The following is a 70,811-nucleotide window of genomic DNA, read 5'->3' as shown; positions in this document are numbered from 1 at the left end:
ATAACATTCAGTGTTGCATGCCTAAAATACTGAATAACATTATTTTGGCAGGCCATGCTACATGCTAAAACGGAAAGGCATTAAATGTGTTAGGCATGATGGTGATAATGACCAAAAATGGAAATGCATTCATATTTTAGAAGTCTCTGATGTAAAGAAAAATGCCTTACAAAGGTTAAAAATGTTTTTTGTGAAAAAAAACATTATGAAAAATGGTGTTTTCTAAAAAATGGTGTGAGCCGTTTCTAAAGGTGGCTTCAGCAGCTGTTGTCGTCTGCCAGCGGTAGCAAAATCCAAAAAATTCAAAACGATGGTTAACACGATGTTTTGCCTTTTGCTGCTGTTTTAGTGAACTTCGTCTTCTTCAGAACTTCGCCACTAAGAGTGCACAACAAATTGTCCTATTTAGAAGTTCAGCTATGTTACCGCGTCAACACTCATTTGGTACTCATCGTGTTCGAGAGTAGGCAGAAGGCGTTCGTGGAGGCGAACGAGTTGTGCAGATCTCCTTTTAAACCAAAAATGACATTAGAGCGAATGGCATTAGGTTTTTGCGTGCAGCAGCGAGTTAATGGCATTAAAACTTAAGGCATTGAGCACCTAATGCCGTTTTTCGTGTATGTGTACACGGAAAGTGGCATTGGATTAACACTGAATCCTAATCACTTCTGCGCACTTGCATCTGCATGCCACAAAATCCCTTTCTTGCTCTCTTTTTACGAGAACACAGTTGCTGAAATTTTTTTCTTGAACAGCTGTGAATTCTATTGCAAGTAAGAATGCATACAGGCATTCCTAACCTAACCTAACCTAACCCAACCTATCCTACCCTAACCCAACCTAACCTAACTCAACCTAACCTACCCAAACCTAACCTAACCAAATCTAACCTAACCTAACCTAAGAACCAGGTTGTATTTGTCCAGAGACAAGAAGTACATGTAGATTTTTAGGTGCATGTTACGCTCTTCTAGCGCATTGAACATTCATCGTTGCCTCTAACCACTTAATGTCAGTTGAGTGCCCATGTTGCTTCTTACTGAACATAGTTATGGCACAGCGTCAAAAGCACACAGGCAAACCACTCGAACAGGCGCAGGACAGGCGCTCACTTGTTTTGTTGGTCTGAAGAGGCTGCTGCACGATCAAGCAACTCGTGCCAAGTGGCATCAGGTGTGCCCTTCCAACGAACCGAATTCCTCCGCAAATAAAGCGACGAAAATGGCACTTACTACACTCACCCTTTCGCGGATTGTAATTAGTCACCGCTCATATCTTTTCTGTCAGATTTATCCGTGCCTTGTGATCACCGAAAACTGCAGGATTTCCAGCCCAAATTTAATTCCCTTCTAACCTTTTTTACTTTTTTTACCAACAAGTTTAAACTGCAGCATCGTGAAAACTTGTTTTGTCCCGTCCTGTGCTTGCCTAGCCGATACACAGAAAACACGGCCTAGCTCATTGGTTGGTTGATTTCCATCAAAGTGTAAACAAACACATGAAGTAAATTCTTGGATATGCAAGGGAATGTTATTATATCTCAATTATGCACTGGTCAACATTCCTTAGCATTTTACACATTGATTTGTTTAAATGTGGTTTTCCTTTTCAGCTCTAAGCGAAGTCGCTTCCCGCGGCAAGTATGCTTTTTGAAGCTGGTGCCTTCCAGGGCAATGTGCCTGCATGCCTTGTTTGCGATACAATCAGGTTTGATGGCTGATTAAGCTTTAGTGTGTGTTTTTTGGGGGTGAGAAATGGTAATGAAAAAAGATAAGCGGGCGAAGTTGTATAGTTGTACTGTGTTGTATCTGAGGGACCCTTCACATATTAATCGCATTGCTGTGACTGCAATCTGGATATGCCCCCTGCAACGCTTAATCTAGTGCTCACAACCCATTGTATCTTCAGGGATGAACGAGTGACATGAGATTCGATGCATGTTGTCAACACATTCCAGTCATGAGATAAATGTGTGACCCTTTGTGGACTGACTGACAGCACCACCCTTTTGACAGCACTGCTTATATTTTAAAAATTAGTGTATTGAACACTAGTGTATTGTCTTGTATAGAACAGCTAGCGTATTGAACAACTGAACACAAAAACAGAACCAAGTCCAGAAGGGCAAAGACAATATTGTTTGTCAGAATGCAGTAGTGTTGCATTTATTCTTTTTAACTGTGTGAAGCTAGTTTTGCTCGTACATATTCAGCTCAAAGTTGAACTCTAATGGCGTTGGAGGGAAGCTTTTGCAGGCTCCAGAACACAAGGAACATTGCATGGCCTGCATGCTTGCAACGTTCCAAGGGATTAGTTAAGCCTTAACTAAGTTAGGCTTAGTTAAAATAAGCCTAAGTTAGTTAGGCCTTAACTAAGCTGGACAAATAAATTAGCTTTGTTTTCATGTTCAGCGGTTGCATACTTGGTTATCAGAATGTACACGGCCCAACTTGCACCATATAAACTAGAATATAGGTTGTTTGCTTTTTTTTACTCCTAAAAGCTGATAAGTGCCTCTAGTCTTATACAGTGGTGATTGGTGGAATGTAAATTTTTGTCTTGCAACCATGAGTGCACAAATGTCATGCTGTTGCTATCATCATCACCTGCACAGCAGCTGACTTCTATAGTTGTTTTTTTTTTTTTCATTAATTCTTAATTATTGCTTTGTGCTGTGTCAACACTCCGGGATGAGTGCTGGAACTCGTTGGCGTTCTAGATGCAAGTGCTAAGAGTTCACCAAAGCGAAGAGCAGTCTTATGGCCCAGTGCCAGGCTCGCGTATCTGAAAAACTCATTCAATACTGGTGGAACTAGATGTCAAAGTTGTCGTCGTGCCACCCTAGGAAAGAAATCGTTTGCGGCCATTATGAAGTGCACCCTTAGTTTGCAAGCCGACAGGCTCGTCTTACCATTACCGGTCACGTTTGAGCCTGGTTTGCATACCGAGGACTGTGCAGAAAATTTTAAAAATTCTACGGTGCACCGACGTGTGATGTGCGAGGGCTTTGCCCTTTCAGGGAAGTTTTTAGCAGATAGGGCTGTCAGTCATCGGACGTATAGACTGAAAATAAAACTAATACAGTTTTCTTTTTTTTGGCAAATTTTCGGTCCTCAAGACCAGTGTCCCCCCTTCAGTGCCCCGAGGAATTTTTTTTTGATTGCTCCGTATACACCATGACTGAAACGCCACTACTGCTCGTGTTAGAGGGCTCCGCAGTTATACGAGTGCCCGTACGATCAATGGACGCCCGCAGGTGCGCTGCCGGGAGAAGGAGCTGCGGTGCCGCGAGGAAGAGCTGCACCGGGCCTTTGTGCAGCAGAAGCTGCAGGAGGCCCTGCTGCAGCAGCGGGAGCAGGAGCTGGCCGAGCGGGAGATCAGCCTGCTGGAGCGCGAGCTCAACGTCATGATCCTGGCCCAGCAGGAGCACCACGCGCCCCCGACGCCCCGCAAGAGGGGCGGCCACTTCCGCAAGTCCCGCCTGCGGCTGCTCCGCACGGGCGCCCAGATCAGCATGCCCTCCGGTACGCGCGCCATGTCGGGCAGCCCCTCCTCCTCTTCCACCGTGACCGAATAAGGGAGTTGCTAGTCTCTTTAAAGTGACGAGAAGCACTTCCCTCCACCGACAGTCCGCTCCTCTCTCTTGAAGGCCAACTGCACTGAAATTTCACCTTGAGCAAATTTATGTTTAATGTGTAGCAAGTACCCCCAAATCAGCTGGGACACAAGTGGTAGCCCCCATGAAACAGCTCGTTAATCAGTCAGAAGCGCTTAAAAAGACTCCGCTGCAGACCGTGCTTCACCTGACATCGGATCGCGTAAACAGCCATGACACGCCAATGACACTTGGCCATCCGGGGCTTCTTCCTCTGGCCAGCCATGTAGCTGGAGAACCGGTCGAGCTCTGCTGCGAACACTTCACCCATTTGCTGCCTTGTGCGAATGTAGAGCTTGCGCGCAGGCTTGCTCCCAAGCTGCTGGTCGTCCGGCCTCTCGCTCGTCGGCTGCAACGTCACTGAAATGGCCGCGCTCTCCTCAGTTTTGGTTTCAAAAACGCCGATTTTTGCTGACCGCTTGCGGCGTCCACGCGCGTATTTCAGCTGTTATATTTTGCATCTTGCTTGCTTTTTTGGCAGGCTATACGGAAACAAAGTGTTCAAGACGGCAAAATTTTGAGTGCAGTTGGCTTTTAATTAAGAGATTGCTGAGAATTGCAGTGCAAGCTGCAAACTTCTTGCCTCGCTCTCTGTGCGTGCTTCGCTGCTTGCTGTTCCCGATCTCCTGCAAACATGCATACTCCGAGTTCAGCTTAAATGAGCACGTGGAGTTGTTCATCCCGTAGGTGCTATTCACCAGTTTGCGGCATAAGTTCTACCGATGCACTGCACCTGAATGTACAAATAGAAAATGCTGGACTGGAGTTGCGGGGCAGGCCCTGCCATCATTGAGACCAAGTATGCTGCGACAATTGGCCGACATTGTAAACCAGAAAGCTTAACATCTCTTGCACAGTTCCGTTGACACTTTTGTGAGGTGCAACGGTGAACTGTTTGCCCCTAGAAGGATGTTCTAAGTCCGGTCTCGTTCATGCTCGCAACGTGCAGTGCAAGCAACAGACGAAACTGAAGATGCATAGGTCTCACCACTTGCGTTGTGTATTTGAACTTTGTATGTCAACCAGCACGCAGAATTTCTTTTGCTCGTATGAGGTGGTGGTAAACTTTAAGTAATGCCAGCGTCTCATCCTTTTGGTACGACCTTTCGGGGAAGAACCGAGCAAGTAGGTGTGGAGGCAGCGAGTTCTCAGACTGTTCGCTTGCCGCTTTCGCCCGCAGACTTCCGGCACAACATCACGGTGCAGCATACGCCTACGCACGACTTCCGGTCGCTGCGGGTGCCCGCCAGCCCAGAGAGCCCCCCGGCATCACCCAGCATGCCGCGGCTGCGTGCCTATGCTTGTACGTAGAGCTCCTAGCTTTTTTGTTAACCTGCAGAGCACTTCAGGGGCTCGCCTTGTCGCCGTAGCTCGTTGTAATGCTCGAGGTGGCGCAGCGAGATAACGGACTGAAGTAGAGCCACACGGCGTACCATTGTAGGGCGCCCTGCATAGGCTTTGAAAAACAAGCTGTTTCATAGTCATATAACCATTCGGAACTTGTAGACCGCTAGTGCTTGTCATACATCTCCCCGTTGTTTAGTTCCAAAAAAACTGCAGACACATTTGAGCAAAATATATGTAATTAGCTGGCAGCGGCCACGTTTATTTAGTTAAGAATGTTCAATGGGTTGGTTTTTACGATAGTAAGCGAAAAAAAAGTGGCGGTGCAACGCCGGCACAGGCGAGAGGAAAAGCGAGCACAAAAAGAACAGAACTCCTGCTGGCGCTTTTTCAGGCAGGGGGCGCGGGCACTGCGAAGGCGGGAAATTTGAAATGCGTTGTGTGGTAGCAGTGGGTGGATAATGGTGCTACAGCCCATTATGGCAAATCACTGCTCTACACTTCTGACAGCTTTCACATTGAGTGGAACAGCTTTAATTTTTTAACCTGCAGCTTCAAGACTAATCCTTGTACTGGTTTGCTTGCTTTTTCGCGCCAGCACTGGTCATCTCATAGTGCTCTTGCGAGCAGAATGTGGTTGCGAAAGATGATTCAACAACCTGCCAAATTTCAGCTCCTCACATATTATAACGAAGCCTCTCTTGCTTGTTACATTCTTCTCGTAGCATTGATAGGTTGCCACCGTTGGTGCTCTCTGTTGCTGGTCATTGCTCCCTGCATTTGTATTAAGGCCTAACCGCATGGACATGAAGGCGCGTCTTGCGAACGTCAGCATCGTTTCGCGTTTGGCAGCACCGCAAGTAACCACGTGAGACTGGCAAAGTCACGTACCAGCCACATGTTTGTCTGAACCCTGCCACCCTCTTCCAAGTTATTTTCGATAATTTATGAGCAGTTATTTTTTTTATTGATCAACTGCAGTGCTCAGGATCCTAGCGTTGCCATAAAAACGTACATGCCCTTCTTTATTTGTTGCTTGCGGGCCAATTTTAAAGTACTGTGAAATGTATTTCTAGTCATCGACTTCAAACCTGAGAAAACTAAGACAGCACGGCATACACAAATGGGCATTGTACAACTTCCTTCCTAGTTGGTTTCTTACCTCAAAACTTATGTGCAGACTGCTTTGTGAACTCGTAACATAAAGCAAAGGTCAGCGCTGCCTTGCTACCAAAGTTCGAGTAAAGTGTCACTTATAGATTGAAAGGCAAGAAATAAGCTTACACCCCAAGAAAAAGAAATCTGATCAAACTTACTGCAAAAAGAAAAATAAAGAAACGGTCTACCAAAATTTGAACCACTGACCTTCAAAACAGAGACGTAGCACCTAACCCCTTGGCTATTTCAGCAGGCGAGGAACTCCTTAAAGGCCAACTGCGCTGAAATTTCACCTCGACCAAATTTATTTTTAATGCGTAGTAAGTACCCCAAATCCGCTGGGACACGAGTGGTAGCCCCGTGAAACGCCTTGGAACTCAGTCAGAAGCACTTAAAAAAGTCCCGCCGCAGACCACGCTGCACCTGCCGTCGGATCGTGTAAACAGCCATGACGCACGCGCCTGTGACACTCCGGCCGACAGGGGCTTCTTCCTCTGGCCAGCCACGTAGCTCGAGAACCAGTCGAGCTCTGCTGCGAGCGCTTCACCCATTTGCTTCCCCATGCGTGCGTAGAGCTTGCGCGCAGGCTTGCTCCCAAGCTTTTGACCGTCTGGCCACTCGCTGGACGGGTGTGTCACTTCAATGGCCACGCTCTCCCTCGATTTCAGTTTCAAAATCGCCGATCTTTGCTGACCGCTTGCGGCGTCCACGCGCGTATTTCAGCTGTTGTATTTTGCATCTTGCTTTCTTTTCCTAGCAGACTATACAAAAATAGTGTTTTCAAGTGGTCGAAATTTTGAGTGCAGTTGGCCTTTAAGAACATTGTATACCACGCTAGGTTGCAGCGAATGTTGTCGGGTGTGTCTAGTTTTGGCCATATTTTAGATACGGCCATATTTGGCCGTATTCTGGCAGTGATAATGCTCATCTCTCGCACACCGATCTTACAGACCAGGCCCATAATACTAATATTACAAGCGATGTACAAAGCAACCGCAGGTCCCCTACGCAGGCCACGGTAGCCACAAATGAATGGAATGTGCAGCTAGAATAAATGGCCGCTAAAAGGCACAAAGGGTCATGGGTATGTCATCTGCTCCAACCACTTCTGGTTCCAAAGCTCTCCTGGCCTCCCATATGCTGACGGCTTTCACGCGCGTGTGTGTGTTGTTTATCTGTCACAGAGTGCTTATCTTAGATTAATCGTAGTCATTAATTGAATGCGCGATGCGTGAGCATTTTTTTTTTTTCTCAGTGGAAACAGATAAACAACACGCACACATGTTTGAAAGCTGCCGGCGTGTGGGAGGCCAGGAGAGCTTTTGAACCGGAAGTGGGTGAAGCAGACGACTAACCCATGAGCATGTACTATGATTGTGTATGATTGTAAAGTTACTACGATTGTCTACGGCATCAGCAACCATGCCGAGATAAAAACATATTCCCGCTGCATTTTTTATGCAAGGTTACAAGAAAGTAACTTCTCGAGAAGAAAAGTGGGGGAAGGGAGGGGGGGGGGGGCTCATTGCGCGAGTAAATACGGTACGTGGCGTACATTATCTTCTGTGATAACTCAAGTCTGCTGTTTTCTCCGTAGGCTTACGGAGGTCACGTATACAAGAATTCATAAAACATTGTCAGTTGATCTAATTGTTTTGCAACGCGGTGGTTTTGCTCTACACTTCAGTGAGCACAGAGTTCCCTTAAACACAAATGTCAAGGGCCGGTTCGAGCGGACAGTGCATTGGTAGACAAGGTTTCAATGTTTGGCGTTCTGCCTTGTTACAGTTAGGGCACGTTGTTGATCATTGAACTTCAGTTGGCTAATCTTGCCCACCACATTTCTCCGTGGAGCGCAATGCATGCGTGACCTCGGGAAATAATTCGTCCATTAGTACGTCGTGCCCTGCCTCTCGGTCACGCAAAAACCAGAAGGGCAAGTAGAACTACGAGCAGAGAGTTGCTAGGGAAAGACAAGTGGTGGTCACCGTCCTAGAAGCTCGCTATGCTGGCACTTCGCCTTTTTTTTTTTTTTTTTCCCAACGTTTATTGAAATGTAGAAAAACACCCGGGGGTCTCTTGCTAGTGCATCAGACCCCCTTAGGGGCAGCGTTTTAAGGTTCATGACGGGTATAGCAAGGGAAATAGCAAGGGAAAAATAGTGGGTTGGGATATGAAATGCAGGAGAGTGTCCCACACTGCCTTCGCTAAATTAGGTGGGTAGGAGGAACGCAGGAGATCATTTAAGGAATTTGGTCGTAAGTCTGCGGGAAGGGTGTCTAGGAGAACCTGTCTTTCAGTTTCAAATCGAGGGCATGTCCAAATAATGTGCTCAGTGGTGTCCGGAATTTCACAGGGGATACACATGCCTTGATTAGGTGACAAATGAAAAAACTGTTGTCGTTTTGCAGGGGAAAGGTTGGTAAGTGTCATTAGCTGTCTTAGGCGGACTTGTTGAGAGCGAGAGTAGGACTTGGGTATGGGAATGTGCTTCACTTTTTTGTTTTTTTTTTGCAAGGTAGCACCGTCTTTAAATTCGCCTAATTTATGGTGATGATTGTGAGGCAAGTAATTTTCTGGGGACGATGTCACGAGCTGGATTAAGATGGAAAAATGTTGCTGTAGAAGCGGTGCGAAATAAATGCTGTGCTTGCTTGCTTAAAATGAGGTCCGCACATGTTTCGAGGAAGTCTATTGAGTGAGGAACGCTTGATTCCTCCCTCTTTCGGCTGAATTTGGTAGACAGGTAGTTCATGTGCCGAAGGCCCGCACACCACTCTGTGATTGTATGCTTAGCTTGCACGCTGTCGTGTGTGATAACTGACAAATTCAGAATAACTTACGCTAGTTAAAAAATGCCCTGAGGATTGCAAGGTGCTTGCGCGCTGAAGGAGGTAGCTTCATTCTAAGTCCAAACATTCTTAAATTTACAGTTGTTTCGCATGGTTTCACTGAGTGAACTGTGAGGTTACGCATAACGTAGTACATTTTGAGTTGCTGCCATAACATGCATGATGAAGCTCACGAATGGCGACCACTTCTTGCTCTTAGTTGATGCTGTAATGTACACATTTACCGTACCGGAAAAAATGCTCATTGCTGCAGCTTAGGTTCAGTTTTCACTCTTAAGACAGAGTGTGGAAAAAAAGATTGCTCTAATTACAACTGCAATGCGTTTTGATGTTAGTAATAAGCTGCGCAGAGGAAACTTAACACTGGATTGGCTTCGCGTGCATTAAGTAGGTTATGGTGATACATAGTGCTTACTCGAAGTGCCACACCTTCAGTTCTGTCATTAAAACGCTGTTATTGAGAAGCGAACAATAGCTGCGCAACATGCTACACGTGTTCATAGACACTATTCACTGAAAAGTTTAGCTGTCAATTTCTTTGCTTGGCAACTCTGGAAACGGCCACAGACATGGTCGAAGCACCACGGACATGGCGTGACATGTGCGACTGTGTGCCGCAGAAAAAAGAAAACACCGGCGTGCGTCGTCTGCTCCCTTTCAACCCGATTCTCAACGGTAGTGTCAACAGAGATGTTATTAATCGCACTCACATGGGAGTCGAGGCATTACTTCGCGTTCGGTGGGGTAGAGTTTGGAACGTCCAACACACATCATGTGCTTAGCACGGACAAGTACCGCTATTCCGCGGAGCCCAACAAAACCCGTGACGGCACACTCACATGGTTGCCTGCATGCGTGCCTCACGAGTGAATACAACCTATACAACCGCTGTTTCTTGCAGTGCCACCCGACGGAGGGCTGAAGGGCAAGACATGGGGCCCCAGCTCCGTACACCAGCGGGAACGCCAGAGTCCGCGCGCCCGCAAGCACCTTCTCGTCGAGGCCAACAAGCGCTGGTCTCGCTCGGCGCCCAACCTGCCTCGCGGCGACGACGACGACGTCCCAACGCCACCGTCGCTTCTCGCGGGCGGCTCTTCCGCCACCAACGTGGCCTCCTCGCCCCCACGCCGACCCCCGTGCCTGCGACGCGGCACCGAACTGCTTCTGTTCAACGCGGCCGCACTGTTGGCGGCGCCGGGTGCCGGCTTTGACGTGCGCCTGGCGCCGCGCACGCACCCGCGACTGGGCACCGCGGGAGTCGCCGACGACGTCCCGCCGTACCCCGTCTGCGCCGCCGCCAACGACCAGGCAGCAGCAGCAGCGTTCAACACCCCCCTCCACAGCAGTTTGAGGCAGCACAGCCTCGACGCCACCCGGTGCCCACTCTCGCCCTTCGGACGACGCAAGTCCTCGACTGCATCCAACGACAGCTCGAGCGACCAAGCGTATGTGAGCTCGGCGAGCAGTTCGGGTCCGCCCATGTCACCGCCCGAGGGCGGCGGCGGTGGAGGCCGCCTCGAGGTGTGGTCACCGCGGCAGAGGCGACCGCTGCCGACGCCCAACAGCGAGTCGCGCGTGCGCTTCACCATCGGCGTCGGAACGGAGCCAGCCACGTGCAGCCGCGCGGCCGGCACGAGCGACCCGACGGAGCCGCTCTCCCTGTGAGTGAGCTAGTCCGGTGCAGCGACATTCCAGGACACTGCCAGGCACGACGAACAAAGAACCTCACGCAACATTCCACGCCCTTTTCGTAATAAAGGACCCCTTTCCCCGGTCGTGCTGCGCACATTGTAGCAGTCCCCCCCCTCCCCCTCTGTGTCGGAAAGAAACTCTCTCCAACTGTCAATGTCCTGTGCGCGTTCAAGAACTGCTCAGCCTCGACCAGACTGAGGTTGAAAGCTTGTGAAGCTGAGCTTTGATGACTTTTTTTTTTTCTTTCCGGTGCGCGGCCAATCATTCCCTGGAACATGTGCTTTGCGATTTGTTGGCCGGCTGCAAATAAACGGTTGAAAAATCGCACTGGACCAGTACGCTAGTGACTCAAGTGTGACAGCAAGTGCGGTAGTCAAAGGTCATGCGAAATGTGCGACCTGGCATGCAACCCATACGTGGGAAAGATTGCGCCAGAAAATTTTACGTGCTCGGACCAAAGTATAACGCTCCGAGCTGTGCGACCGGTGTACATCCGGTGATTACGAATAACAAATGCGGGGAAAACATTGTGATAGTCTGGCATTTATACTTAGTGATATACAGGTTGTGGCTGTCTGTTCCATTGGCTCTAACATTATCAGCCATGCTGAGCATAATGTCCCAACTACGGCTGTATGTGCTTTGGCTTCCACCACATATGATGGTTGTGGCTGTACGCTTGAAATCAGGCAGCCAGGAAGTTGAGGCGCCAGAGGGCATGCATTCCCGAGCGCAAGTGCCACGAGCCATGTTCCAGGGAGATGCGAAGATGGGCGATGCACCAAGAGAGCACCGATTTGGAAAACGTTTTGTATGCCTCAGTTGTGCCCAGCCGAGAAGAAGAAACCTCGGAGCACCAGTCCCAAGCGAAGTGTTCGCGTTTGCTGTTCTTGACATTGGCAAGGCAGTGTGCGGCGAAGGGAGGTTGGTTTCGTTAACTTAAAAAATAAACCACTGTGGGCTCCTGACTGCATGTGCGCCTTTTCTCCCAAAGTGTGGAACACCAAACACCTAGTGTGTGCAGGTGAAATTAAGTGCACGGAAAAGATAACGCAAAACAGAAGTGTCACCGCATAAGTTGCAAAAGCATGCTTAAAAAGTGACTTGCTTCTTTAACAGTGTTGTAGGGCATGAATTTTGCAAACTTGACCCCGGCGCTGTTATAGTGAGGCTCGCCACAGTTCGTAGCACCAACTATAATTAGTGCACCACGAATTGTCGCTGTTCCCCGAACTATGTTGGGGGGGGCTTGTGGCTGACTGTACTCTGTGCAAGCCACAAAGTTTGTCTCTCAGTTTCTTTCTCTTTATTAATTTCAACGGCCGGGCAAATACAGTTTAATAACAATCACCAAGGGAAAACCTATTGAGAACTTTGCGACTCTCATCATACTTCAAGCACTGCCATTTAATCATTCCGCAGTAGTTGCGATCAATTCAGTAAGTAACCAGCACTGAATTTAGTATCTAAAAAGTATATTGGTTCAAAGCGTCTACTTTTTTTCAAATGTTCGTTGCGGAAGATGTTTTAGGCTTTTATCAATGAAGCTGTTAAGCATGAGTTGTCCATGTGGATCGTTGACAGAAAACCATCGGTGAAGTGGAGAGGGGGAAAATGCTAGGCCAAGAAGAGTGATGGAAAGAGGCGAGGAGCCCATGAGCAGGTGTTGCTAGTGCCTCGACACACTCCCAACACCTCAGGGTACTCAAGGCGTTGGGAGTGCACTTGAAGAAAAGTGGTTAGGGAAGTCCTGGAAATCAAACCCACGACCTTGACATTGTTAATCCAGCAACCTAATAACTGGGCCACCCCACAAGCCGAGGGATACAGGGCTAGTTTGATCAATCTTACCCCCACCATATAGTCATTCTGGCTAGTCACTTAGCAGTAGTGGTTTGGCCACTTGGGTTTAAAATCAAGACAGTCTGCTCTTGGAACCCACTGAGGGTTGTAAGTCTTGATTTCTACTCAAGCAGCTTAACTGCTACCGCTCAAAGACAAGCCAGAATCACTATGGTGGGGGTGAGACCAAGCGCAAAAACCTCTCCCTCATTCACAAAGCAGAGCAGGTGTGTTTGGTTTGTTTTTCACTGCACAGTAGAAAGCATGCTTCAATTAGTGCAAATGACATGCCTTTTAGAATACATGCCATCACAGACCATTTGCAACACTAGCAGAGTACATCTTGCTCATGTATCTCGTATAAACACTTTTCCCATCAGGCAGGTACACTTCACAGGAGAACACTCAAGCAACTGTTAATCCACTTTATTAAAAAAATAATTAAAACACAGGATGAAACAAGCCGCTGTAGATGCTCAAAAATATACAATCCTGCCTCGCAAAGCTTGTACCGCTTGGAGTCTTCAACGCGTATATCATGCCAGAACGAGATGAGTTCGCAAACTATCTTGGGAGTGGAAGTTGCTCTGGGGGAAAAAACAAAAAAGGAAACATCCAACAAACACGTGCCAACCCAATAGCGCTGCACAGAACTAAACTACGATAAAATTGTTCGATTGCAGTGCACATTCGTAGGCGTGGTCCTGAAATAAAAGCAGCCAACACCTACTACGAACGTGCCCAACGAAAATTGGCTGGCTTCGTAAACAAAGCAACAGCATCATCGAAAACCTACGCCACGGTCACAGTATTGACCTAACGTAGAAAGCTCGCAATAACTGAAACGCGCCGACACTAACATCACTTGTGCGTCAAAGATCAGGGTAGCCTGAAAAAATTGGTACCCACGATACAACAACGTGCCGACTTCCTCGGAGCTATTTAGTGAGCCTCGGTTGCCGAAAATGAGTGAACGGCGCGCCGCCAATGCGCCTGTGAAGCCGTGGTCCGCAATGGTTAGACTAGCTGGCAGCTCGACCGTACTCGCCAAGCGCTCGCACGCGTCCTACGCGGCGTTTCCTGCAAGCTGCAAGCAGAACGCGTGCGCAATCGTAAATCACGTAAAATTCGCTCCCCTAGTTTGCCGGGCCAGGCAGCTGGCCGGGCTGCCGAGCGGTGACCTGGATGGTCTCCGACCGCTGCCACCCGGACTCCTCCGTCTCGTCGTCGTCATCGTCTCGCCCATGCTCGATCTCGTAGCGGTACTTCGGTGCCGTGATGCCGAACAAATTGGCTAGGTGCTCGCCGAGGTAGTCGCAGACGGCCAAAGCCTGGGTGCCCAACTGCAGCGCCCAGTGCAACAGGAACGAAGACCAGGGTAGCGTTCTCTGCGAGCCGACGCCCCATACAATGAGTTTGATTTGCAACGTGGCTGCGCTGTAAACCTTACCGGGTCTACTACTGGTGCGGGAATGGCTACCGGTGCCTCTTCATCCGAACTGCACTCTTCGAGGACACCGTCACTGAAATGGAGCAGCTTAGGCGGCGAAGAACGCTGCGATGGTTTTAGAGGAATAACGTTGTCGGCCATGCTTGATGGATTGGATTCGGCTCGGCCCGGATTCGTTAGCCGGTGTCAGTGATGTGTTGCATGAAACCATGACGTAAGGCAAGTCATCTCTGACAGTAGAAAATGACGTTTTCCTCTCAAATCAACTCATCTGAAACAAATGTCAGACAAAGTCACGACTGGACTCTTCGCAAGGGGGAAGGGGGTTTAATAACATCACAGTCCCTAGCTGATAACATGCTTTGCACTATGCTTTGCAGAAGAGGTCAGGATTTTGACATGTGCGTTACTCAACATTGGTTCCCCCCAAAAAAATTCTCGTTTATCCTCGCATAAATTCCATTGCCGTGGGCACATTCACCAAAACAAAAAAAAAACAGCGTGAAAGTAGCTCGCACGTGGGATGACTGATGCCAGCTCATGGTGCCAGCTAGATCTCTAGCCAATGCAGTTCCAAAACTTCCAAACCACCGTTTTTCTTGAGCCAAGCCGTCTTTGGACTTCTGAAACTTTTACTGTTACACGATTAATGTCTTACTGCTGTGGCAATTCCGTTAGCAATCATTTCGTGGTTCCTTCGTCTGGTGGCTTCACAGGGTTCCTCTTCGCTTGATGGCGTTGCTCTTGCAGCTTGTCTGGCTGGGAGAGTCCGCAGCCGGAAAGGCCTTGCTCAGGCGTCTCCGCCTAAGGGTGGAATCTCGCATACACACAGCGCTCAACACTCTCAGCATTCTCTACCCGCAACGGCGGAAGAACCAACATCGCATGGAGCCACCGTGGTCTTTCGAGAGTTTGGAGTGTCAGCTCACCATCCCGGGCATCCGCTCGAAGAGATATACACCAGTGGCGGAAGCGAGAATGTTAGCACTTGAGCACTTGGACTGGTCGTACAGAGATTGTGTTCATGTGTTTACGGACCGATCTGTCAACAGAGAAGCAGATACCAGCGCAACGGCCTTTGTGATTCCCGGCATGAACGTTTCCTGGGCGGCTCGCATTGACCAGTTGGCGTCATCAACAACGGCAGAGTGCATAGCGATCGAGGTGGCCTTGAAAAAGATCAAATCGCTTCGGGTGCAGCATGCGGTAATCCTCACGGATTCCAAGTCGGCCCTACAACTCTTACAGCTTGGATTTCCCGCAGATAAAACTTGCCAACGCTCTCTGCGTCTTCTTCAGCAGATAAAGGAAAACGGATTTAGCGTTCGCTTCCAGTGGGTCCCTTCCCACGTAGGAGTGCTTGGAAACGAAGCTGCGGACCAATTGGCTCGTGAAGCGACATCGTGCACTCGTCTTCTGAAGGTGGCCCCAGATGCACGGCGCATTTTAAAAACAATCATACAGGATCATTTCCGCTCTCTTTGGCGACCACAACATCGACCTTGTGTTACCAAAGGAATGAAGAGGACAGAGGCAACCTTACTGTTCCGCATCCGGACCAACTCAGCGCGGACACCGGCGTGGTTCCATAAGCTGAACATTATCTCTTCACCTCTGTGCAGAACATGTGGTGCTACAGGCGACATCGGTCATTTTATTATGGACTGCTGAGAGCATGCGGAGGAGCGGTTAGCTTTGTTTAAAAAACTGCGAAAAAAAAGCCGCTCCGCATGCCTCTTTGAACGATTTAATTTTCCCGGAAGGCCATTGGATCACGAGGAGGGACATCTTTCGTTTGATCCTGCAATTTTTAAGGGTCACAAGCCTCAGCGAATCATGGTGAATTCCCGCGCATAGTGGTAAAAGGTGCTGATCGGGTGAGCAATTGCCGGCATACCACGCAAGGTTAGGTCCACCTGTCAATAAACATCACCACCACCACCACCACCACCACCAGAAGATATGGCTCATACCCACTCAAGGGGATTGGTGAGGAAAGGGGCGCTCACTGAGAGAAACTATATACTCAGTAATTAAAGAAATACATTTAACGAATGAATTTAAAATAGGCATTTAGGGGTGAAATATAAACAGAAAAAAAAAAAAAAAAAACTGGCCGAACATTAGATGTAGCACCAGGAAGTGTTGAAACCAATATAAAATCAAAACTTCGAAATATTACAGAAGAGAAAAAAAAAACCTTGAAAAGTATGCAAAGAAATAAAACAAGGAGAGAAGTTGGTGAATGAGAGGCAGTGGGCGAGAGGGCACTGATAGCGGTGATCATAAACGTTGCGATCTTTTTGAGGGAAGCCCGGCATGGGCATTAGGGGCTAGCACGGAAGACGGCCAGATTTCGAAATGAATAAGTGTACGGCGGAGCAAAGATCTGTGCGGCTAAAACCCAGCACCTTCGCTCCAAATGATAAGATTAGAGGAATAGACAGTGGGAGGGCAAATTGATTAAACCTGTTGTCCAAGTATCTTTTTCGTACAGAGGAGTACCGTCAGCAGGAGAGGAAAAAATGTTCTGTTGTCTCTGATTCATTACAAAATGCACAGAGTGGTGAAGGGGAAGGATTGCAGCAGTACAGGTAATAATTTAAATTTGGGACACCACAGCGAAAGCTGGTGAGGGTAACTACACAATCCGGTGACTGACTAATCCGACACTTCCACAGGTGCCAGAGGTGCTCGTGGTCAGAACTTGCATACGCAGATTCAGCCATGCATTGTAGCAGGCCTAATCTTTGAAAGTGTGGCGAGATGAGAAAATTTATAGTAGAACCTCTACCACCGGGCCATCCAATGCAATGCCCACCAGAGTGTCTGCCGATTCATTGAGCCAGATGCCTGCGTGTCCAGGCACCCACACCAAACGAAGTTTTTGTAAAGACGGAGGCAGTAAATACCCAAGGGCTCGACATACAGGAGATATCTTTGGGCATGATAGAGCAGTGAAAACAGAAAGAGAATCTGTCGGCACAATTGCGTGTTGGGTAGCAGAATCTAGCTTTCTATGGGCCAAAACAATCGCTAAATATTCAGCATGAAAAGAGGTAGTAAAGTCAGGCAATCGGAGGGAAAAAGCCCGAGAAAAAATACCCACTCCTGCCTTACTCATTCCGGACAGGGGTGTTGGTTGTAATGATTACATGGGACAAAAAACCGGTAAGGTGATCCCGCAAAAGGCCTGATAAGAGACTCAATGGGAGTAATTTAGCATTTGTGGGAAAAATTTCATCGAAGGCTACCTCTAAAGAAGGGGGGGGGATAGGCAGTCCATTTATTTACGAAGACTGTCATTCTTCTCCGCCTTTACCGTGCCTCGCGTTTGTGGTGCTGTATAAGTAACGGAGTAATTAAATAATAAAACTGCATGGCTAATTGATCCTCCTGAGTGGGCAAGCAACATATCTGTATTGGCTACCACTACCACTACACGTAAACGGAATGAAGTATTAGCAAAAAAACTATTAAACTTGCGTTTGGGGGAAAATGCAGCCTTTTGAAACACTGTCGCATAAAATCCTTTTTTCGTCTGTTCTCATTCGCTTTTAATGACGGTGTTTATACAAACTTGACGTAACCACTTGAAGGAGCTTGGATAAGTTCACTATCGAGGGGGGATAAGTTCACTATCGAGGCCACTGCTTGCGCTCCAATAGAAGCTCAGGGGAAAAAAAAAAATCAAAACACCAAAAAAGATGCTAGCCCTTTACTACTTCTTGATAACAAGACCACATGTAATCATAGCGATGACACCGCAACATGAGCGTAAACACAAAAAAATGAGACGGTTTGACTGCACCCAGGGACGTAGCCAGAGGGGGGATTTGGGGGGTTTGAATTCTCTCCGAAATTTTTTTCAGGCAGCACGTAAGCGAGACTTGGTATTCCTTTCGGCAAAACTCTACCCTTCCGAGAACCCATAACCCCCTCTGAAAAAAATTTCTGGCCACGGCCCTGACTGCACTACCACCGGAATATCATGCCAAAGTACGAAAAGTGCATACATTCACTACTGCTTATAAAGCGTTGCTTACTACCCAATTGTGAGCATGAGCTGTATGTACATGTCGCTATTCTCCAGAGTGCACGTAGAGTATTCAGCACACGGCTACACATTTCATATAAAGCGTTATTCATTACTAAGGCTGTCTCTTTGAGCTTCGAGGAAACCAAACAGAAGCATGGCGGGGCCCACCCTCACAAGACTGTGCCCTACCACCTGGCCGTTCCGGTTATGTCAATGCACGTTATCAGTACACTTAGGGAATGCTCAGATTTTCACGGCGAGCATTCAAGGAATTTATTGGTGACAACTACGACGTGAATTTTATTCGACTGGTTCCCGGAAAGGATGCACTTGCCAAATTTCATGCTTGATAAATGACCTCGGTGTCCGAGTCGGAAGTTAGCAAGGTTAGTTAGTTAACATGGAATTAGTTAAATTGGAATTTTAAGGTGGAGTAAGATAAATTAGGATGGAATGATGATTGATTAGTGACTGACAGAAATGATTAGTAAGGTGGGATTAAGGTGGATTAAGATTAGTTACGATGGGTTACAGCAGAGGAGGGATTAAGCTGGATCGAAAACAACTTGCGAGGGAAAATGCAACTGCAAAAGCAAGAAACAATACGAGAGCAACGCAGAGGATCTAAATCCACCAGAACCCAACGAAGTCACCAGAAGAAGGAACCACGAAACGGTTGCTAAGAAACAAGGCACTATTCATGTGGCCATGTGTACGACATACCTCGATCGAAGAACAGCTGTTTTAAAATTGCACTAGCTCGAGATCTGGTACTCATAAGTTCACATGCTCCTTCGTAAAAGTACCCTTACCCTGCCTGTTTTTTTGTGAATTCATTCAAGAAGTAAAGTGACTTCATCGGCAATGTGTTTTTGTGAGAATTAAATGTGCCTAAAACCTTTTTACGCACATGCCTAGAGTGTCTTAACCGAATCATCTGGAAAGGAAGGGTCGCATCTTGAGCTTGCGCAACCGTATGTCCGGATCTCTTAGCTGTATGTAGCAGGCGCTGCTCGAAACTGTAAAGCAGATTTAATTTACCCTTACGACAAAGCAAGTGGTGCCAAGTAAACTTTACACTTGCACCATAATGAAGTGAAAAAATTAGCCATCTTTTCACGTGGTAAATTCGAGATTTGTGCAAGGCTACTCCTTGATTATTCTCAGGGTTCAATAATTGTGCTCTGGGTGTAACCTTGGTTCAGGAAGCTTGTATTTATAGTTGTGCTAAAAAAAGTTATGCATATGCTAAGTACCAGTGACACTCACTGCACGATTTGTCCCAGGAGCCGTGACGTACCCAGAAGGGAGGAGGTGACGGATTGCGGCTCTTTACAACATTTTTGCAATAGGTTCGATGGGAGGGCGGTAATAAGAATGGCGCTGACTCTGCTTGTTGTCCAATAAAGGCCATTGTAAAAATGAAAGCCTTGTATATCGTAACGAAAGGTTACCTTTGATGATACTGGTGTCGACATGAATGGTACAGAAATTTCGGGGAATGCTTAATACTTTCTAAGAATGCGAAGTCAAAAGCCTAGTTGGACCTTTTGCTAATCTGCTGTTGAACTTTGTGGTGGCACTTGTCACTACTTCACCACTCCTCTGAACGGCACCCTCCCAGGTTCATTCCGCTGGCTAGCCTAGAACCCCTCCATTGCGTCAACGGCCACTTTTGCCACAGCAGTACGAAGGGCTTTAGGCTAGCCATCGCCATTTTCCAGTGCCTCCTGCTGTGTCATCCTTTGTCAGAGGCTGTTTCCCTTTCCTGGCACGCGATCCCAGGCTCACACTCACCGGCTCGCTATTTTTGGAAATTCACAATGCACGTGCTAAGCTTGGAACGAGATTTAAAACTTACCCTTGAAATTATTGTAAAGTTAGTAATTGATTAATGATAAAAAGTTAGTCAAGTGGATTAACATGGAATTAAGGTCGAATAAGATAAATTAGGATGGAATAATGATCGATTAGTGACTGAGAGAAACAATTAGTAAGGTGGGATCAAGGTGGATTGAGATGAATTGCGATGGGTTAAAGCAGATTAAGGAGGGATTAAGATTGTGATGTATTGTGGTGGGTTATGGTATTTTATATTAATGCCACAATTCAGGTGAACTGATATAAAATAAGATGAATTACCATCGATTAGTATATCCATAGCAGGCTCCGTAATCCCTATTTGCTGCGATGCATTACACTGCGCGCACCTCAGAAAAAAACAGAAAGTGCCCTATTGTCTTTCAAGGCGAGCGTGCGCTTTCCTGACCTTCATTCTCACCAAGATCCTAATCCATCTGACTGGCAGTGCAGCTATGAACGCCCTGTCCACGGGAAAAGTGGAGATGTGTGCCTCATACAAGACCGCCCACACACTAGGGTGCATAGTGAGCTCTGGTACTGGTTTTTAACATTTGTCGCAAAAAGCTGGCCGAGTGCCAGGCCAAAGTGCTTCAGTGCCCTGAGGGAGCTACAGAAAGGTCCCGGGTAAAATCCCCGCCTGGAAGACAATCTCTTCAGCCTGGGCGAGACAAGTAGCTGGCAAGTAATGAATGTTCCTCAATGTCGCAAAGACATGCGACAGCATCCCGAGCTGATGCTCAGCTAAATGCAAACCCTGAATATGCCATCACCATTGGTGGACAATATGCAAGGGCTGCACAAAAACAACCCGATTGTTGCCTGTATGGGTGGCACTCAATGCTGGCGAGTCGGGGCGTTCTGCAAGGTTGCCCGCTTGCGCCTTTGCTGTTCATGCTGTATGTTCTGGGGTTGGAGCAAAGCCTGATCGACTTGGAACTACGCTTGCCCATCCAGTTTCTCGGTCAGGGACCGCCTCACACCTGACACACTATGATTAAAACCAAATACCCTGTAGGGACTAAAGGTCAGTTGGCACTGAGTGCTCATGGTGATGCTATGGAGGAGGCAGCAGAACAGGGTGGCATGAGCAACGGTAAGTGCGGAGCAAAATACATTCTGAGGAGAAGCTAACTAATTTCAATAGTAAGAAATGGGTAATGACAGCAAACAGGTTCATGCACCTCAAAAGCACAAGCAACCAAAGGCACAGGGGAACTAGAATGCTGACCACGACTAGAAAGCTGTCCAGCAGTAGAGGTTAGCAAGAGGCAATTACAGTCCTTTTGGGGAAAGGCACGTCACAACCATAGTTAGTGCATCATTTGAACATGAACCTTACTTGTTGTCTACATGGGACATGACATCGCCCCAGCTCAAATGGGAAATAACGGAAGGAACAGCGCACATTCTAATGAAGGACGGACAGAGTTACACACCAAAAACTCCGTCCGTCCTTCATTAGAATGTGCGCTGTTCCTTCCGTTATTTCCGACCACCAACTAGCCCAACATTGCACCCTTTCAAATGGGAAGGCTTCGGTTATAATTATCCATTTCCCCCCTTTTTTCCCCCACCTGCAGGTGGCGCAATACTCCCCTCCGGGATAGGTACAAGCTCGGCACTTCCGGTGTGATGGAAAACGTTAAGGGGGCAGATCAGTCTCTGGGGCTGAAAAACGGTCAAAAAATCGTTTTCTGGAAAATGGCATTTGCGGCACCCATGGACATTCTTCTACCAGTCTGCTAATTTCCTCAGCATAAGGCACCATAGTTTATTGTAAATAGCATTTTAAAGGGCACTCTATAGCTCAGTTCGCGCAGAATTCGATGGTGAAATGGCACTTTTCTTGCAACGCTGAGCTAGCATTTCACCCTCGGATATCTCGGCACCCAGAGCACGTACAACTGTAACTTTTTTTTTTGCTTTTGATACCTAAATGTGTGAAGAATACAATGCCGGAAACAAGTTTTTCAAATGGAGGCTTTGGCAAATTATTAGTGTTTAGTCGACACCACCTGCGAGGATTTCTGGGAGAGCGCGGGAGGAGTGAAGTTCAGTATGTTGTAAAATCACCAAAAATAGCTAAATAAAAAAAAATTCTTTTAACGTTGTATTGTTTAGTCATTTGTCTGCCTAGCCACGGGGTAACTGTCATTCTGTACGGGTTGGTTGTTTTGTAATTGTGACCCAAAATAATGGCAATTCACCATCAATTATCTCAAAAAATAATCAACTGCAAAAAGTTAATTGCAGATTTGAAATTGGCACAAAAAACTCCATAATCCTGTGCAGTTTCATTAAAATTGGTTAGTACATAAAAGAAAATAGCTCTAAGACTAGCCTGAGACCACTCTAATACCCCTGTCACATGGGCACTTTCAATCGCGTTTGAAGTGAACCGCGATCGAGTTTTCGAGCGCGCTCGACGCTCTGCCGCTGCTACACGGCCCGTTTCAATCGCGATCGAGAAGTTGCACCGGTTGCACTCGTGTACGCCAGAAGGCGCTAACAATGTACTTGCGGCCGGCGTCTGGTAACTTTGCGCGGTCGTAGGTATACGTAACTATGTAAGTGTTACCGCACGCTTATTTGGATCAAGTTATTTGACACAATTTGTGGCGTTAGTTGAATTTTTTACCTTCTGTGCCATTACGGAGCGGGGGCGAGAGTATCGCCGCTTTCGTTCGATCGCGCTTGAGAAACCAGGATTGAGTTCGAGCGGGATTGAGCTCGATCGCGATTGAAACTGCCGTGTAGCAGCCGCCCGATCCGGATTGAGTTTGATCCAGATCGACTCAATCGCGATTGAAAGTGCCCGTGTGACAGGGGTATTAGACCCCCACTCCTAAACTGACCTAAGAGATACCAAACCACCTTATTTACGAAAAAAGTCAAAATCACAGTGCGATAGATACACAAACAGAGGTGCTCACACTAAGTGCACCCTAGAATGGCTGGTGAGTGGTGTCCATGGGTGGAGGTAGCAGCGTCGATTCCCACAATGAGCCTTTGCATCACCGCTGCCCCACTGAAACGAGCACGCATTCCGAACTGTTGCACGCACTGTATTTCCAACAGCAGCAGCAGCAGCTCTTTAGTACAAATCAGTGTCCGTGAGAGAGAGAGAGAGAGAGGGCGCTGTCAGCAGCAAGGCAGGGCAGGGCACAGCCCTCCTCCTCCTCTGGCAAGTGTGGCCACCGTTGCTGCTGCTCTCTGGCCTGCTCGCGCACAGCCGGTGCCGGTCGTCCGTCAGCTAGGTGCATTCTCGAGGTGCTCCTCTTCTCGGTCGGCAGAGGGAGATAGCCGAGGCCCAGCCAGGCTCAGAGGGCGAGCAGGCTGCTGGCATACGCCATGGGCTTGATGTTCGGATGGGGCTGCGAGGACACCACAACAGCATTGGTGAGCGTTGAGTGACATTGCTGGGGCACGCGCTGATGACGACAAAAAGCCCTTTCGAGGGAACACAGCTACGCAGCCTTGAAAACCACGATGGAAAAAGGTGCGGAAGTGACGACAGCGCAGAATAGAAAATACAGAATGATGCGCTTTGTCCTGTATTGTCTATTCTGTGCTGTCGTCATTCCCGTGCCTTTTTCCATCATCAATCTAAACCAACTCGCCTAACTAACTAAAAACTAAATCTTGCAGCATTTTTTACTATTTTACAAAAACTAAATTTTGCAGCAACAAACTACAGTCAAACCCAGTTATATCGAACTCGCAAAAAAACGCCCGCGAGTTCGATATATGGCATAATTCGATATATGCATTCTGAAGAATTGGACAGCATAAAAGCACCTACCGTTTATGAAAGCACTTTATTAATGAAACAAACTCACTTCCGCACATAGTAGTGCTGAATTTTCTTCTGTTTAGGCAGCTTCGCTGCCTGCGAAAGCACGCACATTTCTACATTGTCCAAGGAGTCGGAGCAGCTGAGCCCGCAACCTTCCACCTTCGCGCAGAAACGACGAACTAGCGCGAGCGCATCAATAACTTCTGAGGCTGTAGGCAAAGGCTCTTCGTCGTTTTCCTCGTAGCTGCTTGAGTTCGGTGCACCGTCTGAAACGTAAACTTCGTTTTTGAGCTACCCCGTGGTCGCGACACAGTCATCCACACTTACGAACTCGTCGGCCGTTGATCCATCAACGGCGTCCGGAAACTCCGAGAGCTCTGTAAACACTTCCACAACAAAGAGCGAGGTGAAGGAGCTCCACAGGAACCGCAGGGCTAAACCACGTTTCGAGGGTGTGCGGCGGGTTTCTCCTCTGCCGCGAGGGAAAGCCAACTTGGGGGGGGGGGGCACTTTTGCGCCGCTGGCGTTCGATATATCGGTAGTTGCTGCTATTTCTGTTCGATATAAGCGTAATTTTTGCCATACATTCTCATAGAATACATTCTGTGCGCAGAAATAGTTCGATATAGAGGATAATTCGATGTAAACGGGTTCGATATAGTCGGGTTTGACTGTATTATTCTAAAGCGAAGCTTTTTACGCCTCACCGACGGCGTTCGCTGTCGTGCCAAAACACACTGCAGGAAAGCCAACTTTACACAATGGGTTTCCCCAAAGGCACATCAAGCACTTCAAGAAAATATAACTGTCCCGTTCCTAAAAAAAAAAAAAAGGGGGGGGGGGAAGGAAGGAAGGAAGCTTTATTAACCTCAGAACCATAGCCTAGGTTCCCTTTAGTACACTCAGAAGTTTTCTCAGAACCCTGAAACAGCTGCATACATTCAAGAAGCACCCCAAGTAATTTCAAACTGCACCACAGGAACGGCTCAAATGCTGAGTTGTGTGGGCACCCTTGGGGGAACTGCCTGGTGTTTCATTTATAGATGCTTTAAATCGAGCCGTCTGCAACAGGAGTTCGGCCGTAAAAATGAGAGCCCCACTAACTTCAGTGAGCTGCAGCTATCAAGGTTGCCGCACCCACAGAAAAGTAATTCAGGCCTCCACTAAGGGAAGCGAGCCTAAGGGACACTTTTTGGTAGAAGACAAATTGATTTAGTTCAGACCAGTGGTTCTTAATAACGGACGATGCACAAACCCCTTGTGGGTTCTCTGAACTGCCAGAAAACACCAAGAAAAAGGGGGGGGGGGGGGGGGCACGAAGATATTGACCAGGCCTGCTTTGAATGCTGTTTCCCCTCACATATTGCCACCTTAAACGTGTGGCTTTTTTCATGCACAACCTTGGTAGTGTTAGGAGACCGAAGGCTTCGCGGCACAGCAAACATTTCAAACCAACGCAGCAGTGAGCACCTGTCCCTTAACGCAGTGTAACTATTCAGGTCTTTGCTGCACCCATAAGTATGCTGCTGATGACGACAACGTCAACGATGACGATGGATGACGGTGATGATGATGATTATGATGCCTTGAATAGGAGAAAGTGGCTTACCACAGCCTCGTACGTGGTGAACTTGGGCTTCATGTCACCGCCGTTCATAGTGATGAAGGCCCCCTTGTTGCCCATGGTGTCACTGCACAGAAAAATCACAACAGGCAAGGAACGAGCTGACAAACACCGTTTCAGCACTTTCGAATACACAGAACAGCGCTTTTGAATACGCGAAGGGGTGCACCCACCCGGTGGTTGAGTATGCCACTGTCATAGTTTTTTATGCCATAAAGAACACAGGGCCACTGATGTTCGGCATTTATTATTTCCACACATGCACTGTTCCTCTTCCGTTCGATGAAAAAGGTAAAAAAACACTTCAAGCAGGGGGATGGTTCCCATCCATTGTGTGCAATCTGCTGTTGGCCATGCGAAGTCCAACTGGTCCAACTTTCACAGCTGTCCTTTATCAGATTATTTCATATCAGTTGTTTTTCTGACTAGATGATTAAAAATGCAGAAGCTGCTTTGGGGGAACGTCAAGCAGCGATCTGAATTGTTTGACAAACAGTTGTGGGTAAGCCTGCCTCGTCACGAAGGGTTTGAAAAGAATTGGGCTAATTCTGCTGGCCTCGAGGAATTTGCATTATTTCCTCGGCTTAGCGTGCATCTCTACGCACTCGACCATATGTGCTAGGCCTTTTGCAAGTGCCAGTGCTAAGCCTCGAAAACAGCATTAGGCGATTACCGTATTTACTCGTGTAATGATTGCACTTTTTTCCCAAAAAATTTGATGTAAATTTAGGGGTGCATTCATTACACGGGGTGAATTTTTTGCAAAAACCTTTTCAGCACAGAAAACGCAAGAAAGTTGTGGGTCAAAATTTTTACGATAGGTCTCATGGACATAATAAAAATTATAAATAAAAGCATAATAAAAACTTTGCACAGCGCTGCCAGCCGCTTTGCAATGTGTCACGAAATGCAGTGTTTTCATGAATTACGGAACACGCCGGAACGAGTCTGCTGCGAAATGACAACAGGTCGACCAATAAGTGGCTGCCGCTATCACAGTGTGGGACATCAAAACAGACATGGGGGCCGACGCAGCAAGCTGAGCACATTTTTTTTTTCTGAGTATATTATGTGCATTTAGTGACAGTTTCTTACTCATCAATATTAAACGCATGCTTGCTGATATACTGCGGCAATAACGTAGCCATGTCTGCTTTAAAAGGGAAGGAAACAGAGGTAAGCACGACCATCATCAGCTAGACTTGGCACACAATATGACATACTGCTGCGGCAAGTTCAGGGTGCGTTCATTGCGTGGGAAATAAAAAAAAATAATTTTGACGGCTTACTTCAGGGGTGCGATCATTATGCGAGTAAATACGGTATTTTCCCCCACATGAATGCTGTACAGAGATGCTGCAGGTGTGTAGAAAGAACATGTATATGCAATACTGGTCAAAGTTCCCACTTTACGCACATATACTCCCCCCTTCCCACTCCCCCCATTTCCCCTGTTCAAATACTGCATACTTCGGATACCAAAAGCATGGAAGACCGCCAAAACGGTCCTACTACCGAAACCCAACAAGCCACCGGGCATCGAGGGACTAAGACCCATCTCGCTCACGTCATGCGTGGGCAAGGCGCTGGAACACGTCCTGAACACCCGATGGAGCCGCTACCTGGAGACGCACGGACTCTACCCCGACGCCATGCTAGGGTTCCGAGCCAAGCTCGGCATCCAAGACGCCATGATATTACTGCAACGAGAAATCCTGGACCCCCCCGGAGGTGCGCCCAAGAACGACAACAGAGCAATCCTGGGCCTGGATTTGCAGAGCGCATTCGATAAAGTCAAGCACTCGGCGATCCTGGCTCAGGTATCGAAGCTTGGTCTAGGAAGAAGATCCTACGATTACATAAGATCGTTTCTCACGCGCCGCACAGCTCGGCTGGAAGTCGGAGGCGAGAAGCTGGAGGAGCGCACGCTGGGCAGTGTGGGCACGCCGCAAGGCTCAGTGATATCTCCACTCCTCTTCAACCTGGTAATGATCGAGGTTGCGAGAGGATTGGAGAAGCTCGACTCCAACACCAAACATTGCATCTACGCCGACGACATCACCATTTGGGTGACGGGCGGAAGCGACAGCAACATCGAAGCCAGCCTCCAAGCAGCGGTGGACACCGTGGAGACCGCGCTCTCGGGCACGGGACTCCGGTGTTCGCCGCAGAAATCCCAGCTCCTGATCATGCCGCCAACCGGAAGGCATCGAAAGAAGGCCGCGGAAGAAGCAGCCAAGAACATCGTCGTCCACACAAGCGACGAGAAACCCATTCCGCACGTACCGGGGCTGAGAGTCCTCGGCATGTTCGTGGACGGGGTGCAAACCAACGGTACAGCAACGAAGCACATCGTCACAAAGATGGGCATCGCCACGAAACTCGTGAAGCGGATATCCTCCCGAACACGAAGAATGAAAGAAGGAAGTCTCCTGCATCTGCTGCAGGCGTTCGTGATCAGCCACGCAGCATACGCGGGGGCTTTCCACCGATGGACAAATGCGGAGAGGCAGAAGATAGACGCCGCCATCCGCAAGGCATATGCGGGAGCCCTCGGGCTGCTGCACGGCACCAAAACAACGGCCTTGCTGGCTCTGGGAGCACACAACACGCTCTCAGAGATCAGTGAGGCGCAACGAACGTCTCAACTGACGCGATTGGGCAGCACGGTAGTGGGCAGAAGGCTGCTCGCGAGAGCGGGCCTGAAACCCCTTGGCGAAACCCAGGAGCCTACGAACACAATCCACAACGGACCAGGAGACGCCGACCTTGTGCCGCTACGGGACGAAGTGGTCAGGCGACTCGTCGTCTACCCCCTGCCCAAGAACACCGACCCGGAAAGGGACCTGGGCAGAAGGGCGGCGCGCGCTCTAGCGCTTGCCCGGCAGTACAAAGAAGACGCCAACGCAATCTTCGTGGACGCGGCCAAGTGTCGCGGAAAGCGAGACGCCTTCACGACGGTGGCCATTCAAGCATCCACCGGGGAACTGCTAACCGCCAGCACGGTCCGCACCCGGGCGGCAAGCCGAGCGGAGGAGGCTGCAATTTCAGCAGCCCTCCGCATCCCGGGAACGACCACAATCCTCAGCGACTTGAAGACCGCCATCCGCAACTTCGCCCGCGGCGTGGTGTGGAAGACAGCGGCCAAGATCGCAGAAACAGGGACGGCACCCATCCGGTCCACCGTAGCCCTGAAATGGCTCCCGGCCCACGCAGGCAGGGAGCTGGCAACCAACATCGGCAATCGCAACGAAGAGGCAGATGCCGCGGCTCGCGAACTCGCAAAGTGCCGAGCCGTGGCGGAAGCCCCGTCGGACCCCAGCGAACAAGACCACAACGAGGAAGAAGACGCAGAACCCATCACCGACTACGGCGAGGTCCTGCGATGGTACCGCGACCAGAGGCAAGCCTTTCCGCCCCCACACAGGGAACTATCCAGGGCGGAGGCAGTCAGGTTTCGACAACTACAGACGGAAACCGTGCTGACACCGGCGCTGGCGCGCCACATGTGCCCGGAACTGTTCAAGGACGCTACGTGTAGTGTGTGCAAACGCGAGACAGCGACGCTATCCCATCTCATGTGGGGGTGTGAAAGTGAAGTGCGCGACGGGGGGGACAATGTGCAGTGCTCGAGAGACACGTACCCACCGGATGTGCGCGAGTGTGTGTGTTCGACGGACATCAACCACCAAAGAAGGGTCATCCAGCGGCTCGAAGCGGCCTTAGCCAAGCAAAGGTGAAAGAGCGACCCAAACACGACCGACCCCAGACAGGGGAGGAAGTGGACGGGGAGCTCAAGTAGCCCGAGCAAGGCGGGCACGAAGCCTCGAGGTCTACACCCGGACTTATAGAAATCTATAAGTTAGACTAGGGAGCAGCTATGAGCCCTGCGCGGTCGAGCTGGCTCCTAACACGCAGGATGTGTTTCAATAAAGTCTTTTCTCTCTCTCTCTCTCTCGGATACAGCAGACATATTTTCCCGGATTAAGAGGGTGCATTGTAATGGGTGCAGACTGTAATCTATACAAACCACTTGGCTGTCCTTTTAAAAGATTCTTGCAGCCTAAACAACAACAAAAAAATGCTGCCCCTGTTGTTGTCTTGGTTGACAGAAGCCAGAGAAAGGCAAGTTGCAATCCTGGCCAAGTAAGTAAGGAATGCTTCCAGCCGCTAAGGCAGTGCACGCCCCATGACGGCATGTGACTACAGTGACAGATTTCCCTCTAGAATGTGTTAGCTTAACTTAAATTGAGGACGACTCAGCGAGCAATGGAACGGAAGATGATTGGTGTAACACTAAGGGACAAGAAGAGAGCGGAGTGGGTCAGGGGACAAATGCGTGTGAAGGACATGTTAGTAGAAATTAAGAAGAAGAAATGAACGGGGGCAGGGCATGTAATGCGAAGGCAAGATAACCGTTGGTCATTAAGGTTAACAGAGTGGATCCCTAGAGAAGGCAAGCATTGCAGGGGGCGGCAGAAAGTTAGGTGGGCAGATGAGATCAAGAAGTTTGCGGGGATAAATTGGTCACAGCACAGGACCATGATAATTGGAGATCTACGGGAGAGGCCTTTGCCCTGCAGTGGGCATAGACAGGCTGATGATGACGGCGATATGTTAGCCTGAAGCTCCACTGAACTGTCCCCCACCGACTGACCAGTAGTTTGGTGCGGAGAAGACGGTGATGCACTTTCCCCCGTGGGCGACCTCGTATCCGTCAGCCTTGACCTCGTGGCTGCGCACCACGTAGTCGAGCCGGTTGCGCTCCAGGAAGCGGCGCGTCACATCGGGGCCGAAGTGGATGCCCACGCCGCGCTTGCTCGGCGACCGCCCATCCTGCGGCTGGGGGTCGGACCAGAGCAGCTCGCACATGACCCCCTCCTCGGGGGGCTGCCGGTTGCGGGGCGTCTTGCGGATGTCGTCCAGCGTCACACTGTCGTCTGAGAACAGGCCCCCGTGCATCACCTGCATGCACACGAACATCCCGTCAGAAACGCTCCCTGGTGGCACAACGTAACAAGGAAGCAGCCAGGGGTCTTCAGCGCATGGAGTTACTAAACTACCCGCAAAGCCCTTGCATTAAAAAATTCAGGTACTTACCGTATTTTCGCACGTATAACCCGCACCAAAAATGTGAAAATTTCAGTGGCAAAGTATGGGTGCGGATAATATGCGGGGTTTTTCCTTTAGTGCAGCTTCACGGCAATGCATGTTGTGCCGTGAAGCTCTCATGCAGTAATACTGACTAAGCCTCACGGATTAACACTAAAAGCTCCAAAAAATGCTGCATCACAAAAAACATGGATGGAACCGAAGATAATCTTGTGTACAACAGTGAGGACTGCGGCTGAAGCGATAGCTCCAGCGAGAGCAGTGACACTAAGCGAGTTGTGACTTTCACCTTGCAGTCAGTGTACTCTGCTTGCTAAATATACACTTTTTCTGTCTACATAGCATGTGATGTGTTGCTTGAGCAGTAGCTTTGGTGCAGCCTTTCCTGTATCAAATGTGCGGACAATACGCGAAGTTTTTTTTTCTTCTTTTTCGGAGTTGGAAGTGGGCGTGCCGATTAGATGCAGGGTCGGGTTATACGCGTGAAAATATGGCAAGTCTGTTCACATGCTTTCAAGGTGAAATACTGTCGCTACTTACTAAAGATGTCTTTACTGCTTCATTGTATTGGCGTCTCTTTCTTTGCTTTCGTTTTTTCATCTTCCGGTGAGAATAACTTTGACAGGAGACCGGCGCCACACATGTAACAGCTTCCCTAAAATCAGAATTCTTCGTGGCTGTCACACACTGGGCTATTACCCTGGAGACTCAGGTGGAATTCCCGCACAAACTCAAATGAGTTTTTTGTTTACTCCTTTACAGCTACAGTCATTTTCTGTACCACACAACAACAATGCCAGTTTTTTTTTTTTCCCCAAATTGGATAAAAAGCATCCTCCGATTTTTCCCCATGATGAACAGTGTAAGCATTGTGCCACCATGGGTTGGCAGGAATAGGAATTTGAGCTACATATAACGCACTGCAATGTTTGGCATGGTAATCAAACCGTCTGAAGTCTTTTCCAATTATTAAAATTGCCTCCTTTCGTTTTATCACTAAGTGAAGATTTACGATGTTCCGAAATTCTGCAGGCATTTTATCAGCTGTCAGAAGTTTGTTTATTTGTTTTTTGTTTTTTCACCAGCAGGTGTTGCTGCTCTAACCATTGTAGAAAGAAGGGGGGCCACATTCTGAGGTGGAGTTCCACAACTGGCGTACAGTTGATGGCTGATTTTTCTTCGGACATGCTCGATTATTCCGACTTTTTCCTGGCACCAGGACATTGAGCTTTTGGAAGGCACATTTGCTTTTTCGGACTGCCTTACTTTTCGGACATTTTCACGGTCCCTTAAGGGTACGAATAATCGGTCGTCGACTGTATTCTGAAGAATTCTGGTAGTGGCGGCATCTCTACAAGCGAACACAGTCATTGTGAGCCACTGGGCTTTCAAGGCTCAGACTTTAAAAGCCAGCTTTGAAGACTTAAAGGTTGACGCAACTAGATTTCCTCCAGGTTATGCTGGATTTCTCCGAGCACAGCCCTAACAGCCGACGAGACGCAGATGCCGTCTTTAGTAGATGCCACATTCTAGTACGAGCAGACTGTGTGTCACCCTATTACACTCCTCCACACTTGCCAAGAATACTAAGCAATTGTTTACTAATGACACAACGTTCGTGGCCCTCCACTGAGAGGAAACATCACGCCTACGTACCAAGACACGCTCGTTGATAAGATGTGCCAGTGGAAGCCAGTTGAACACTTCTGTAAACAGTTCGGCCATTTTGGGGGTGTACCTGAGCATTCAGAGTCAAGGATTTGGGAACTGCGGACGTGAAGAAAAGCTGATGAGACTGCTGTAGACTGCAAGGCTTGGGAGCGCATGCCGAACCACAATTTTTGTCCTCACTGACAACGTTAGAGTTGGTCACCAGACAAAAGAATCTCTCTGCTTTAAGACGTCAGGAACAAAAATTTGAGGTGTTTGCAACATGAGGAACCAGAGGTGGCACTACAACGAGTGTTCGAATACTCACAGGGTGAAGGTACAAGTGACGATGCGACTCAAACATTCCTTTGTCATAGCTTTCTGCACAGCTAGCCATTCTACGTGCATGTTTGGCAGGCCGTTGTCTGCAAGTACTAGATGGTAGCCCCTATTTGGACGGCACGCACATGGTACACATTTCAATGCCCACATCTGATGAGGGGCTAAAATTGCCACATGCTCTTGCTCAGAGTAGAACTGCCCTATTTTAGGTTCAACGATGACGCGCAGTCACTTTGGCAAAGGGCTTCAATCCTGCCATTAAAACCACATTATAATTTGCAACTTCTCGTGGCCACCACAAAAAGTTAGGTCACTGCAGAGCCGCAATGTTTCTGATGTCCCAGGAACACAAAAGCGTTGATACTTCATCTTTATCAAACAAAAAAACAAATTTCAACTGAAGCACACAAGTTTGCCCAGGAATCAGTGCTTCAACTCTACTGTTCATTTCACAAGCTGGGTGGACCGCTGTGGATGCTACACTGTTATCAACAGTCCACCCACTGAGTGCACCTAACTCACCATGAAGAAAAGCGACAATAGGCATTGGGGCATTAAAAGGACATTTTCCTCGCCCATCATCATCAGCCTATCTACGACCATTGAAGGGCAAAGGCCTCTCCCATTAATCTCCAATTACCCCGGTCCTGTGCCAACTGTGACCAATTTATCCCCGCAAACTTCTTCATCTCATCTGCCCATCTAACTTTCTGCCGCCCCCTGCCACGCTTGCCTTCTCTAGGGATCCACTCTGTTACCCTTAATGACCAACGGTTGTCTTGCCTTCGCATTACATGCCCTGCCCACGTTCATTTCTTCTTCTTCTTCTTGTTTTCTACTAACATGCCTTTAACACGCGTTTGTTCTCTGACCCACTCCGCTCTCTTCTTGCCCCTTAATGTCACACCTATCACCTACTGTTCCATTGCTCGCTGAGTCGTCCTGAATTTAAGCTGAGCCCTCTTAGTGAGCCTCCAAGTTTCTGCCCCGTAGGTGAGTACCGGTAAGGTGCAGCTCGCGCAACTGGGCCCAAGTGCCCACTACAGAATGTCATGGTCCATTAGGTGTGCCCAGTGAGCGAATTGTTGAGACCAATGCAGCGTCCACTGAGGTGTCAGCAGCTTGTGAAATAAACTACAGAAATTGCTGCTCCACCCTAGTGACAAGAACCTCCTACCCAAGTGCCTACTGAACCTACAGCACAGGTGACCACCTATCTCCTATCATGCCCTATTAGCGTAAATACCGATTTCACACGGCAAATCTGTCATTCAAAGTGAATGACATTAGCTGTTAATGACATTCGGTTTGGCCGTGCGGGTCTACATGGCAAAACAAATGTCATTTGATAGTGATAGCAGTGACGATTAGCGAGCTCGCAAAACCACAAAGTTATATTTCAAGTCTATCTAGAATGTTTTTATAAATAGTATTTTTTAAAAACATAACAAAGGATTATTTAAAAAAAATAAAAATAAGGAAATCAGTGGTTAGGTGACATCAGCAGACACCACAAGCTGAGACAAGTCCGTAAAGCAGCTGTATTACGGTAGCGCACGCATTGGGGACGAGATTTTCTTTTTTGTCAGTAGTACTTGTTGGTCTTCCTTTATTTGAAAAACAACATGAAGGGGAAAGCATATGTTTACTAACAGTTTTTAAAAAACAGTACTCTTTGGTTGATTACTGAACTGTCTTCCCTAGTGAAGCGCCACTGCTGTCGAGGCTACTCACTTGGCTGCTGAATGAGCTCCCGAACCTCAGTTAGCCGCTAAATGTCATTCGCCTCAAATGTCATTCGGTATTCTCGTATAGCGACGAGTTAATGACATCCAGAGTGAATGACATTTAGAGCACATTTGCTCTAAATGTCATTCAATCTGCCAAGTGACAGGGGTATAAGCTACAGTGGAGTACCAAAGCCGCCCCGCTTCCCAGCCGAAAAACTCCCACCTCCCCTCGCGGGAACCCCTGTGTAGATGCGACCCATAGGGGGTTCACGTTGCAGCGTTGGACAGCGGAGGAACGACGCTGGAACGACGGAGCGGAGCGGCGCAGGCACCGCGTTTTATAGCGCGCATAACGGTGAGGGGCCGCGCCGGCGCCAGTGCATCTGCCGCGGCTATGATGCAACACAACCCACTTTAATCCAATCCAATCCAATCCAATCCAAGCCAAGCCAATCGAATCCAATCTAACCCCCCTCGCGAGAGTGTTCGCTATCGGAGAGGAGAGGGGGTGAGCAGCGGAGAGCGCAGCTCGCGTGGTGAGGAAAATGGGGGATGGGCGGACGCCGACGACAACGCCACCGCCGCCGGATGCAGAGACAAGGCGAGTGAATGAGATGCAGTAGCATCTAAAAAGGATACTTGGCCTTGACTTCCCCCTCGAAGCCGTACATCTGGTTCATGGTCTGGCTCTCGTGGTTCCCTGCACAGCCAAGGAAAACGACACGAGCTCAATCAAGACACAGGGGCAATCGCTCAGGGCATGCGACGGCATCTGCAATTGAAGGACTACTGGTGTAACACCTTCGATAAACTCTCCCCATCCCATTCCCTCAACTGCACACTAGCCACAAACCATACTAGCCACTAGCCACATACTAGCCACAAACACTGCAAGAGTTCAGAGGGAGTCATCAAACAGCCCACGGGTAGACTGCTAAAGCGCTTGACAATTGAAAGAGAGAGGACGGCAGCCACAGAAGGACTCCACAACCCCTTAGCTGCAATAACTACCAAGGGGATAAAATGTGCAATGACTCAAAAGTACAGCCTCGCCCATTTAAAGCTCAAGTTGAACCTCCCACCTTTTTCAACCAAAGTGCCAAGGTAAACGAGACTCTTTGCAAGGACACAGCGTCTCACCTCGCGACATGTACATGTGGTTCGGGTAGAGCAGCTTGAAGCCAAGAAGGGTGAAGATGCACTCCACGGAGAAGGACCCCCGGTCCACAAAGTCCCCGTTGAACAGCTGGCCAGGGAGGAGCAGTCAAGGGCCGTCACTCGACCAAAGTGCAAGACAGCGCAACACTTGAGACAAGTCCCATCAAACCTAAGTGCAGGGCGAGATGTGGTAGTTGCCGTGGAAAGCGACAGTGAAGGTGGTCCCCAGAAGCATAGTACAACATTGAAGGGCAGTTCAGGTAGCAGAACCATTATCCCCTTGCCACCTGACACGAGCTGTCCAGAAACGTCACCAAAGACCAACTTCAAATCATTCTTCAGCGAAACGAGGATAATGTAAAAACTGACGCAATGGCAGAAAAGTACAGCTGTGCAAATATCAAATTTGGGGCTGCAAACTGCATACTAAGAGTAAAAATTGACTGCATTGAATGCAAATATTCTTGATTTCGTGAGTACACAGCCTCTAAAACATCATCGTCATCATCATCATCAGCAGCCTGTCTACGCCCACTGCAGCAACGTTACTAGAATAAGCTCAGTTTCGGAGCTCCGCATCCCCGCCAGCGGAGGAGGGTGGGCCAAACGGCGGTCGCGAGAACTAGCGGCGCTGCAGTCAAGTCTTGCGCTACTCCCGGCGCGTCGTCTGCTTTGGCGGCGGGCGGCCGCTGCATCCGACCGCGGCGGGCCGCCGCGCAGACGTACCGCGGCAGCTTTCTAGTACTGCTATTGCTAAACTTAAACATCTATCATCTTTCCAGTCAACTAGCTTAAACGTCTTCGTCCTTCTAGTCGACGTTACCGCATCACATTTGTGCACTGTTTAAGTGGAAATGCGTTGGGTCGCCTGTATGCACTGACCTGGAAGCGCAGCTCATTGGCTAGCTAAGAATCAACGGTCGCCCTATATTTTAACTGTCTACATGGCGTTTAACTTGATTGATTGTGGGGTTTAACGCGCCGACGCAACGCAGGCGATGAGGCGCGCCGTAGTGGAGGGCTCCGGATTAATTTTGACCACCTGGGGATCTTTAACGTGCGCCGAAATCTCGTACACACGGGCGGTTTTGCTTTTCGCCTCCATCAGAAAAGCGGCCGCCGCGGCCTGCGTTTAACTTCATGTACGGTAGTTTCTAATCCAATTACCCTTTTCAGCGTAGTTTTTATAACTACTGCGCCGTCTTACCTCGACCAAAAACGACCCAAAGAGTTTGTGAAAGCAGTGCTTTTATAAGTGCTTTTATCTCCACGCGGCAATAGGACAGTTTTTCTGAATCTCGTCGGTGCAATGTCCCGTTAACCAGCTTCCGATGTAGAGTTCCTATGCTCAACGTTTATATCCGCTGGGCTGGTCCCACCTCATCTCGCCTTTGTGCACTCTGTGGTGCATACGAACATTAGATCACCAAAGATGAAATTTCGCTTTACAGTTCTTACGCTCAGTTCATCTGTGACAAACGCACTCGAATTTTGTGAGTTCACATTAAAGCTTGAATCCGCAATTTAAAGGCATGGTACGCCTGAATTCACAAGGATCTTTGACCACCATTTTGATGTCTTGAACTCAAGAAATCCGTTCAGCTGGTCATACAAGACACCTCTCCGAAAGGCGAATCAGTCTTCAATGAGGACTTTTTTTTTTAAGGCTGAATTGTACATAACATGACACAAGGATGCACAAGAAAAACCAGTGTTTGAGGGCCTCAAGAACACTGTATTTGCAGGACAACTTATATGTATGCACGGTGTCAGCACCTTTTGATGTGTTTGTGGCGACGGGAAGCTGCCGAAATCGCTCACCCTCAAGACGACTCAATGCCACATCGAAACTTTTTTGGTTGCGTAAAAAGAAAAGGGTGGCTAAAACAACAGATTACTGCCTCCCAAAGCAGCTGTTTACAGAATTACATATGTGCCGTACGCGATTACATATGAGCGAGCACTCATTCAGCCGTTCACGGTGTAAGGCATATTTGCTCGAAACGTTCCAGAAGAGAGGCACACGGAGGAAGCAACAAACGGTACACAAACTTTATTCACCCCAGGGTTTACACAATTTCAAAAGAAAAAAGTTACACACGATAAAAGAGTAACCAATTAAAAAAAAACTGCCTGATTTATCACAACGTAGGCTATGAGGCGACTTATACAAAACGCACACACTTAAAAACCGCAAAAAATACGAAGGCATACTAGCTAGCCAGCTTTCTTCAATGCTGGTTCTTATCTGCCTTTAGCATATTTTACGAAATAATAGTCTTTGTCTGCTGTGCTCATACACCGCTGTGCGTGCAAGTTTTTCGGTTGATTTCAGTCGGAATGGGCTGAACCTGATTATTAAATAGACGTTGGCAATCTACTTCGACAAAACTTAAATGTGATTGCCGAATGCATCGCAGTTCAACAGATGAGGCTCCAACTCAGCAAGTAATATTTGTTCAAACAATACTGTCAACACCTCCACTATTGGCGCTCACTATTTGCATATAACGGCTGCATTAAACGTGTAGAACATTAACCATTGCTGCTAATTTGCATTAAACCTGTAAACACTAAACCCTTTTTCTACGACACGGCGCAATTTCAAGACGTATTTTGATTGAGCCACGAGACCACCGTTTGTTTCCGCAGAAACGACTTCTGGAAGCTCAGTGGACATCAGTGTAGTGCAGTATTCATTGGGGGATGTGCCTCCATATACTTTCCGTGCCCCAAATACTGCTGTATATAGCACTACTGCACAGAGAACAAGCGAAAGGCTTGTGTGGAAGTCGACCCGCTGGGTGTTATAGTTATCATCATAAAGTACCTGCAACCGCGATGATCTTCTTAACAAGGCGAAAGCTGTTGGCGTTTCAACGAGGTTTTCATCACCTGAGGGGCAGAGATCAGTCACAATATCGCGAGAGGAGTTTCCAGTATCTGATGATGCAACTTCTGTTCTAATAAAAAGACGCTTGTAGGAAGCTGTAAATTAACAGGCAGTAGGGCTGTTGTTTTAGCCGCCCTTTCCTTTTTACGCAACCAAAAAATGTTTCGATGTGGTATTGAGACATCTTGAGCGTGAGCGAATTCGGCAGCTTCCCGTCGCCACAAACCCATCAAAAGGTGCTGAGACCGTGCATACAGTCCTGCAAATACAGTGTTCTTGAGGCCCTCAAACAGTGATTTTTTTTTGCATCCTTGCGTCATGTTATGCACAATTCAGCCTTTTCAAAAAAAAGGCTTCATTGAAGCCTGATTCGTCTTTCGGAGATGTGTCTTGTATGACCAGCTGAACGGATTTCTTGAGTTCAAGACATCAAAATGGTGGTCAAAGAACCTTGTGAATTCAGGCGTACCATGAGCACCTTTAAATTTCGGATTCAAGCTTTAATGTGAACTCACAAAATTCGAGTGCGTTTGTCACAGATAAACTGAGCGTAAGAACTGTAAAGCGAAATTTCATCTTTGGTGATCTAATGTTCGTATGCACCACAGAGTGCACAAAGGCGAGATGAGGTGGGACCAGCCCGGCAGAATATGAAAGTTGAGCATAGGAACTCTACATCGGAAGCTGGTTAACGGGACCTTGCACCGACGAGATTCAGAAAAACTGTCCTATTGCCGCGTGGAGATAAAGGCACTTATAAAGCGGCACTGCTTTCACAAACTCGTTGGGTCGTCTTTGGTCGAGGTAAGACGGCGCAGTAGTTATAAAAACTACGCTGAGAAGGGTAATTGGCTTAGAAGCTACCGTACATGAAGTTAAACGCAATGTAGACAGTTCAAATATAGGCCGACCGTCCCAATTAGCTGCGCGCGCAGGTAAGTGCATACAGGCGACCTAACGCATTTCCACTTAAGGGGAGACGTGGGTCTTGAAATGAACTTTTTTATTAATTGGTCTGTGACAATGAAAATCACTGTGCATATGTGTTTTGTCTTCCTCATTTCAAATATGTAATTAGTTTTCAAGTGGTATAATTATTTTTTGAGTTATAAAGAAAACACTAGAGCCTAATTAAGTAATTTCTTACGGGCCTTTAAGGAACTTTTTATTAAATTTTTCTTAAAATAAATGGTATGGATGTGTAGCTTAAGACCTGCCATGCATGCTGAAGCTATTTATATTCCTGTAAAGATAGTTGATTGGATAGAATTAATAAAATTATGCCAAGTACAGTTTTCTGAAAACTTAATGACCTCTAATTATAACTCATAACATTTATTTGAGGCAAAATGAGCCAATTAAAATAGCTTCAGCATGCAGTTCATTTTATCCCGAATTCAACGGTATAACACTTGTAGAAATCCTTTGAAAAAAAACTACCTCAAAACCCCTGTAAGGCTAGGCACATATGCAAAAAAAGGGAAGCTGAGAAAATCGCAGTTGAAGTTTTACTACAAGTGACAGTTTTATCTATTGAGCATATGAAAAAAAGAAAGGTTCTAGAATGTAGCTCGCTTTTCGCTCAACAAGAGCATACCAAGTTTGCTGGAATCCGCTGGTGGGAAAATTATGAAATCCTCTGTCTACAGATGGCACCTGGAAGAAAAACTGAACAAAAGGAAAGCCAGAACGTTGCTTCAATTTTTATGCTGTTGGCAGCGCGCCGTCACTCTTTGGCGACTAGGGCTGAGGTGCCGATCGTGCACCACAGTTGTAAACGTTTATTTTGTTATGTTACTGCTTCATTTGTAGCAATCAAATCGGATTTGCATCGCGTGAAATGAGTTGCAGCGAAGGGGCTGCTAACGGAATGCCCGCCACCGTTCTGTAACGTGCATGTGCTTGGCTAGGTGGGATAACCACGTTTTCGGTCTAATCTACTCGTATATCACGTCACTAACGCACATTGTGCTCAGTGCGAGCATTTATAATTCCCAAATCGCTCATCTATATGGTAACCTGCCGACAAGGAAGCGCGCGCCGGAGTGCGGGCCGACCCGCCGCGGCATCGTTGATAACAGAATGAACACACTTCCCTTGCGACGTCGGCGTGCGGCATCCTCCACTTTATCATTTCTTTTCTTTCTATTTGCTGCTGATCGAAAGATAGACGCAACTTAGTGCCCCCGCAGGCGTAATCATATCGCTACGCTATCGTCTCGGCAGCCCGCGGGGGCGCTAAGCCTACCTCCGTCTCGGCGCCGTTCTCGCGAAAAGTCGTCGTCAGACACGCAGAAAATCGTACTCCGGGCGCTTTTAATACTGCTAGTTCTTCCTTTCAGTTATCGATAGACATATTTACTTTATTTTTACGCCATGCGGGGCTTTTGCCGGTCCTCGCATAGATGAATACATGAGCCGTTGCACTGTGATCAGAGTGCCGAGCAGACGACCCACGGCGCCCAGCCAATGAGGTTGCGCCCTGCGGTCACGTGCAGTCAGTAGCCAATTGGGCGGCGCGTTCCGTCTCTTTTCTACCCCGGTTTTACTCGCAACCAATGGACGAAACGGAGTGGTTCTGGCGGGGAATTGAAAACGAAAAGACGCGCTTTCGAATGAGACCAAGATGGACGCCGTGGGGCATGTAGAACCCGAGGGGCGAGTCGTCGAAAAAATGATATTTTCGCGTCGAATCGTGGCCGATTTTAGCGGGCGTCGGTGCTATAAATTGATATTATGGCTCAAATACGTACTCCTGGGTCTGGATATTTTGCTAACCGGTAGAAAAATAGCTCTACTTTCCGAAAATGGCGATTTCTAAAAATCGATTTTCTGGCCTAATTTCGGGATTCCAAGACCCGCGCCTCCCCTTAAGCAGTGCACAAATATGATGCGGTAACATCGACTAGAAGGACGAAGGCGTTTAAGCTAGTTGACTGTAAAGATGATCGATGTTTAAGTTTAGCAACAGCAGTATTAGAAAGCTGCCGCGGTACGTCTGCGCGGCGGCCCGCCGCGGTCGGCTGCAGCGGCCTCCCGCCGCCGAAGCAGACGACGCGCCGGGAGTAGCGCAAGACTTGACTGCAGCGCCGCTAGTTCTCGCGACCGCCACGCGGCTCGCCTCTCCGGCGGAGCTTTCAAACTGAGTTTATTCTAGTAACGTTGCACTGCAGGGCAAGGGCCTGTCCCGTAGATTTCGAATTTTACCGGTCCTGTGCAAATTGTGTTAACTGTGCTAAAACATAGCTACAAAGAAAAAAAAGCAGATAACTTAGGCGGTTGGGACTCAACACTCTTAAGTGTTCATACGCTACTTCTTGATAAGAAAATGGTAAAAAAAAAAAAACTTCAATGCAAATCAAATTAAAGAGAAAAACGCTATTTGCAGGATACTTGAAGCTTTGAATATTCGCACACCTCTAGATGAAACGTCACTGGTCACCTCTCATCCCAGTGATCTATCTTCCAAACCGAAAGGATACGTATGGGTTTGTTTCGGACGGCAGCCCGTTGAGCTCAAAAATGTTCATCAGGTCGAAGAACTGGCCGTGAATGTCCCCGCATATTGTGAACTTGCAGTCCTGCGGCGAACGCACAGAGGTGGGCTTAAAACAACCGACCACACACGAGAATATCCTCTGTTACCTTGGGAACCGAGATGTCTACTAGACTCGGGAGGGACTCGAACAGAGCCTTGGCATCAACCAGCATCTGCGGAAAAAATGGGGTTGACCAGCCAGCCACACTACCACTAAGAAGCAAGCTGCTAATTAACTCACGACACACAGGAACTTTGGGACCCTGCAACACTCTTTGAGCAGTGCGAGTAAACCTGCGCGACGTTTAGATTACACTGCCAGGAATACCTGAGCCAAATATTAGACGTGCACGTGAAGCGGTGAGCGCGCAAATCGATGTGAAACACGCGGAATAACCAACTGCTCTCTCTTCAGTTGTCCTCATTATGCAACCCCTGGCATGGCCTAAGGGACGTCACATAGGCCATGGCTGCCCGATCGGCTGTCACTGGTCAACTTCGCGGCTAGATTCTCCCATTTCCGTCGTCGTCACCGCTGTGTACGAACCTCTTCTATGCCTGAACCTGTAGGCACAGTTTTGCCGTTTCTTTTGTGTTTTGAGTGCGCGCGGAGTTTGAGTGATGAGCTCAATACTTCCCTTTCAACGGGACCATTCGACTACAAACGTTTATTGCTTCAAAAACGCCCTACCAGCCCGAGCGCGCACTTGCGAGCAGGCACCCATGCCTGCTTTTTTGTGGCACCAGACCGGAAATAGGCCCCTCTGCGTTGCGGAGAAAAGGAGAAAACTACCCGGCATGTGATATATCGAAGGCCGCCGAAGATAACGCCGCGAGCCGCCCCCCTCTCCGGGAGAGAGCGCACAGCTTTCGTCGCGTTGGCCGCGGTCGAGTTGAGAGGGAACGACTATGCGCGATTTCTCATCGCGCGTAGTTTCGTTAATTGTGAACGGATTTTCATAATTCTTGCGGGAGGAGATTTCTGGGACAATAGACTTTATCCCAAAATACATTACTAGTAGTCGATGGTAAGTGTTGCAGGGTCCCTTTAAAGGGACCCTGTAACACTCTTTCAGCAGTGCAAGTAAACCTACGCGACATTTATATTACACTGCTAGGAATACTTGAGCCAAATATTACACGTGCACGTGAAGTGGCGAGCGCACAAATCGCTGTGAAAGACACGGGAAAACCAACCGTGTTCTCTTCAGTTCTTCTAATTATGCACACCTGGCATGGCCTAAACGACGTCACAGCAGCCATGGCTGTCCTATTGGCTGTTGCTGTTCAACTTCTGGCTTATTTCTCGCATTCCCTGTGACAAACCGCAGTCGTCGGTGCTGTGTACCAACCTCCTCTATGCCTGAACCTGTGCGTGCAGTTTTGGCATTTCTTCTGTGTTTTGAGTGCATGCGGGGTTTGAGTGACGGACTCAATGCTCCCCTTTAAATGAGACCACTTGACAACAAACGTTTATTGCTTCAAAAACGCCCTACCAGCCTCAGCGCGTGCTTGCGAGCAGGCAGCCATGCCTGCTTTTTTGTGGCACCAGACCGGAAATAGACCCCTCCATGTTGCGGAGAAAAGGAGAAAACTCCCCGGCCTGTGATATATCGAAGGACGCCGAAGAGAACGCTGCGAGTCGCCCCCCTCCCTGGGAGAGAGTGCACAGCTTTCGTTGTGTTGTTTGCGGTCGAGTTGAGAGGGAACAATTATGCGCGATTTCTCATTGCACGTAGTTTCAATGATAGTGAACAGATTTTCATAATTCTTGCGGAAGGAGATTGCTGGGACAATAGACTTTCGCCCAAAATACATTCCGAGTACTGCAGGGTCTCTTTAAAAGTGCTCTATGGGTGCACTGATGAAAAAATACAGCTCTGCTCAATTGGAAAAAACTTGGTAACTCAGTTTGCTCCACTCCAGCCATTAAAAACATCTTTTTAACCTACCCACGAAACTAAATACAGGTAAACCTCGTTATAAAGAGACGGGTTTTAACAAAACAATGGGCATAACGGGCAATATGCAATGAACTGAATTAATGTGTCGATGCGAGCTAGTTGGTACTTCATCATGGGAACAGGTTAAGCGCCAGGCACAACTGGAGGAAGTAAAACAGACAGGAAAGGGGCGCACTAACAACTAAGCTTTATTCGTTCCGAAAGCGATTATAAAGGCACGAAAAAAACACCATGTGACACTAGCTGCACCACGTGTGGAAACGATGCATTCATATCGCAAAAAAGAAGAACGGGAAGTGTTCGAGGCCTACGTCATAAAAAAGACGGGGGACCGATGTGTCAGCAAACCTTCAGTTGACCTTCTTTCGAGTGAGGTGGATTATCTGGATGATTAGTTAAGCGAGTGCGGCAGCTGCAATCGTTTCCACACGTGGTGCAGCTAGTGTCACATGGTGTTTTTTTCGTGCCTTTATAATCGCTTTCGGAACGAATAAAGCTCAGTTGTTAGTGCGCCCCTTTCCTGTCTGTTTTACTTCCTCCAGTTGTGCCTGGCGCTTAACCTGTTCCCATGAAGGCAATATGCAATTCACCTTGAAAGTCCTTACAGAAACCAATGTACTTAAAACCTCGTTTTAACCAGGTAAAATTTGCCCATTACAAGATAAAAAAAGTTCTTTATACTCGGATACAACTTAGGAACAGCAATACCTTATCACCACAGCCGTATGTTACTCCGCGCAGTGCAAGTAGTGCGTTTCTGGGAATATTTTGAAGATGGCACGAGCTGTTCTCATGATTTTTTTAGACTTAATATGCTTAATAAACTACTGCAGCGACGACAAACAAACTAAGTGAGAAAAGGCAGACGATGTTACGCATTTATAGCAATCTCCTTTCAAAACGCGCGCACCCGTTGACATCCGGGTTGGTCGGTTAGGCGGAGTGATACCATACATGAGCTATTGCCATTCTTAACTTGTTCCGGAGTATACGAAATAAAACTGTGAACCAATTTCCCGACAGTGCCTCTCTTTCCCCTCCAGACTAGCACAGGAAAGGGGCGCTCACCTTGTAGGCGTACTTTCTGTGCAGCTTGCGACCCGCCTTGAAGGTCTCCATGAGCTCCCGCATGAACTCCAGGGTCACCCGACCGTCCTGCAGCTGGGGTCCCCGGTAGTCGTCCTCGATGCCTGCACGCAATGCGGAGTGAATCAAGCGCGCCTTGTAAGAGGACAAAAGCTGAGACTCCCACTGTGAAATTGGATTGGCTAATGTCTATGCCAGGATACAAGTCGCTGCTAGTACAAAGTGTGCGGCAAGGGACGCTTCCTTTTGACTATTAACAAAAGGACAAAAGGAAGGCAGACCTTTAGCTCTTACAATATATGTGAACAATACGGCTGTGCCGGAGGTGTGAAATGCAGTTTTACTATGAAAGGGGGGGAACTTTTGTGTGATTGGTGTTTCAACTCTCACCTCACACAAGATACAGCTACCACTCTTCTTATAGGACACAGGTGCTCCGCAAATGTTCGATAAGTACATTAAACCCAGCTGTTGGGCAAGTTAGTGCACTATGATTGAAAAATAGAGTGCTACTTCAACGACGACATAAAGGAACAATGAGCGCTTTTCCTGTCGTTCTTTTGTGTCGTTGTCAAAGTCGCGCTCTCTTGTTGAATAAGCAGCTCGGATAATGCCTTCAGTATTGTAACAGCATAACTAAGAGGAATTCGAGCTTCATGCAAGACAGCTGTCCCCAAATGACTGGCCGTTTTATTACATTTAATTCGCTCCAACAGTTGTTTTCAAGGCTCCATTTTAAATAATTTTCTGCAGCAGTGCCCACACGAACACGCCAATTTGAGCCGTCCATCAAATGTTCACGGTTGTATTTTTCTAACTTTCGTCTACTATACCTGTTATGCTCCACCCCTACAGTCAGCATGTGACCTACATTTCTAAAAGGGTTCCCTCCACCTTTAATTCTCTTTTTTTTTTTTCGTAATGAAGACCACGTGAGGAAGCCACCCTTTCTGCAGGTGGGGCATTGTTATGGAGGACGCTAGGTTAAGGAAAAAGCATCAGCCACAAAACACAGACCATCCAACACTAAAAAAATCATGTCAGCCTGCAAAAGAAACGCAGCTGTGTACAAAATGCCACTTTGTAGCAAGTCCTTGTTTGCTCATGGCAACATCGACCCAACTCCCATGAGAAGCTGTAAGTACTGTCTGAGCACTGTTGCGATGGGAGACACAGTCTGAAGGGGGTAGTAAGCATCAAACACTCACTGTCAAGAATAGGGTGGAGTGCATTCGGCAGGCATTCTCAGATAATTAATGGCAGCCTATCATTGTCCCTGAAGAAGAAAGTGTACGACAGCTGCATCTTACCGGTACTCACCTACGGGGCAGAAACTTGGAGGCTCACTAAGAGGGTTCAACCTAAATTGAGGACGACTCAGCGAGCGATGGAACGGAAGATGATAAGTGTAACATTATAAGACAAGAAGACGGCGGAGTGGGTCAGGGAACAAACGCGTGTTAAGGACATATTAGTAGAAATTAAGAAGAAGAAATGGGCATGGGCAGTGCATGTAATGCGAAGGCAAGATAACCGTTGGCCACTAAGGGTAACCGAGTGGATCCCTAGAGAAGGCAAGCGTTGCAGGGGGCGGCAGAAAGTTAGATGGGCAGATGAGATCAAGAAGTTTGCGGTGATAAATTGGTCGCAGTTAGCACAGGACCGGGATAACTGGAGATCTGTGCGGAGAGGCCTTTGCCCAGGAGTAGGTGTAGAAAGGCCAATGATGATGATGATGACTCACTGTCAGACACCACCAAGCTACACTCGATCACCTATTTGGTGCGCTCAAAATTCCCCTTTGCCTGCCCTCACGCATCGAAGAAGCTTGGCAATGGGCACTGCCCGAAAAGGCCTTACACATGGCCTCAATGTCGATGCTGTCGGCCACGGACTTCTTGGAGTCGTCCACGGCAATGGCCCGCTCGAAGGCTATCCGCCGCACCACCTTGAGGCACTCATTGTACTTGGCACTGGCGTCGCGGTCCTGAGGCCGGGCTTTCGTCACCTGCATTAGGGGCGCATCGTCACGGGTCTTGCCCAGAACTCGCTCGGCAGCCGCGCTCCTGCCACTCACCGCCTCAAAGTCCTTGAGGGCCTGCTTGAACTTGCCGAGGGACATGTAGGCCGCTGCTCTCCTGTAGTAGCCCTGTGTTGTCGCGTCGGCTTAGCGGACACCTCACAACCGGCAATAATCCTTCCCGAGATAGGTACAAGACAGGCACTTCCAGGCGATGCAGAAAGTTAGACATGCTGGTATGACGCACCCCACCCCTGAACAGACCCTACAGGATACCAAATCACTCTTATTCACGAATTGAGCCAAGAGAACATTTCACAGCAAAAAAGAAAGAACAAAAGAAAGATGAGAGAGAGAGAGAGAGAGAGAGAGAGAGAGAGAGAGAGAGAGAGAGAGAGAGAGAGAGAGAGAGAGAGAGAGAGAGAGAGAGAGAGAGAGAGAGAGAGAGAGAGAGAGAGAGAGAGAGAGAGAGAGAGAGAGAGAGAGAGAGAGAGAGAGCACATCCCGAGTCTTTCAAAAATTTCTGGCTCTGCTGGGGCTTGAACCGCGGTCGTTTGAGCCAAAACCAGCGGTTCTACCCCCAGGTTACTGAGATCGAACAGTGGGGTTCGTTAAGCATTTCATCGAAACAGTAGGAGCAGTGTTTGAAGGAAGCACATAGATAGCACTGGGTGTGTACAGGAGGTGCCAGGCTTGTACTCACAGAGGAACGGAATCTCGCCTCACAACTACTACTCGCATAAAGCTCCACATGAGAGCTTCAAGCAAAATTTTGTTTTGCGGTTACCGAAATCCGGGCTGATCTAGCAATACGAACGGTTGCTATAGCATTACCAATGTGGTTGTTACAGCAACCATCTATACAGAAATGTAAGAGCACAGAATAGATTTGAGTAGCATAGGACAGGAGTGTTTGGAAGTCTATGGCAGAGGCCGTCATCGTGCAGTGGACGTTATTGGGATGATGAAGACGTAAGAGCAAAGACTATTGATTTGATTACGGGGTTTAACGTGCTGGCGCTTCACAGGCGATGAGGCGCGCCTTAGTGGAGGGCTCCAAATTAATTTTGACCACCTGGGGCTCTTTAACGTGTGCCGAAATCTCGAACAAATGGGCGTTTCTGCTTTTCGCCTCCATCAAAAAAGCGGCAGTCGCGGCCGGGAATCGTACTTGCATCCTCGTGCTCAGCAGCAGAACGCCTTAGCTGCTGAGCTAGAGTGGCGGGTACCAAGGCTATTCAACTTCAGTTTGAAAAGAAGATCTGGGATGGCGGATGTAATTCGTGGAGCTTTGGCTCTGTACGATGGTGTGTCGTAGTTGTAGGGGTTCTGTGATGTTTTGTTGTAAGTGGACTTTGCGGAGCAGAACTATGTGTGACCTATGGAGTGCAATGTAATGCAATTTAATTATTGTTGCTACCTCATGAAAAAAGGCCCAATGATACGACACTCACCAGGGTGCAAGTGACGATTGATTTACGTCTGAACACAATTAACGTCCGAAGTCGGACTAGCTGGTTCATACTGAACATAGAAACGGCACATAAAATGAGGATTATGAATGAAGGAGAGCACAGGCAGGCACTGATTGATCCCTGCACCAGTGTAGTGAGTGGATGCAATGCATCCCTAAGATGAATTCGTGCTGGTGCTGCAGTTTGCCAAGGGTGGACAAGCTTTTTTGTACAGTACTGCTGGCATACGACGAAGAAAACTAAAATTTTTAGTGACTATGACAACAGCAGAAAGCTTCAAGATTTTAAAAAATTATAATTTGAAGCAAAAGCCAGTAATGTGTGAGATTCCCCCTTTGCAATTTTTTAGAATTAATCAATTGCACAGCACAGTGAGTGCCGTGCAAATAAGCTGTTCTTTAATCTGCGCAACAAATCGTGGTTTTACAAGTCGAAGTTACGCCACAGTGAAAGACGCCGCATTAATTTGGGTTACCTGGGAATTTCGAATTGCACTTTTATCTTGTTCACATGAGTGTTTCTGTTCGCCGCCTCCGTCAGAAAGAGAGCCACCCAAGCTGCGGACTACATCAAGAGGCCTTGCATCAAGAAATGCCTCACTTTAAGAAGCTATAAAAAAATAAAAACACTCTCACTGGTTCTTCATAACTCCAGCCTCCTATCAAAGGATGCGTATGCCTGCCGCAGTGGGTCCTACATCTTTACTGCATACTTCTAGAACTGTCACACAATTGTCACAATTGTGTGACAGTTGAGTATGCATGCTTTCTAGGGACCTCTTCGGGTATATTACTTCTCTGCCGGAAGACAGAATAGGTGTATATATAGAGATATGTATGTATTCATGTGTTAGGTGTCTTCAAGCTTACAGACAAAGAAGTTGCTCTTTAAACGGTTTCAACTCCACTATCTGCTGCGTTCGCTGCGGCGCTGCCTAAAGTTGAAAAGCTAATGCTGGCCTGGTGCGATAAGATGAAGTACGACGAAAATGGCGCTGTAGGACCAATGACAACACGTAATGCTAAGACAATGCGGCAGCCGAGCAAGACACTGCTGCTGTAAAACTTTCGCCATTCAACCCGGCGGTTCGGCGGACCTACCGGCTCTAATCGGTCACCAAGCATGGCAATGACACGGACGTTCTCTTTCGCGGCATTTCTACAATAGTAACTGGCTGGGGCGTCAGCCGAGTTCGGACGACCATCTGCGACAAAACTTGGCGAAGGCAGATGCGAAGTGATTTTAAAATCGAACCACGCCGAACGGCAACGGCCTCGCTAGTTTCAGGGCAGAGTTTAGGTAAATCGACACATTTTTACGGATTTAGAGCGGCATATTCGAGCCAGCGCGGTTGCGTCAGTCGGACAACGGGATGGAACAAGCCGCACCTTCAGGTAAGTCCGGTCGAGCTCGATCGCCTTGGACGCATCCATGAGCGCGTAGCCGAAGCACTCGGTCTTGAGGTAGGCGAAGCTTCGGTTCCCATAGTACACGGCCTTATACGGGTCCACCTCGATGGCCTTCGAGTAGAGCTCGATGGCAGCGTTGAACTCTTGCTCTGCGAAGAGACCACAAAGCGCCCTGAACGAAAAGCCGATCCCGTGCACGCCGCGCCGTGCCGGCGAGTACATGTGCTCGTCCAGACCGGTCTCGCTCGAGTAACACTTACTTTTGAAGTGCTCATTGGCTTGCTCCTTGTACTTGGCAGCGAGCTCTTCCTTCTCGGGCATACATTCATGCGGGTACGATTCATTTTTGTGTAAACACTCGGTTTCGGAGCCACTGGAGGCCTCCAATACCGCCGCCATGTTCGACGCAACCTGATATCGGCCGCGGCGCACATTCGCATCTGTCGATCAATAATTCATAACAAAGGAATATGAACTTTTTATTAAGCACACTAAAATAGCATAATTATTTATTTAAAACAATTTATTGACGTTAACATTGTTTCATACAAAAAACACAAAAAGTAAGCGCTCTAGCTCGCACCCCTAGCTCGCATATCAAAGTCCTTCAATGCCAAGTTGCGAAACAGTGCACCTAACGTGACGCCTGCATGCACTGCCACTTTGGCAATTGTTTTGTTCATTCCCTCCATCATTGCCTCCATGGTTTGATCAGTTCAATCTAGTTAGGGGATTGATTGATTGATTGATTGCATCTTGATCGAATTGGGTGATCAGGGATTTATACAAGTTCACGCACCCTACACCCTCAACCACCCCCAACATTTCCCACAGGGGGATTTAGACACCCCCCTCCCAAGAAACAAAAAATCGGAATTCGGTTGATGAATGGTTGCTGGCAACCGGCGTCCCGACTCAAAGTGAAAGCCACTAATCATCATCAGCATTTGTGGGGAGAGGGAGAGAGAGAGTAGTAGTAGTAGTAGCACCTTTATTGGTAAGGAGGGCCAGAGGCCGGTTTAGGGAAGAGGAAGGGGGAGTAGGGGAGGGGAATGCAGCGTCTTTTACAGGGACGTGGCAGCTTGCAGGGACCAGAGTCGACCCCAGCTACACTGCCCGTGCTAGGCCACTTTTGATAGCAAACAGCCCTATTTTGTGCAGTAGAGGTTTCTCCATAGTATGATAGTCTTCTGGGGTGCTTGTGGGCGCTTGGAAAGATGTAATGATGTCTGAGCGATGTTGCGAGAAGAAGGAGCAATCCCGAAGGAGATGGTTGAGGTCTGCATATGTGAGGGTATTGCAGAATGTACATTTTAGAGGGAGATTGGGTGAGAGCCATTTTCGGATTATGTGCGGGGTGTAGGCGGCATTTGCTAGGAGCTTGTTGAGAAATACCTCACCGGCTCGTGGCAGGGGAGGAATGCCGGTTAAGTACCCTTGTGGGGTGGCAGCGATGTAGCGGTTCCTCTTGTCGCGTTTATGTCGAAGTAACTGCAGGGAAGGAGGTAGCGGTGACGGAGTCGGCGTGCAGGGAACCAGCGGAGGTGTGATACTGCTCTCCTGTGCCGCAGAATGGGCGGCTTGGTTACCCGTGCAAGCTGTCTCGTGGCCGGGAACCCAATCAATCCGTACAGATACCCCGTTGCGACGGAGTAGGGCAACATGGGTCAGGATTTGTTGTGTGAGGGGGTTGAGAGAGGATTGGCGTCTGAGTTCTTGAACTACGCCGAAGGAGTCCGTGAGGATTCGAATGTGGGATGGGGGCATCTGCGAGACGTCGAAGCTTATGTGGTTGAGGGTACCGATGACAGCGTGGAGCTCAGCCTCCAACGGCGTGATGTGGACAAGGTTGAGGCTTGCTGTGCCGCTGAGATCTGGGTTCTCCGAGCAGTGCCAAGCCAGACCGACGATGTGGTCCCTGACGCTGGCATCCGTATAGATGTCAATCTCTCCGGGCAAACGGGACCGCTTGAGCTTTTCTAGGTGCTGTTTGCGCAGCATGGAGTGACCGCGCGGGACTGGTTTCGAAGGTGCATTAGGGGCGACATCCGGGAGAGTCCATGGAGCCATTGGGCTTAGAAGGTTGTGCACCTGGATGGGCCGTTGGTTGTCCCAATCTGAGAGCGCCATTCCTTGCAAGGTAATAGTCCGCTTGAAGTCCGCTTGCATTCGAGTTTCCTTCATTATCAGATCGATGGGGGGAAGTGGAGCAGCTTGTTCCAGTGCCGTAATTCGTGTATGCCGAGGTAAGCCGGTTACGGTTCGGAGTGTGGCTCTGTGAAGGGTGTGGAGGAATTTGAGATTAGTCTTGCTGAAGTCATATACAGGGGCACCATATGCGAGGGCACCGATGGCCACAGCACGAGCCAAAGCAACGCATGAACTTTGTTGTGCACCGCCGTACTTGTTAGAGAGGCGCTTAATAAGGTGAAGCATCGGTTTCCATTGCTTTTTTAATTTGGTTAGCCAGATCTTTGGACTGTTGTGACTGCCCAGCGGGATGCCAAGCAGCCTTATGTGGCCGCAAGTGGCACGGATAGTGTTATTTGCGATGTGGAGGGCAGTTGGTTCCGTATCAGGCGAGGACTTGGTTCCGTGAACAAGGAGGAGTTCAGTTTTTTCAGGCGCCATCTCAAGCCCGAGTTGAGGCAGATGGTTCTCAAGGCTTGCGACAGCCGCCTGAAGTTCAGTAATCATACTGTCCGTGTTTTCGAAGTCATTGCCTTCTGTCCATATCGTAATATCATCCGCGTAGATGGCGAAACGGGCGGATGTGTCTCGCTCGAGTTGACGAGCCATACGGGTCATCGCCAGATTAAAGAGGACTGGTCCGAGTATAGACCCTTGAGAAACTCCTCTGTCCAGAAAGTAAGTACGGGGCGACCAGCCCGGATGGGAACCGTTAAGTTTTATGGGTCTACTCTGGAGAAAGTGGCGCACCCAGTCTTGAGTTTTTTGGCTGGGATACGCTTGGGCTAATTCCTCTAGAATTGCGGTTTGACTGACTCTGTCGAAGGCCTTGCGGATGTCGACGGCTAAAACGTAGTCTGGTAGGCCACAACTCCTTGCCGAGCGGTTGATAACACGACGTAGAAGCCACAGACAGTCGTGTGTACCGAGATGAGGGCGAAAGCCGGTTTGGGAGGGGTGAAACCAGGGTTGAGCGTATTCGAGGTAGTATTGTAGCCGGGCGTGGATGAGGCGTTCTATTAGTTTACACAGAGTAGGAGTAAGTGAAATTGGCCGCAATTGTGATAACATTTGGGTCTTTGTTTGGTTTGGGAATGGGATGGACTAGGGTGAGTTTCAGGTAATCAGGGACCTCACTCATCTCCCATAGCTTGTTCACGTGGGCTAGTAGTCGTGTCAGGGTAAAATCGTCCATGTTCCTAATTTGTTGCCAGGTGATGCCGTCATGGCCAGGTGCAGAACGTAGTTTTCCCTGCATTATGGCCGCCCGGAGTTCTGCCAGAGTGAACGGAGAGTCTAGGTCCTCGCTTGAATGGGGGACCTGGATGACCGGTAGTGAGGGGGGCTGGGTGAGTGATGCCGTGGGGAAGAAGGTAGTAATAAGTTGGTGCTCTACTGTGGCTGGATCGTCCGTCAGTGCAAGGGTGGAGAACAGTGGTTGGGGTTTTTTCGATTTCCCGGCGAGGCCTCTGTAAATTCGCCACAGCTTGGAGAGGCCACGTTCCTTGCTAAGTGAGGAGCACAAGTCATTCCAATGATCATTCATTAATTCCTTCTGATACGAATTAATCAGTTTGTATTGATGCCTGATGCGCATCAGGTCCCGATGGCGATGGCCATTGTAACGGTAGCGGTGGGTGAGCTGCTCGACTCGCTTCCACAAATTCGATAAATGCCCGTCAATGGCAGGGGTGTCTTCATAACAGGTGACTTGTTCGGAAGCCGTGTGCGAGGCCTGTTGGACGCCAGCGATGAATGCCGAAAGATCGTGGTCCTCATGTGCATTGAGAGCTTGCCGAAAGGCACACCAGTCTGTTCGAGTGATAGTTTTCGTCATGCGGAGTCGCTTGCCGCGTAATGTAATGGATATAGGATAGTGGTCACTACCCCACGTTGTGCTGTACGTAGACCAATTACGGATGAGGCCTGCAGTGGTCCATGTCAGGTCAGGGATGGTGTCCCGTTGAGATGGATGAAGCCCCACCCTTGTTGCGCAGGCGAGGTCGTTAACAAGGTGTAGATTGCATAGTTCAGCAGTTTCCTCAAGAGCCGCTCCTCTCTTGTCTGTATTGGTATAGCCCCAGGTGTGGCTCTTTGCATTGAAGTCGCCTCCAATAACCATATTTGTGCAGGGAAATTGAGACTTAAGTTGGTTTATCCAATTAAAACTGACATTACGGAGGGATCCTGTAATGGGCCTATAGAGAATAAACTTTATTTCGAGGAATACCAGAGATTGTGCACAATGAAAGCGATGCTGGTGGTTGGATGGTTAGATCGCGTTGTTGGATGTCAGCGTGAACTGATCAGCGACCTCGGCATCCCTGGCGACCAAGTGGGCCTGCAGGTCCGGGTCCGAGCTGCAGCGCGGCCTCCCACCGGAAGGGGGGTTGTGGTTCGCGACGGGAAAATGAAAGGAAATTCACTGGGGATATTTTGAGCTCGGCAGGGAGCTCACCTGCATACAACCCAGTGCAGGGGAAGGGAAGTAGAGGGGGAGTGATAGGATAAAGTAGAAAGAGAGAGAGAGAGAGAGGTATAAAGAGGGCTGTCAGTCCTAGAACGCTGTCAGTCCGGGCACACCAGTCAATCACTGCACTCCGGGCTACAGCCGCTGCGTGAGGCCGGTCGTCTTCAGGAAGTGAAGCAGACACTTCCCGTTGGGTTGCCGCAGGTCCCTTCGGGAACAGAAGGTGCTCCATGTCGGCGCTAGGAAGGCCTCGATGCTGGAGCGCTCGGTGGAGCTCTGCTCTCGGGCCTGCGTGGTGGGGGCAGAAGCAGAGTAGGTGCTCGAGCGTCTCCAGTTCGGAACAGTCCGCACATGTAGGGGAGTCCTTGCGGCCGTGTCGGTGCAGACGCTCCGCCACATTGCAGCAGTTCAGCCGCATGCGGAGAAGCAGGCAGCGGGCGTCCCTGCTGATGCGTGCGGGCAACGGTCTGGGCGCCAGGCCGCTCACGACCCGAGGGTCGGGGTGCATCGTCTGCACCATGCGGGCCAGGGCAGTGCGGGCCTCGTCGAACGCAGTGACGTCTTCGGAGACTGGGGTGCCCTCCTGGTGGGCCTCCCTGGCGCGGGCGTCGGCGTCTTCGTTGCCCCGGATGCCACTGTGGCCCGGCAGCCAGTGGAGCCGCAGGTCGCAGCCTCGGGAGGCCACAGTGCGCAGCTTGATTGCAAGGGAGCGCTCCGGGTAGCCGCTGCTGTTGGTGGGTTGATCGGCCGCGTGCAGCCGCAGCAGGGCAGTCCTGGAGTCCGTGAGGATGACCGCCCCGGGGTGGTTATGGGGCCCCCTTTCGAGGAGGAGGTCGGCGGCCAGGTGCAGCGCTGCCAGCTCCGCCCGTGTGGAGGAAGTGGGGAAGGGCAGGTGGCAGCTCCGGCTGGCTCCCAGCTCAGGCACCACGCACGCAGCCGCCCCCTCGCGCGTGCTGTCCTTGACGGAGCCGTCCGTGAAGAGATGCAGGTAGCTGCTCAGCTTGTCCTGCAGCAGGACGGCCGCCTCTTGGCGGATGGCCTGGGGTGGTGTGGTCCGCTTGTTGCGGACCCCGGGGAGGGTCGTGGTGATCTGCAGGGCCTCCCCGGTGTCTGGTTGTGGCGGCTCCAGACAGGGTCGGTTCGGAACCTCGATGCCCTCCTCGAAGATAGTGAGCAGCGCTCCCATGTGCGAGTTGGGCCGGCTACGGAACCTCTGCAGGAGCGGAGCCCCGTCACGTACGGCCAGCAGACGCTGGATGTGCCGCAGCCCCGTCTGCAAGGCCCGCATCTCGATGGGCCAGGTGCCCGCCTCGGTGTAAGTTCCCGCAACCGGCGACGTGGAGGGGAGGCCCAGGCAGAGGCGGATGGCGCGGCGTTGGTCGATCTCCAGCTCCTGCCAGCGTCGTGGTCCCAGGTAGGCGAGTGGAAGCGCGTACAGCACAGCTGCGGAGGCCATGCCGTGGAACACGCGCTGCGCCACTTGGTGTAAGCAACCATTGCCTCGTGACAGAAGCTGCCGCACCCCTTGGAGCACCTGTGCGCTGCGTGCCCGGAGGGCCTTGACAGCGGGCAGCCATGTGAGCCGGCAGTCAATGAGCAGCCCCAGGTACTTCACGGTCAGCCGCCAGAGAAGAGGTCGCCCGTTGAGTGTGATGGGCGGTGTTGCCTGTCGAGCCCTCCATCCTCCCGGGTGCAGCATAAGGGCCTGCGTTTTGGCCTCCGAGAGCTGCAGGCCACGGCTCTCGAGGAAGACCGCAACTGCGCCCAGAGCCTCCTGGAGGCACGCCTTGACTATATGGCAGTCTTTGGTGGGGCCATGGGTCCAGAGTGCCACGTCGTCAGCATACACCGCCACCTCTACTGGGTGTCGCAAGCCTGGAGGGATGCAGTCGGGGAGAGGAGCCAGCACCAAGTTGAAAAGAAACGGGCTCAGCACGCTTCCCTGGGGCACCCCGGAGCGGACGTCTCGAGGACTGCTGGTCGCCCGGCCTACCTTCACCCGCAGGGTCCGGTCACGCAGGAACGCCCGGATGTAGCCTCCTAGGCGCCCCACAACGCCCATGCCGTCCAGGGCCTCCAGGATGGCCCCGTGGGCAACCGTGTCGAATGCCGACCGCATGTCCAGCAGGAGCAGGAAGGCCACCTCCTTGTCATGGCGGGCCTGTTCCAGCATGGAGATGACGTCCCCCAGGGGGTTTGGCACGTGCGAGCGCCATTTTGTCATGTTCGCATGTTCGCATCGCTCCGCTTTTTTCTCACCCATTGTGGCGGTTAATTGAGTCGCACGCTTATGAGAGTGTATCGACGTGATACATGAAGTAGCGAGGATCATCGGGAACCCAAATGTTGAGGTAGGGGCCCATTTTCGGCGATTTTGAGAGACTTTTTCGCACCCACGAGAAGAGCACGCCGCTAAGCCTAACCACGACTACGGCCTCGGCCGGGGCGGGGCTAGGCCTAGCCCGAGATCGAGAAGTTCGCCGGCGGGATATCGAGTGCTTTTCGGTATTCACGTGTGCGGACATTGACCTAAAATGACTACCGCCATGCGAGTGGAAGTGGACGGCATCGAAATTCTTCCGGCCCAGTGCACGCGATCGCAAGGCTGGAAGACTGCCGGTGAAAGAATCCGGCGGGCGGGCGAAGGCAAGCTCAGCCTTACGCCCGCACTTCGCAACAGTCGAGAAGGCGCTAAGGACACGGATGACGTTGCCGGCCTCAGCAACAGCGGCAGCCGTGGCTCGGGAGCGGGCGCCCGCGACGATGGGACACGTCACCCCAAGGAGAAACGTATAAATAAAGGCAAGCTGTTGAAAGGCGCGCGGATGCCAGACCTGCCGCGCGAAGATATGAAGATCATCGTGCGCCCGCGCGGAGGCCTCCGCGTCAGCGACGTTACCCGAGTGGAGCTCAGCCGAGCTCTAACGGCGGCGGCCCAGATCCCCGCAATCGACTCGAGAAAAGACGTCGTTTGTCTGAACGCGCAGCAGAACATCGTGGTCGTGAGCACTTCCAAGAGGGAGAACGCCGACCGGTATGCTGCCGTGGAGCGGATCGACGTACGTGGCACGACCCACGAGGTCAGTACCTACGAAGCAGCCCCTCACGGCACTGTGAAGGGGGTGATAAGAGATATCCCGCTAGAGGACACACCTCAAGAAATCCAAGAGAACATTGTCCACGAATTCTACCCGACGGCACTGCAGGCCAACCGCATTGGCAAGACCCGGTCGGTGGTAATTGCCTTCGCAGGAAAGAAGGTGCCTCGTTACATCAGGTACGGCAACCTACTGATGGAGTGTACGTTGCACAGAAAACAGATAGACGTGTGCTACGCATGCGGGCGACTGGGCCACCGCATGGACGTGTGCCCAGACCCTTCGAACACGATCTGCCGGGGTTGTGGAACCCCCGGGCCGACGGCCGACCACACTTGTGACCCCAAGTGTAGCCTGTGTGGAGGCAATCACCTCACGGCAGACAAAGCCTGCAAGGCAAGATTTAAGACCCCCTACGTCGTTCGTCGACGCCGGTGGGAGAAGAAGCATTCCGATCAAGGAGACTACGAAAGAGGAAGAAGCCGAGACAAGAGAGGTCCTGCAGGCGGACCCCACCGTAGCAGCTCGTCGCGGCGCCCGGGAAGATCGCAGACGCCGGCCCGGAGCAGCGACGGCCGCCGTCACAGCCGGTCCCGGTCGCAATCGCGGCTGCGGGGCTGCACAGGTGGCTGTCAAGGCCGCTCCCAGTCGAAGCCCGCAAGGAGCGGCGGCAGCGGTGGTGCTGGCGGCAACCGGCGCTGGGAGACGGCGGGCAGAGCGACGTCGAAGGAGAGGAGTGGTTCGAGACGGCGAGCCGGCCGGAATGGACCGGAGTCCGGGACCAGTTCGAGTCCAGGTGGCCGCTCGAGATCGAGGGACGGACCCGGAGACCAGCGAGGGAACACCGGCAACAAGGTGGGCTGGGCTAGCGGGTCTCCCGGGGCTCGAGTCCCCGACTCCGAATTTCCCCCCCTTCCCCCTCCCAAATCGACCCCGAGCACGCAAAAGGACGGTGGCGAGGTAACAGAACTAAAGAAAATTATCGAGCGCCAGAACGCACACATTCAGGAGCAGAATGCCCAAATCAGGGCACTTATGTCCAAGTTAGAGAAGTTGGCGGGCAGCTCAGGCTCGACCGAAGCGAGACCACAAGAGGGCCCCACGTTGATGGCTAACGTCGCTGAAGGTCCGCGCAAGGTGCCGCGGAGGGGATCTCCCCCCGCCATTAACCCGAAGACAGCGATGCCGGTAGCGAGCAGCGCGAAACAGAAAAGCGCCCAAGAGGCGATGGACGCCGAAGAGGCCCCGGTTAGCAAGGCGGCCGATGCAACACCGAAAGCGGAGGAGCAAACGCAATTACCTCAAGGGGATGCACTGACGGCCATTCTGGCAGCGTTAGGAAGGATAGAAGATCGTCTCAACACGCTGGAAGTGAAGCACGAACGTCTAGCAACGAGGGTTGCTGCCATTAAGGTTCGCACCCGCTTTGCATCCCTGAAGAAGGAACGCGCCGAGAGAATAAAAGACGCGATCGCGAAGAGGCGCGGTCGACTGGACATTACCAACAAGGATGGTACAGAACCCAAGTAAGCAGCGTCACAAGCGAGTGGACGGCAGCGAGTCCACCGGCATCTATCAATGGAACTGTAGGGGCATTCGTCACAAGGAGATGGAGCTCAATTTGTACATCAGCGGACAGGATGATCCGCCTGCCATCATTGCACTGCAAGAAACGAACGGGAAGCCGCGACTCCCGGGATACATCACTTACACGGACCCCTCGGGAACGGGGACAGCCGTTCTCGTCCGCAACAACGTGGCGGCAACCCAGCACGTCACGGCGCAGAGCGGGTGCGAGCACACGCTGGTAGAAGTCCACGCACGGGAAATTGGCAGCACAAGAAATATATTCGTAATGAGTGCGTACTGCAGGCCGTCACAGAGGCAGTACGACTTCGACCGCACCGTGCAGGAGGCGAAGAGGTTGGCGGGGACCAGGCCGCTCCTGATCCTCGGTGATTTCAACGCCCCACACACGCTATGGGGTTACAAATTTTTGTCCAAGAGAGGAAAAGCCCTGGTACGAACCATGGAAGACCAAGACCTCGTCCTACTTAACGAACCGGGAGTCACCACGAGAAGAGGCAACAGCGTGGCCAGGGACACCGCGCCGGACCTGTCGTGGCTGGTCGGGTCGCTCGACGCGTCGTGGAGATGCGAAGAGGTCGACCTGGGGTCGGACCACAGCATCATCAGCATCACCGTCCGTGGTCCCTGTTTCCGAGCAGTGCTGGGCAAGGCGCGGATCCCCGACTGGGACAAGATGAGAAAGTTCACCCAGGAAGACGAAGACGCCGGGCGAGATTACAAGACACAGTCTTACGAGGAATGGGCACGTAACCAGAAGCAGGCCCTTCAGAAGTTCACGCAGGAAATAGCGACGACGACGCAGACGCCGTTCGTCGACGCCCGGCTGTCCAATATGTGGGCGGCCCGTCACTCTCTAACTCGAAGGTGGAAGCGTCAACGACGCAACAGAAAGATCGCCAGACGCATCGCCTTGCTTAACAAGCAAATCGCCGAATACGCGGCTAAGTTATGCAAGGAAAATTGGCTCAAGATGTGCGACGGTCTGCAAGGTCAGCTGTCCGTGGGAAAGACGTGGAAGCTCCTGCGCCACCTCATCGACCCGACGAGCAGCAAAACGGCGACCAACCGCACCCTCACCAAGGTGCTCAACTCGTACAATGGCGACGGCCGCAGGCTTGTCAAGGCCCTCGCGGACAAATACCTGCAGACCGAGAAGGGCGTCCACCCGATCCCGGAGGAGTACGAAGGACCTGAGAACGAAGACCTCGACAGACCGTTTACCATGGCGGAACTGTGGGCTGCTATAGACGAGAGCAACAAGAGAAGCGCACCCGGCAAGGACGCCGTAACTTACAAGCTGCTCGCCAACATGAGCGGTACGGCGGCGCGCGAGCTGCTTGGGCACGTCAACGAAGCCTGGGAGAGCTCTCGGTTGCCGCGCGAGTGGAAGGAAGCAGATGTACGATTCATCCCGAAGCCCGGAAAGGCCATCGACAACATGCGTCCCATATCCCTCACGTCCTGCGTCGGAAAAGTCATGGAGCGCATGGTGCTACGTCGGTTGCAGGGGCATCTCGAAGACACGGGGCAAATGCCCGCGACGATGTTCGGTTTCCGGAAACATCTGAGTACCCAAGACGTCATGGTGCAGCTTCACGAGCTGGTGGTGAAAAAAGCCACGAGGCACGGTCCACGGGCGATCCTCGCTCTAGACCTGAAAGGTGCCTTTGACAACGTGACGCACGCGAGCGTGCTGTCGAATTTGAAAAAGACAAAGTGCGGCCGGAGAACCTTTGGTTACGTGAAGGACTTTTTGACCAATAGAACAGCCACCATCACAGTAGGAGGGGAGAAGTCGGATCCCATCGAGCTCGGCGAGCGGGGCACCCCTCAGGGGTCTGTCCTGTCTCCCATGCTCTTCAACCTGGCTCCTCCCCTTACCTCACTTACTCGAACAAATAGACGGCATTGACCACGCCCTTTACGTTGACGACATCACGTTGTGGACGGCGAAGGCCGGTTCCGACGGCTGGATCGAGGATTCCTTGCAGCGTGCGGCCACGACCGTGCACGAGTACGCGAAGTCGTGCGGGTTGAGCTGCGCACCGCAGAAGTCAGAACTTTTACTCATACAGCCGGGAAGACCCAAGAAGGTTCCCCAGCCGGCCATCACGGTCAGAATCGACGGCATAGAGATTAAGCCGACGCAGCAGTGTAGGATACTGGGCCTGCTGCTGCAGAACAACGGGAAACCGGACGCCGCCGTCGTTAAAATCAAAACCACCACGGAACAGGTACTCGGCATGTTACGCCGGGTGTCTAACAGAAACAGAGGCCTCAAAGAGGACGACGCCATCCGTCTGGTGCGGGCGTTTGTCGTTTCGAGGGTCACCTACTCGGTCCCGTATCTCCAACTGACGAGGACGCAGAGAAACACCCTCGACACGCTCATTCGCAAGGCAACGAAACAAGCTCTGGGCGTTCCCATATACTCGTCGACCCGACGACTGCAGGACATGGGCGTCCACAACACAGTGGACGAGCTGGTGGAAGCTCACCTCTCTGATCAACGCGTCAGACTCAGTAGAACAGAACACGGACGCGCCGTCCTTCGCAAGCTGGGATGGCGGATAGAACCGATACCCACGACGGCGCCCCTACCCGAGAGGTGGAAGGAGGCAATCGAAACCAAGCCCCTACCCCGGAACATGACCCGGGGTAAGGATGACGGGAGGCGCGATGCGCGGGCCAAGGCCCTGGCCCGACAGCTGGAGGAGAATCCCCGGGTTCTATACGCGGACGCCTCGCTTAGGAAAGGCAGCGACCGGGCGGCGGCAGTCGTTACGACACACGACCGACTGATCGTCACAGCGTCGACGAAGACGAGAGATCCCGTGACGGCAGAAGAAGTGGCTGTGGCTCTGGCGCTCGTTCAACCGGACGTCGAGGCCGTGGTCACGGACTCCAAGACTGCGTACGGCAACTACCGAAGGGGATGCGTTTCCTCCGCGGCATTTGCGATTTTGAACAAGAAGGTGACACCGGGACGAGCCGTTGAACTCGTGTGGGTCCCAGCTCACTCGGGGGTAGCAGGCAACACCATCGCCGACTACCACGCCCGCGAAATGACGCTCCGGGCAGCCACCGAGTCGCGCGATGATGCGGACACCCCGAGCCCAATGACAAGCTACAGAGAGATTACTCGAGCGTACAGGGAAGAACGGCGCGCCTTACCCGAACCGCACCGCTCTCTAACCAGGCAACAGCAAACGATCCTGCGCAGAGTGCAGGCGGGGTCACTCGCGCACCCAACCCTGCTCCATCGAATGTATCCCGAGTTACACGACGCCACCTGTCCTTTCTGCAAGCAGACCGAAGGCACCCTGTCGCACGTCATGGCGGAATGCACGTTCCTCAAGAGTCCAGTTCCCCCCACTCCCTCTCCTACACCCCCCTATCCTACCTCCACTACCCCACCCCTACTCCTTGAGCGATGGGAGACCTTGCTGTCCAGCCCCGCCCTGCCGACCCAGCTAGCCCTGGTGGCCAGAGGCCAGGAGTTGTTGGCGACATATGGGTCCCGTGAATAGGGAACCACCCCCGTCTGGTGCCTGTGGGCACCACCAAATCTTCTGGGCTCAATAAATGTTGTTTCATCATCATCATCCCCCAGGGAGTTAGCCGTGCAGCGGTGCCGCCTGAAGCCGCTTTGCTGCTCCCGGAAGACGCCGCTGCAATCCACTCGAGACGGGCAAGGGCTGCACTCTCCATGACCTTCCCAGCAGCCGACGTCAGGGACACGGGACGGTAGGACTCTGGCTCCGTCGGGGGTTTGCCGACCTTGAGAATTGGCGAGATGAGCCCCACGAGCCAGGGTGGAGGGAGGACACCAGTCCGCCAGACCCGATTGAACAGTCGCAGAAGCGGCTCTAACTGAGTAACGTCCAGGTTCCGCAGCATCTGGTACGTAACCCCGTCCATACCAGGAGCGCTCCGCCGCTTGGAGCATCGATTCAGGGCGGCCTGCAGCTCACGGAGCGTGATGTCCGTGGAGCAGAGGGACACCACTTTCTGGTCGAGTGAGGCGGCTGGCTCCACGTCGGGTGAGGCCGCAGGAACTGGAGGCGGGGTTTGAGTGGCCTTGGCAAACTGGTCGGCGAACAGCTCCGCCAGGGCCCCTTCTGTGATGCCCAGGGATATGGCGACCGCATGCAGGGGACGCCGGCTGGTGGTGGTAGGCCCCAGCAGAGCCTTAAAGATACGCCAGGCTCTGCCCGGGTCCTTACGAGAGTCCATGGAAGAACACAGCGACTCCCAGCCCTGCCTGCGACGCTGCCGTGCCCGTCGGCGGCATTGGGCGTCCGCCCGCCGGTACTCCGTCCAATCCTCTGGGCGCTTGCTTCGCAAAGCCTTCCTCTGTAGCTGGTTGCGGCGGGCCCGAAGCCGTAGCAGCTGCATGTCCGGGAGTGGCGTGCAGAGAGGTACCTCTCCCCGTACCGTTGCCTTGTCGGCGCTCCGCACGACTGCTGCGAGGAAGTCGACTTCAGGATCCTCGGTGCATTTGGTCATTTCCTTGCGGAAGTCGACCCAGCTAGTGACTGCGTAAGCCCTTGTGTCGGCTCGCTTGCGGTGGTTCCCGGGGGTGACCAGTATGGGGTAGTGGTCAGAACCCCACGTGCTGGCGGCGGTCTCCCAGGAATAGGCGCACCGCTGCGTCACCAGGGTTAGGTCGATGCATGACTGCTGGACCGTGCCACTGCGACGACATGGGCGGACGAAAGTAGGGCTGCCGGTGTTGGCCACGTGCAGTCCACAGGTGGTGATGGCGTCTAACAGCTCTCGTCCCCTTCGGGTGGCTCGATGACTCCCCCAGGCAGGGTGATGTGCATTGAAGTCGCCGCAAGGTACAGCGTCCGAGCCCAGGTTTGCGCGCAGCCGGCACAGCGCCACGGCGTCCCATGGTTTCTGCGGCCGGATGTAGACGCTGGCCACGGTAGTGTCCGTTGTCCCCATGCGTACTGTCACGGCGGCACACTCCATTGGGCCGTCAGCAACTGGGGCCAGGTCAACAGGAGCACTGTTGAGGGTGGCGCGCACATAGACCGCTGCCCGCGACTTTCCCGGTGGGTGGCTGGCGTCGCGGCACGGTGTGCTGCTGCAAGACCTCAGGCGGCAGCTCGTGGCGCTGAGATGGCACACGTAGCCCGGCAGACGCGGCGTGTCGCTATAGATGTACACTTCCTGCAGTGCCAGCACGTCGAAGGACTCCCGCAACAGGTGCTCAGTCAGCTCCGCGCTGCGACGGCCTAGGCCGTTGCAGTTCCACTGCAGGATGCGTGGCCGCTGGCCTTTCCCACTGGGTCTGCTAGCCATGGTGTAGGTGGGCGGGGGGGCTAAGTAGGGCCAAGGCGTCTGTGGCCGCCATCCTTGCCGGGTCATCGGCAGGCAGTCGGCCCACCAAGCTGTGCGTCAGGGCCAGGAGGACGGGCATCAGCTGCTCTGGGCCGGGGGCTGCAAGCGCAACGACTGGGACTGCGGGCGGGGCGGGCTGCTGGGCAGTGGCGCGCCTGGCTGCCTTTCGCTGGGCTGGAGACCGGGGCTGCAGTCGTCCCTGGGGAGTCTGTGGGCCAAGCCGTGTCTGCTGCTGGGTGCTGCACCGCCTGACCATCTCGGCGTAGCTGGGCTGCGCTGATAGAACCGACGCCTCGACCTCAGCACGGGGCACTGGCTTTAGCGCCTGGGCCATGGCTGTGGCCACACGGCGCTCGTGCTGCCAGCGTGGGCAACGGGGGTCCGTCACACTGTGGCGGCCACTACAGTTGGAGCAGCGGGCAACACCTGCGGTGCACTGTTGTGAGTTGTGTCCTCCCCCACAACGCGCACACCTCACGGTACCCTTGCAGCCGGCCGTCACATGATCAAGTCTCCCACATCGGCCGCACTGGACAGGTCTGGGACGGCAGGCTGTCACGGGGAGCAGCAGCTTGTAGACAGCGACGAAGGCGGGAGGGACCGGTCCCGCAAAGTGCATCACCACTGCACCATTGCGCTGCCGGGACGTTTCACTTATCGGCACATCGGATTTAACGTTGGCCATTATCTCGTCCGACGTGAGTTGCGTTCCTCGGTGGGTATTTCGGGAAAGGGGTCTTTCGGGCAAGCCCAGATGATGTGGGATTGTGTGGCATGACCGCCACATAAGCAGCAGGCCGAAGTGGGGTACTAAGTTGGGTGGATGTGCGTCAGGACGGCGGGATTAGGAAATGTGCCTGTCTGAAGAAGTCGCCACGTGTGAGCCTTAGAATTGTCTAAAGTTTTGTCCGCCGGAGGATAGGGAGCGCCATAGTTCTAGATATGTGTGAAGAACAGCAGCTCGTGATAGCTAACCGGGAGCAGAAATGCGACGGGCAGATAACGTGGCAAAGCGGCAATAGACAGTCTTGCATAGACTACGGCCTGGTCTCAGAGCACACGTACGAGCGGTTGAACCAAATGACGATAGATAAAAAAAAGGAGAAAGCAGCCTGGGCATGCGACCACAGGCGTATAATCCTGAAATTTGACAGTGAAGCGGCTAGGCAGGAAACACCGGAGGTGGGGCTCCCGAAATTAAGCGAGAAACAGATAGCTGACATCGTCAATAGCATCGAAAGAGAATCAGAGGCCAAGCCCACGAAGGTATGGGAACGAGGTTGAGAGTTCTATACAAAAGGAAATAAACAAAGTAAGGAAAAAAAAACCGCTGGAGGGGTAAAAGAAAACCACGAAGCTGGTGGGACAAGGAAATTAAACTGGCTACTGAAAAGCGACAACGGGCTTCTAGATTGCACAGAAAGGCAAAACAAATGGGATATCAGGATGAAGAGGTGCAGTTACGGTGGAGCCGGTACCAAGAAAAGAAATTAGAGGTGCAAAAACTAGTACAAGCGACGATTAAAAGTGCGAGTGAAAGATGGGTATCAGGTATACGTAAGAAGGGTAAGAGCGCCCCCCCCCCCAAAAAAAAAAAAAATCTGGAATCATTTAAAAGCATTGGGAACGACGACTAAAGAGGTGCAGACTCAGATACAGGACGGGGACGGTAACGTTCTTCTGGGGGACAGCGCATTAACGTACCTGAGTCATATTGCAAATACGTTTGGCCGAACAAGCGAGATATCGGCTAACCGGACACAGGTGGCCATTAGGAGCGCGACAGATGAAAAATTTAATATCGAATTTTTGGACTGGAAAAAGGCAGAACACAATGTTCCCAAAAATACGGCAACATGACCTGATGGAATCCCAATAGACCAATATTAACCAGTTGCGACCAGCGGGAAAGGCGCACTTGTATACAGCCACCGAGCGCGCTATAAAATTTCAGAGGATTCCCACGCAATGGCGCGAAAGCAGGATGAGTTTGATCTATAAAGGCAAGGGAGAGAAGGACAAGGCGAGCTCATACAGGCCGATTACAGTCACGTCAGTGCTCTATAGATTAGCTATACAAGCCATCAAATCCGAGTTGTTGAAGTGGGTGGAAAGTAACGGTATTTTAGGAGAACTGCAAAAAGGATTTCATCCGGGTCGGCGCTTATAAGACAATATTTTCGTATTAACCCAGACCATCGAAATTTCGTCAGCACGGGGAAGACCAGCATAGCTACTGTTTCTGGACATTAAGGGAGCCTACGACAACGTAGATAGGGGATTGTTGTGGCATATACTAGAAGAAGAGGGGATTGGGTCAGAATTTGTAAGGCTGCTATTAGGATAACAAGGCGCATATTACATGGGAAAAGTATACGGGCACAGAGCCCGTGTACATTCGAAGAGGTTTAAAACAGGGGTGCCCCATTTCGCCATTGCTGTTCACACTTTAGATTAGAGGAATGGGAAGACGATCGGAAGAGAGTACTTTGGTTCGTCGTACCGAAGCAATGGAGAGTTGGTGGAGAAACGGATCCCAGGATTGATGTACGCGCACGATATAGTGTTGCTGGCAGATAATGCGGAAGACCTACAAAAACTGGCCGACATTTGTGGTGATGAGGCAACGTACCTAGGCCTACATTTTAACCCATAGAAATCTGGAGTCATGGTGTTCAACGAGGAAGCTCATACAGCACCGATAAGAATTCAACAGGAAGCCATACCATTAGTAAATAAGTACAAATACTTGGGGATCTGGCTTAATGAAGGAAAAGGCTACCTGAATGCCCACGAAGAACACCTCAAACTGAAAGGGAGACGAAACGCAGCAGTAATGAAAGATAGAGCACTTTGGGGATACAATAACTACGAGATAGTACGAGTCATCTGGAAAGGGGTAATGGTGCCGGCGCTCACGTTCTCTAATGCCGTATTATGCTTAAAATCAGATATGCTGTCGGGACTGGAGGTTAACCAAAAGGCAGTCGGCAGATTAGCACTGGGAGCTCACAGTAAGATTACGCATGAGGCGCTACAAGGCGATATGGGTTGGGCTTCATTTGAGGCGAGGGAAGCGCAAAGTAAAATACGTTTTGAGGAGCGGCTTAGGCATTTAGTCTGATGAGAAGAGCTGCAGGCATCCAGAGTGCACATGTACCTGTACTTTGAGAGTGTGGACACCCAATGTCGGAAGAGGACGCGAAACCTGGCGACTAAATATAACTCGACCCCGGCAAATAAACAATTGGGGGCAGTTAAAAAGCAAGTGAAGGAAACAGAGACGTTCATGTGGTCAGAGCGAATGGAAAAGAAAGGATCAATGGGAATCTATAAAGCTAGCAAACAAGAGATCCAAAAGACAACTTTTATAACAACAATAAAGGTATTGCGTTGCTCTTGCGCGGGCTGGCGGGCTGGCTGCTTGAGAACTCGAACTTGCATGAGCAAATATTCATCCCAGGATGAGACATGTGTGGGATGTGGCAGGGATAAAGAAACAATCGACCACATAGTAATAGAATGCCAAACGATTCAGCCAGTTAGAATTGGGGGGAAAGTCCTACTTCCTGGGGCAATGGGCTTCGCAGTTGATGGAAGCATTAACTGGTCAGCAGTAGGTATTACTAAGCAGCGGCTAGAGTATTGGTGGAAAAAAAAAGCAGGGAAGTTGATAAAGTGCGCGCCATCCCAGCCAGGGGTAGCGGCAGAGCAGAATTAAAAGAAATACAAGTGGAAGGTTAACTAAATTTAAATAACTAAGATAGGCTAGAGGCGCATGCCGTCACCCCGATTCAAAGAAGAGGCATTTAATCATCATCATCATCATCATAATCAGTGCTCCAGCGTTGGATTTTTGATTGATTGCGAGTGGTATCCCCATTGTAACGTGGTAATGAAGTGTCATATTACCAAGAAAACGAATATATCTGTGTTTTATACTCTTCGTTTTATACTAGAGCTGCTCTTAGGGCAGGCACAAAATATGTCACAAAACCGACGATTTAGCAGGAGAATTGAAATTTCGGCTTAAAATTAATTTCTTAGTGAATAGAGCATTGTTTGCTGCAGGAGAAGTACTGAGGGTACTATAAAACACCAAATCTTTTGAATAAACCGAATGTTTTCAAATCTTTTGAACCTTTATTTTGTCTTCACGATCCGCTTAACCGCAATCTCCTTTCGAAACGCGCGCACATTTACATCCGCGCCCGTCTATGCGGTGGAGTGATACACTCCATGGGCTTTAGAGAGTTTTAGCGTACCGTGCGTTCCGTGGGTTTCGTATGTTCCGTTTGCACCGAGACCCGAGCACGAATGCGCGCGCGGGCCACCCCTCAGCGGAACGAATGAGCGAGCACGGCGACGGCCGGACGCCCGTCGTCAGAACTGAGGCCCCGTTCCGGAACGAATGCGCACATGCCCAGTCGGGTCCCGGTACAAACGGAACATGCGGAACTCACGGAACGCACGGGCGTGGATCACGACCCGAATGCGCCCTAGAACGCATTTCTTTCATTGATGCTACTTAGCCTGCAGGAAGACGTGGCTAGAGGGCAGCACAGACATAGGCTAGGCTACCGCGCATTTTTGTTCTGCATGTGTAAAATCCCCTTGCCGCAAAGCCAACTTTATTGCGAGTGCTCAGCAAAAAACGGTTGAACTGGGCGTGTCTTGCGCACCCTTCTCGTAAATTCTGTGCCACCTCTATATCGGGCACTAAAAAACTTCGCTGATCATCCACACTCGCGGAGTGGGATGGCTCATGACTTTTAAATTTTTTGCTGACAATTTTGTTGCCTATGGACTACGCGGCGAGCAACGGAGTCAGAAAAGGTCCTCCCACAGCTTCCCAGTACATCTCTCTTCCTGGCGTTTTCTGGCTTTGTTCTCTGTCCTTTGAAAAACAAACAAGCAGCGCCATCGTCAGCGTCATAAACACGAGCGTAATATGTAATATTAGAGTGTACTAGAAGTTTTAGAGTGGCCCGAGCGGCGGCCTCTCCCATTGCTCCGCCGGGTCGACTTTCGCGCAGAAAATAAAACCGATATAGCGGCGGCGCTGCTGTCGCCGACAACTGAACAGCCGACGCTCCCCGGCACCTACGCGCGGCAAGATTTGCTTTGCTCGCTGCGGTGTTTTGCGCTTGAAGTTTGGATTATGAGGTTTAACGCGCCGGTGCTACACAGACGATGTGGCAAGCGGTAGTGGATGGCTCCGGATTAATTTTGACCATTTCAGGATCTTTAGCATGCGCCGAAATCTCGAAGACACGAGCGTTTTTCGCTTTTATCCTCCGTCACAAGAGCGGCTGCCACGGCCGGGAATCAAACCCGCACGTTTGGTCAGCACTTCGCTTGATCAAACTTTAAACTAGTACGACCCAACATTTATCTAACCCCTCCCCCCCCCCCTCCCCCCAAATACTTTCTCATGTTTTGATGCGTGTTCTGAAAACGTTGTTGATCTACAGTATTCTCTCGTTAACTCAAAGTCGTAAAATTAGCTGAAAATTTCGAGATAAGCGCGGAGTTTCGAGTTAAGTCAAATCCAGGAAATTTGTGGCTAGGTCCCTGAGTGCTTCTAACAAAAGCACTATTGCACAGGAGATATTTCGTTATAACAGCAAAATAATTTGCAGGAAAAAGAAACTTTTATTATTGCAGAAGAAAGAACTGTGTTGTCCTCGGCTGTGTCGCGTTCGCATCTGCATACCAGGAAAGCCTACTCGAGCTTCTCAATACATCGCATGAATTGGTGGTCGCCACCGCTACATTCTACCTTGCTACGAAGCAGACGCAGCATCTATGTTGTATCGGCCGTTGTTGTATGTTGTATCTGCCGTCGTAGTCACTTCTGGGGGCTCCTCCTCCTCCGCATGATCAGCTGCGTCGTCCACAGCTATCTCAATGATCAACGCGCCAGACAGCATTCCAGTAACGGGGACGCGTAGTCCGCGTAATTAAACTTGCACTTCACGGCCGCGTTCGGTGCGCAGTGGGAGTAAGCATTCGAACGGGGACCTTATCAGCTGCCTGTAGCGGACTTTGCCTTGTGTCCTCTCTGCCAGTATTTCGAGATCATCCGTGGTCCTCCGAAAAAAAAAAAAAAAACGTTTCGAGATAAAGCGGGCAAATGCGTATGGCCTATGGGAGGTAAACACACGGTAAAAAAAAGTTTCGAGAAGATATTCTGAGATAGCGTGAGTTCGAGTTAACGAGGGGTTAATTTGACGGACAGGCACCAGGAATGTTTCCCATTCCCCTTCTTGACTCTGCGCGTCAAGCAAAAGCGGCGGGGCGCACATTCTATAGGCTGAAAAAAGTTTGCTGTTTTTTTACGTTCCTATTTGGAACGAAAATATTAAGAGCCTTCTTCTGAGATACCCCTAACGTTGGTGCTTGTACTGTCGTTAGTG

At 50.4% G+C, this 70,811-nt stretch overlaps 3 protein-coding genes across 3 annotated transcripts in view; 1 reads left to right on the top strand and 2 right to left on the bottom strand.

Moving 5' to 3' along the window:
* Positions 1-11,669, top strand: part of LOC144142576 (mitogen-activated protein kinase kinase kinase 9-like) — a 20,797-nt gene extending 9,128 nt beyond the window's left edge. Inside the window, exons 3-5 of the mRNA XM_077674172.1 lie at positions 3,257-3,524; positions 4,836-4,958; positions 9,911-11,669. Of these exons, the coding sequence (XP_077530298.1) occupies positions 3,257-3,524; positions 4,836-4,958; positions 9,911-10,674 (1,155 nt within the window). The 3' untranslated portion in view covers positions 10,675-11,669. The remainder of the gene's footprint in view (positions 1-3,256; positions 3,525-4,835; positions 4,959-9,910) is intronic.
* A 1,285-nt stretch (positions 11,670-12,954) lies between these two features.
* Positions 12,955-14,161, bottom strand: LOC144142575 (protein FAM177A1). The gene is made up of 2 exons (XM_077674171.1): positions 13,994-14,161; positions 12,955-13,931 (listed from the first exon to the last, which is right to left on the bottom strand). The coding sequence occupies exons 1-2, from the start codon at positions 14,132-14,134 to the stop codon at positions 13,680-13,682; spliced, it is 393 nt and encodes a 130-aa protein (XP_077530297.1). The 5' UTR covers positions 14,135-14,161; the 3' UTR covers positions 12,955-13,679.
* Positions 14,162-22,944: 8,783 nt separating this feature from the next.
* On the bottom strand, positions 22,945-50,122 carry Ppd3 (protein phosphatase D3). The gene is made up of 13 exons (XM_077674170.1): positions 49,953-50,122; positions 49,672-49,841; positions 46,866-46,937; positions 46,649-46,796; positions 44,771-44,892; positions 41,846-41,911; positions 41,683-41,781; positions 35,290-35,395; positions 34,789-34,849; positions 32,084-32,165; positions 29,973-30,280; positions 25,301-25,382; positions 22,945-23,269 (listed from the first exon to the last, which is right to left on the bottom strand). The coding sequence occupies exons 1-13, from the start codon at positions 50,089-50,091 to the stop codon at positions 23,216-23,218; spliced, it is 1,509 nt and encodes a 502-aa protein (XP_077530296.1). The 5' UTR covers positions 50,092-50,122; the 3' UTR covers positions 22,945-23,215.
* Positions 50,123-70,811: the final 20,689 nt, after the last annotated feature.

Source organism: Haemaphysalis longicornis, unplaced genomic scaffold (assembly GCF_048455015.1).
Source record: "Haemaphysalis longicornis isolate Haplotype H1 unplaced genomic scaffold, Haemaphysalis longicornis Haplotype H1 scaffold_6, whole genome shotgun sequence".
Taxonomy (NCBI): domain Eukaryota; kingdom Metazoa; phylum Arthropoda; class Arachnida; order Ixodida; family Ixodidae; genus Haemaphysalis; species Haemaphysalis longicornis.
This window is presented reverse-complemented; position numbering and strand designations above follow the sequence as displayed.

What these genes read in the sequence shown, in the direction of transcription:
- LOC144142575 (XM_077674171.1), bottom strand. Translation starts at nt 14,134, where the DNA reads ATGGCCGACAACGTTATTCCTCTAAAACCATCGCAGCGTTCTTCGCCG. An exon ending in CCGCACCAGTAGTAGACCCG is followed by an intron (nt 13,932 to 13,993) that starts GTAAGGTTTACA and finishes GTCGGCTCGCAG; the next exon opens with AGAACGCTACCCTGGTCTTC.
- Ppd3 (XM_077674170.1), bottom strand. Translation starts at nt 50,091, where the DNA reads ATGGCGGCGGTATTGGAGGCCTCCAGTGGCTCCGAAACCGAGTGTTTA. An exon ending in CCCTCAAGGACTTTGAGGCG is followed by an intron (nt 46,797 to 46,865) that starts GTGAGTGGCAGG and finishes CCCCTAATGCAG; the next exon opens with GTGACGAAAGCCCGGCCTCA. An exon ending in TTCTCCGCACCAAACTACTG is followed by an intron (nt 25,383 to 29,972) that starts GTCAGTCGGTGG and finishes TTTTCTGTGCAG; the next exon opens with TGACACCATGGGCAACAAGG.